The sequence below is a fragment of the Mauremys mutica genome, chromosome 15, assembly GCF_020497125.1.
Source record: "Mauremys mutica isolate MM-2020 ecotype Southern chromosome 15, ASM2049712v1, whole genome shotgun sequence".
NCBI lineage: Eukaryota > Metazoa > Chordata > Testudines > Geoemydidae > Mauremys > Mauremys mutica.
In genome coordinates this window covers 6,414,711-6,482,202 of record NC_059086.1, presented here as the reverse complement: position 1 = coordinate 6,482,202, position 67,492 = coordinate 6,414,711, and the positions used below count along the sequence as shown (strand labels likewise).

Below are 67,492 nucleotides of genomic sequence, written 5' to 3'. Positions count from 1 at the left end.
ATAACCTGTGGACTATTTCCAAAAGGACTTTTGGCAACTACGAGCTCATCTCTGCTGTGTACCTGAACCTCAAGAATTGAATTCAAGTCTGTCTGTCTATTGATCTTTTAACCAACTCTTTTCTTTTTTTAATAAAATGTAGTTTAGTTAATAAGAATTGACTATAAGCCTGTATTGTGGGTAAGATCTAAGTTATCCTTGGACCTGGGTCTGGGGCTTGGTCCTTTGGGATCAGGAGAACCGTTTCTTCTATATGATGAAATAAGATTTTCAGAATTTGTCATCGTACGTCTGACGCGTGTGTCTGGACGGAGGCCTGAGGCTGGGCACTTTGTCCGGGGGTCCCGGCTGCTAGGCGAGGTCACATCCTCCCCCACCGCCCCGTTACACACACAGCGCACGGGGAAACCGGCTTTGCCCACTAGAGGCCGCTGTGGCGCCATACGAAGGGCAGCTGGAGCCTCTTCACCTGGCCCCGAGGGGCTTAGCAAAAGTCACCCACCCTTGTTCCCACCCCCAGGCACTGGTGCAGCACACAGGGAAACTGAGGCACACGCAGTATTCATGCAAAACAGTAAGACTCACATAGGCTCCCGTACAACATAATAAGGAGGAAAAATCCAATTTGTCACAGGGGCCCTGGCAGAGCTGGGGGAGCCCAGGGCTGGGCTGGCAGGGGGCCGTGAATATGGAGCGAGGGGCCCTGGCAGAGCTGGGGGGAGCCCAGGGCTGGGCTGGCAGGGGGCTGCGGGTTGGGAGCGAGGGGCACTGGCAGAGCTGGGGGGAGCTCAGGGCTGGGCTAGCAGGGGGTTGGGAGCAAGGGGCACTGGCAGAGCTGGGGGGAGTGAAGGCTGAGCTAGCAGGGGCTGTGGGTCGGGAGTGAGGGACATTGGCAGAGCTGTGGGGAGCTCAGGGCTGGGCTGGCAGGGGGCTGCGGGTTGGGAGTGAGGGGCACTGGCAGAGCTGTGGGGAGCCCAGGGCTGGGCTGGCAGGGGGCTGCGGGTTGGGAGTGAGGGGCACTGGCAGAGCTGGGGGGAGCCCAGGGCTAGGCTGGCAGGGGGCTGGGAGTGAGGGGCATTGGCAGAGCTGTGTCTGGGGAGGGGCACTCTGCTGGCCCCGTTCCAGTGCCGAGCCCTGTGCCAGGGGCCATGGGGTGCAGGATTCAGTCTCTTCTCTTTGCCCCTTAGCCCTGCAGTGGCTGTGCCCCCTCTGAGCCAGGCTGGAGTGTGGCTGCCCTCCCAGTGGGTGGCTGGAGCAGCTGCCGAAGGGCCCGGTGCCACGGAGTCCCACCAGCTGAGCAGTGATGAGGGGGAGGGTCAGGCTGGCATTCGCATGACCGAGCTCTGTCTCGAGTATGGGTTGGGGAGAGATAGGGGCCTTCACCCACCTCCTGCTGGGCACCATCCTCTTCACCCATCTGCCCTGCCCCCCCGCCCCCGCCACGCCCTGCTGGCAGGAATCCGCCTTCCACACCCCTGTCTCCCCTGACTTGGGTGGCCAGGGTTGCGGGGAGCTGGGGGGTGAGTGTGGGGCCTGAGGGGGGCAGCCAGGGACCCACATAGCCCCAGAGCAGGGGGCGGGTGGTCAGGGTGACCAATGTCCCAGCACTGACCCCACTAAGGAACTGGGAAGCAGCGAGGGTGCAGACATCCCCCCTCCTGCCCCAGCCCACGGTGGCAGGAGCCTGTTGGATTCGGGGGGGGACTAGGTGGGGTGGGGCCTGGGGGTCCCCTAGAAGCTGCCTTCTAGGAGGGGTGAGAATCAGGGTGGGGCCCCCGATGGGTAGACAAAGGGCGGAGGCTGTTCCTCGTGCCCCAGAGAGGCTGGGCGAGTTGGGGAGTCGGGCGCAGCTGGTGGGGAGCGGGGCCTGGGGCAATAGGCAGGGGTCAGCCCATGGCTGCTCTCTACTGCCCCCTGTGTTTGAAATCTGCAGGAGGGACAGGCCAGGTTGGGGGGCTGAGGGAGGCCAGACCCAGAGCCAGTAGAGCCTGGGGGGTGGGGGGGAAGGAGATCATCACAGGAGGGGCTCGGGTGCCCAAATCAACATCCACATGAACCCTGGCCACCATCAACCCCCTGCCCCCCAATCAACATCCCTCTGAACCCAGCCCCCCATTAACCCCCGGCCCCCCAATCAATATCCCCCTGAACCCAGCCTCCCATTAACCCCCGGCCCCCAATCAACATCCCCCTGAACCCAGCCCCCCATTAACCCCCGGCCCCCCAATCAACATCCCCCTGAACCCAGCCTCCCATTAACCCCCTGCCCCCCAATCAACATCCCCTGAAACATGGCCCCCCATCAACCCCCTGCCCCCAATGAACATCCCCCTGAACCCCAGCCCCCCATCAACCCCCTGCCCCCATCAACATCCCCCTGAAACATGGCCCCCCATCAACCCCCTGCCCCCCAATCAACGTCCCCCTGAACCCCGGCCACCATCAACCCCCTGCCCCCCAATCAACATCCCCCTGAAACATGGCCCCTCCATCAACCCTCAACCCCAATCAACATCCTCCCCCTGTCCCGCCTCTGAGGCCATCTCTGCTGCACTAGGTGGCTGGGGGGGGGGGTGCCCTCGCTCACCGCCCTGCGGGGGGGGGCATGCTCAGAATGGTGCTGCTCACCCTGCTGGGGGTGCCCGTGCTCAGGGGGCGGGGGCGTAAGCCTGCTGGCCATCTGCCAGGTGAGCTAATCCCCCGCCCCTTCCTCGCTACCCCCCCTGCCCCTTTGCTCAGAGCTGGGGCTGGGGCTGGTCCAGAGAGCGCCCCCTGCTGCTGGGGCTGGAAGAGGCAAAGGACAGAGCTACCCCAGGGAGGAGGGCTTGGCACTCCCAGCGGGTGGGGCGGGCGGAAGAGATCCAGAGCGCGCAGGGGGCCAGGCTGGCTGCGGTGCCACAGGCTGGCCAGGCTCCGCCTCCCTCACTGTGGCCCCTCCCACAGGCTGGCCAGGCTCCACCTCCCTCACTGTGGCCCCTCCCACAGGCTGGCCAGGCTCCACCTCCCTCACTGTGGCCCCTTCCACAGGCTGGCTGAGCTCCACCCCCCTCACCACAGCACCCCCTGGATTTCCTGTGCTGAGGGGCCTCTGCTTCTGCAGCCTCCTGGCCCTGAGCCTGCACCCCCGGCCCTGCCTGCAGGCCTGCCCCAGCCAGGCCCCCGCCCCCACCCCCTGACACAGTCAGCGCTGGGGGGGAGCACAGGCCAGGTACAGTCAGAGCTGGGGGGGGCACAAGTCTGGGATTGTGGGGTGGAGGGAAGAGGGTGCTGGGGGTGCAGGACAGGGTGCTCTGTGGGGCGTAGGATAGGGAGCGCAGTGGGGCACGGGGAAGAGGGTGCTCTGGGGTGCAGGGCGGAGCAGAAGCCCTGGCACTGTAGAAGATGTGAGAGGGGGCACTGTGTGGTGTGGGGCAGGGACTGCTTTAGGGGATAGGGCAGGGAGGCTTTGGGGGGCAGAGCAGGAGCCCTGGCATTATGGGGTGCAGGGCAGTGTGTGTGTGTGTGTGTATGTGCACAACCCCCTGCTCTGTGTGTGCACATCCCCGTGTGTGTGTGTGCACAACCCCTGCTCTGTGTCTGTGTGCACATCCCCCTTTGTGCACGTGTGTGTGCACATCCCTCTGTGTGTGTGCACAACCCACTGCTCTGTGTGTGTCTGTGTGTGCATATCCCCCTCTGTGTGCGTGTGTGTGTGTGCATCCCTTGCTCTGTGTGTGTGTGTGTGCACAACCCCCTGCTCTGTGTGTGCACATCCCCGTGTGTGTGTGCGTGTGAACAACCCCTGCTCTGTGTGTGTCTGTGTATGCACATCCCCCTCTGTGTGCATGTGTGTGTGCACCCCCTGCTGTGTGTGTGTGCCCATCCTTGTGTGTGTGTGTACGTGTGCACAACCCCTGCTCTGTGTGTGTCTGTGTGTGCACATCCCTCTGTGTGTGTGTGCACAACCCCCTGCTCTGTGTGTGCACATCCCCCTCTGTGTGCATGTGTGCGTGTGTATCCCTTGCTCTGTGTGTGTGTGTGTGCGCACATCCTCCTCTCTGTCTGTGTGCATCCCCCCGCTCCATGTGTAATAAAAAAAAAGGTAATAATTGGAGATATACCAATCTCCTAGAACTGGAAGGGATCTCAAAAGGTCATCAAGTCCAGCCCTCTGCCTTCACTAGTAGGACCAATTTTTGCCCCAGATCCCTAAGTGGCCTCCTTAAGGATTGAACTCACAACCCTGGATTTAGCAAGGCCAGTGCTCAAACCACTGAGCTATCCCTATATGTGTGTAAACATATAGACTAGAATCATAGGATTGGAAGGGACCTGGAGAGGTCTCTAGTCCAGTCCCCTGCACTCATGGTAGGACTAAGTATTATCTAGACCAGGGGTCCCCAACCCCCGGTCCGCGGCCCAGTACCGGTCCACGGCCTCTTACAAACCGGGCCGCGAACCGACCCAGTGGACGCCTGCGGGAGGTCTACCCGAGCCGCGGGACGAGCGCTCCCTCCGCAGTCATGCCTGTGGAAGGTCCGCTGCTCCCGGGGCTCCGGTGGACCTCCCGCAGGCATGACTGCGGACGGTTCGCTGGTCGCGCGGCTCAGCTGGACCGCCCGCAGGCACGCCTGCGGGAGGTCCACCGGCTCCGGTTGAGCTGCCGCAGGCATGCCTGCGGGCGGTCCAGCTGAGCCGCGGGATGAGCGCTCCCTCCGCAGGCATGACCGGTCCCTGGTCCTGAAAAGGTTGGGGACCCCTGATCTAGACCATCCCTGACAGGTGTTTGTCCAACCAGCTCTTAAAAATCCCCAATGACGGAGGAGATTCCACAACCTCCCTGGCCAATTTATTCCAGTGCTTAACCACCCCGACAGTTAGGAAGTTTTTCCTAATGTCCGACCTAAACTGCCCTGGCTGCAATTTAAGCCCGTTGCTTCTTGTTCTGTCCTCAGAGGTTAAGAAGAACAATTTTTCTCCCTCCTCCTTGTAACACCCTTTGATGTACTTGAAAACCATTATCATGTCCCTGTGTGACGAACTGGGACTGTTCTTACTGTGGTCTGTGGGTGCTGAGTGGGGAGGGTTGGCCTGGGAGGACGATCTGCATTGGGGGATGGGAGACTGGCCTTGAGGGAGGAGACCTGACCTGAGCAGGTGAGAACCCAGGAAGGGGTTGGAGGCCAGGTGACACCTCTGCCCGGGGAAGCTGAACAAAGGCTGGGTGGGGAGGAGATTCTGGGGAGTGAGAGAGCTTCAGGAGCTGGCTGGGGAATGGAGGGAAGCCCAGACAGGGCTCTGACCCCCCCAATGGGGCTGTGGTGCTCCTGGGACCCCAAGATGGACCTAATTGGGGAGGATCCTGTTGTCTGTGCCTGCAAGGCCTGTCTTGGACTGTGTTCCTGTCGTCTAAATAAACCTGCTTTACTGGCTGGCTGAGAGTCACGGTGAATGGCAGGAAGCTGGGGATGCAGGGCCTTGTGTCCCCCCACACTCCGTGACAACTGGTGGCAGTGGTGGGATGTACTGCACCCCGGGGACGGCGCTTCCTGCAGTAAGTGACTGGGGAGCAGTAAAACGAAGGGGGATTGATAGGGACCAGGCGTGCTGAAGAGTCAGAGAGAGACGGTTTCAGGGGGTGATTAACCCCTGGGAGTGTGTGACCAGAGAGAAGGACTTTGCAGTAACAGGACCCTCTGGGGGATCGCAGCAAGCGGTCCCAGGGCGGAGGAGTCTGCAGCTCGACCCTGGCAGAGAGGGGGTGACCTGAAGAAGGGCTGGTGCACGAGGGGTCTCCCTGTAACGATGGAAAGCTGAGAGCACAGGCTGGCGAGTGGCCAGCAGGGAGATGTTTGCTAAACGCCTTAAGAGCGACCTGGTGGAGCTGTGCAGGCAGAGGGGGCTGCGCATTGGGAGGTCCACCAAGGAACAGCTAATTGCCCAGCTGGAGGAGAAGGATCGCTTGGATGAACCGAGCTCTGTCCCTGAGGGAAGCCGCCCGGCAGATGCAGCGTGGGCCCCGGGGCCTGACCTGGCTGGGAGGGGTCAGACTGCTGCCGAGGACATCCCGAGACCCTGCCTACCTATACCTAGGGGAGGGGTTGGGGGAAGCCCAGCGAATACCGAGGGCACCCTGACCCCGGCGGCCAGCAGGGGATCGGCCCAGCAGAGCTCCCCGTCCCTGGAACAGATGCGGCTGGAATATGAATGGGAGATGAGACAGGAAGAGCGCGAGTTAAGGAGGCAAGAACTGAAGCAGGAGCGGGAGGAACGGGAGAAACAGCGTCAGCATGAGGAGAAACAGCGTCAGCATGAGTTGGGGCTGGCCAGGCTGAGGGGCAGCAGGGCCCCGGCTGTGGTGACTGAGGGGGGACCCAAGACTACAAGAGTTTTGATAAGTGCTTCCTGGCCCAGCGTAAGGAGGGGGAGGACATAGACACCTCCCTGATGGCCTTTGAGAAGGCCTGCGAGCTGCACCGGGTTGACCCTGCAGACAGGCTCCAGTTTCTCACCCCCTTACTGGACTCCACCGCCGTGGAGATGTACAGCCGAATGAGAGGGGCGGAGACAGGGGACTACGAACTGTTCAAGCAGGCCCTGCTCCGCGAGTTTGGGCTGACCCCGGAGATGTACCGGAAAAGGTTCCGGAGTCAGCGTAAAACCCGGGAGGTCACATACCTACAACTGGTCAACCGGACGCAGGGTTGTGCCCGCAAGTGGACAGCCGGGGCCCAAACTAAAGAGGACCTGCTTGACCTATTCGTACTGGAGCACCTGTATGAGCAGTGCCCATCCGACCTGAGGCGATGGTTGATGGATCAGAAGCCAGAGAACCCGCAGCACGCAGGCCGGCTGGCCGACGAGTTTGTGGACAGTCGGGCAGGGGATGACAGGGAGGAGGTCCCAAAGCAACAGGCCCACCGTGATGCGGAAAGAGAGTGACCCTGGGACCTCCCAAAGGGGAAGCATGGAGGACCCCCTCCCAAGGGGAACATCCAGTGTCAGGTCCATCCGACCCGCTCGAGGGGACCCACGGGACATGGCCTGCTCTCACTGTGGCCAGAGAGGCCACATAAGGGCCCAGTGCCTCAAGCTCAGGGACAGACTGAGCAGACCCAACCCAAAGAGGGTTGACTGGGTCAAGACCCAGCTGGATGAGGGGCAGCATTCCCAGGCAAGGGGGGCTGGCAGCGTACCACCTGCTAAGGAGGGAGGAGAGCCCCAGGCCAGCTCCTCTGGGGGGCTGGATGCTCCAGACTCAGGGTTTTTGGTTTACAGGGTAGGTGCAGGGCTGTCCCTCCGGAGCGAGTGCCTTGTTCCCCTGGAGGTGGATGGGAGGAAGGTCAATGGATACTGGGATATGGGTGCAGAGGTGACGCTGGCCCGGCCCAAGGTGGTGGCCTCCAATCAGGCGGTGCCTGACACCTACCTGACCCTGATGGGGGTGGGCGGGACCCCATTCAAGGTGCCCGTGGCGAGGGTACACCTGAAATGGGGGGCCAAGGAGGGCCCCAAGGACGTGGGGGTACGTCCGCATTTGCCCACTGAGGTGTTGATGTGTGTGTGTGGGGGGGACCTGGAGGACTGGCCAAGCAACTCCTAGGATGCCCTGGTCGTGACCCGTAGCCAGAGCCGGCGATAGACACTGCGCCCTGACCTCAGGAAGGGTATCTTGCCCAAGGCGCAGGACCCTAATCTGGTGGGGAGGGAACACCCAGGGACACAGCTCAAGGAGGCTGCGGCTTCAGACCCAGCCGGTGAGAGAGAGCAGGTCTCCATCCCTGTCCCAGCTGCTGAATTCCAGGCTGAGTTGCAGAAAAATCCCTCCTTGTGGAAGATAAGGGACCTGGCCAACCTCGGTGTGATACAGACCATGGGGGGAGGTTGCCGGAAAAGGTTCCTGTGGGAGAAGGGGTTCCTGTATCGAGAATGGGCTTCCCCTAGTGAAATGGAGTCAGGGGGAATCAGGAGACAGCTGGTGGTACCCCGGAAGTATCGCCGCCAGCTGCTGTACCAGGCTCATGACATCCCCTCTCAGGGCACCAGGGAACCTGGCGTACCCAGCAGAGGCTGCTACAGAACTTTTACTGGCCTGGGGTCTTTACTAATGGCCGGCAGTACTGCCGATCCTGCCAGAGGGTGAGGAAGGCCCGGGACAAGGGGAAAATGGCTGTAGGACCCTTGCCCATCATAGAGGAGCATTTCCAGAGGGTGGCCAAGGTTAAAAGGGGGACTCTGAACCAAGAGAGCCCGAATCACAGCCCTCCAGACTGGAACGCTGGGAGAAGACCCTAGCCCAGCTCGAACCCCAGGGGCATTAGGGTGGGCAAAGGGCACGGGCCGCATAAACCTTCCCACATGCGAACTACGAGTGCCTATGAGCACCCCCGACCTAAAGGGGGGCGTGAGGGGCCTGGTGTCATTCTCCCCAAGGAATGTGAGGGATGCTGGGGCGTACATGGGAATGTTCAAACTTCCCCAGGTCACTGGCTGAAGTGACCCCGCTCAGTTCGGTCTCAAAGGGGGGAGGGATGTGAGGAACTGGGACTGTTCTTAATGTGGGCTGTGAATGCTGAGTGGGGAGGGTTGGCCTGGGAGGACGGTCTGCACTGGGGGATGGGAGACTGGCCTTGAGGGAGGAGACCTGAGCATGTAACGTGAGAACCAGGAAGGGGTTAGAAGCCAGGTCACACCTCTGCCTGGGAAGCTGAACAAAGGCTGGAGGGGAGGAGATGCTGGGGAGTGAGGGAGTTTTCAGGAGGTGGCTGGGGAATGGAGGGAAGCCCAGACAGGACTCTGACTCCCCAATGGGGCTGTGGTGCTCCTGGGATGCCAAGATGGACCTAATTGGGGAGGATCCTGTTGTCTGTGCCTGCAAGACCTGTCTTGGACTGTGTTCCTGTCGTCTAATAAACCTTCTGCTTTACCGGCTGGCTGAGAGTCCTGGTGAATGGCAGGAAGCCGGGGGTGCAGGGCCTTGTGTCCCCCCACACTCCGTGACAGTCCCCTCTCCATTTTCTCTTCTCCAGACTAAACAATTTTTTCAATCTTCCTTCACAGCTCATGTTTTCTAGACCTTTCATCATTTTTGTTGCTCTTCTCTGGACTTTCTCCAATTTGTCCACATCCTTCCTGAAATGTGGTGCCCAGAACTGGACACAATCCTCCAGCTGAGGCCTAATCAGTGCGGAGTAGAGCAGAAGAATTAATTCTTGTTTCTTGCTTACAACACTCCTGCTAATACACCCTAGAATGATGTTTGCTTTTTTTGCAACAGTGTTACACTGTTGACTCATATTTAGCTTGTGATCCACTGAGTCCCCAGATCCCTTTCCACTGTGCTTCTTCCTAGGCAGCCATTCCCCATTTTGTACATGTGCAACTGACTGTTCCTTCCCAAGTGGAGCACTTTGCATTTGTCCTTATTGAATTTCATCCTATTTACATCAGACCATTTCCCTAGTTTGTCCAGATCATTTTGAATTTTAATCCTCTCCTCCAAAGCCCTTGCAACCCCTCCCAGCTTGGTATCGTCTGCAAACTTTAGAAGTGGACTCTCTATGCTATGATCTAAATTGTCGATGAAGATATTGAACAGAACCAGACCCAGAACCGATCCCTGCGAGACCCCACTCGTTATGTCCTTCCAGCATAACTGTGAATCACTGATAACTACTCTCTGGGAATGGTTTTCCAACCAGTTATGCACCCACCTTATAGTAGCTCCATCTAGGTTGTATTTCCCTAGTTTGTTTATGAGAAGTTCATGTGAGACAGTATCAAAAGCCTCACTAAAGTCAAGATACACCACATCTACCACTTCCTATTAACAAGACTTGTTACCTTGTCAAAGAAAGCTGTCAGGTTGGTTTGACACAATTTGTTTTTGACAAATCGATGCTGACTGTTACTTTATTGTCTTCTAGGTATTTGCAAATTGATTGCTTAATTATTTGCTCCATTATCTTTCCGGGTACAGAAGTTAAGCTGACTGGTCAGTAATTCCCCTTTTTATAGATGGGCACTAGATTTGCCCTTTTCCAGTCGTCTGGAATCTCTCCCGTCTTCCATGACTTTTCAAAGATAATCGCTAATGGCTCAGATATCTCCTCAGTCAGCTCCTTGAGTATTCTGGGATGCATTTCATCAGGCCCTGGTGATTTGAAGACATCTAACTTGTCTAAGTAATTTTTGACTTGTTCTTTCCCTGTTTTAGACTCTGATCCTACCTCATTTTCATTGGCATTCACTATGTTAGACGTCCAATTGCCACCAACCTTCTTGGTGAAAACTGAAACAAAGACGTCATTAAGCACCTCTGCTATTTCCACATTGTCTGCTATCGTCTTCCCCCCTCATTGAGTAACGGGCCTACCCTGTCCTTGGTCTTCCTCTTGCTTCTAATGCATTTGTAGAGTGTTTTCTTGTTTCCTTTTATGTCCCTAGCTAGTTTGATCTCGTTTTGTGCCTTGGCTTTTCTAATTTTGTCCCTACACACTTGTGTTATTTGTTTAAATCAGAGGTGGGCAAACTACGGCCCGCGGGACCCTCCTGCCCAGGCCCTGAGCTCCTGGCCCTGGAGGCTAGCCCCAGGCCCCTCCCCCGCTGTTCCCCCTCCCCTGCAGCCTCAGATCACTGGGCGGTGGGGCAGCAAGCTCTTACCGAGCAGCGGCTGCAGAGCCGCGGCCTGACCCAGTGCTCTGTGCTGCGCGGTAGCCTGGCTCTGTCTGTCCTGGTGCTCTGGGTGGTGCAACTGTAGCCCCACCAGCCACTGGTGCTCCAGGCAGCACGGTAAGGGGGCAGGGAGCAGTGGGGTTGGATAGAGGGCAGGGGAGTTCGGGGTGGTGGTCAGGGGATGGGGGTGTGGATAGGGGGCAGGGCAGTCAGAGGGCAGGGGACAGTGTGGTTGAATTGGGGGGAGGGGTCCCGGGGGGTTGGATGGGGTGGCGGGGGACAGTCAGGAGCAGGGGTTCCAGGGGGCGGTCAGGGAGAAGGGGTGGTTGGATGGGGCAGGGGTCCCGGGGGGAGGCAGTCAGGAATGAGATGAGGGGTTGGATGGGGTGCCGGGGAGCAATCAGGGGCGGAGGGTCCAGGGGCGGTCAGGGGACAGGGAACGGGAGGGTTGGATGGGGCAGGAGTCCTGTGGACACTAGATTTGCCTGTGGGCACGAAGTGTGGGGGGTCAGATAGGAGGCGGGGGCTGGGCCATGCCTAGCTGTTTAGGGAGGCACAGCCTCCCCTAACCAGCCCTCCATGTAATTTCAGAAACCTGATGTGGCCCTCAGGCCAAAAAGTTTGCCCGCCCCTGGTTTATATCCATCCTTTGTAATTTGTCCGAGTTTCCACTTTTCGTAGGACTCTGTTTTGAGTTTTAGGTCATTGAAGATCTCCTGGTTAAGCCAGGGGGGTCTCTTGCCAGACTTCCCGTCTTTTCTACGCAGTGGGGTGGTTTGCTCTTGTGCCCTTAATAATGTCTCTGAAAAACTGCCAACTGTCTTCAGTTGTTTTTCCCCTTAGACTTGCGTCCCATGGAATCTTACCTATAGACTCTCTGAGTTTGCTGAAGTCGGCCTTCTGGAAATACAGTGTCTTTATTGTGCTGTTCTCCCTCCTACCATGCCTTAGAATCATGAACGCTACCATTTCATGATCACTTTCACCCAAGTTGCCTTCCACTTTCAAATTCTCAACCAGTTCCCCGCTATTTGTCAAAATCAAATCTAGAACCGCCTCTAGAACCTTTAGAATCAAATCTAGAACCACCTCTAGAACCTATAAAATCAAATTTATAGCTGCCTCTAGAATCAAATCTAGAACTGCCCCCCGCTCTGTGTATGTGTGCGCACATCCCCCCACTCCTTGTGTGTGCACATCCCTCCTTGCACTCTGTGTGTGTGTGTGTGTGTGTGTGTGTACACACAGCTCCCCCGTGAGAAGCTGGTGCACAGAGGGTAGCAACCTAGTGCTGCTGCCCGCTCACAGGGTCGCCCCCTTAGCTCCGCTGGGCAAGGGCAGGATTCAAATCCCAGGGACACGCTGTGGGGTCCTGACAGCTGCTCCCCAGGGACAAACCCAGCATGGGCCTCTGATTTCACAGTGTGATGCTGTGGAAGGAAACGATGTCATCTGGTCAGGGCTGTGATGTAACAAGTCCAAAACGGCGTGTGAAGGGATCTCACTAAGCTCGGGACCCCCTTTATCCTTAACAGGCGGTTACAATAGGGAAGAGACTGAGAACAAGGAGCAATGGTCTCAGCTTGCATTGGGGGAGGTCTAGGTTGGACACTAGGAAACACTATTTCACTAGGAGGGTGGTGAAGCACTGGAATGGGTTCCCTAGTGGAATCTCCTTCCTTAGAGGTCTTTAAGGTCCGGCTTGACAAAGCCCTGGCTGGGATGATTTAGTTGGGGTTGGTCCTGCTTTGAGCAGGGGGTTGGACTAGATACCTCCTGAGGTCCCTTCCAACCCTGAGATTCTATAATCCCATCTGTGCCTACAAGAGGATGGGGTCGAAATGAGAGATCTTGGCGTCATTGTGGATCATTCTCCGAAACCACCTGCTCAACGTGCAGCGGCTGGCAATAAAGCGAACAGGGTTGGGAACGGTTCGGGAAAGGGACAGATAAGACAGTAAATCTCATATTGCCTCTGTATAAATCCACGCGCACTCACACCTGTAACGCCGCGGGCCGTTCTGGTCACTCCATCTCCAGAAAGGTGTATTGGAATTGGAAACGGTACAGAGAAGGGGGTGTTTAGAAAGACGGGGACTGTTCAGCTGGGAAAAGAGATGACTAAGGGGGGATATGACGGAGGTCTGTAAAATCATGAGTGGTGTGAAGAAAGTAAACAAGGAAGTGTTATTTACCACTTCTCATAACACACGAACGAGGGGGCACCCGATGAAATGAACAGGCCGCGGGTTTAAAACAGATACAGGAACGTACTTGTCCACCCAACGCACAGTCACCCTGCGGAACTTGCTGCCAGGGGATGTTGCGAAAGCCAAAACTATAACTGGGTTCAAACAAGAACTAGAGAAGTTCATGGAGGGCAAGTTTATCAATGGCTATTAGCCAAGACGGACACGGGCGCAACCCCATGTTCTGGGCATCCCTAAACCTTTGACTGCCAGAAGCTGGGACAGGGGATTGATGATCATGGATCACTCGATAATTGCCCTGTTCTAGTAATTCCCTGTAAAGAATCCGGCACTGGCCACTCTCAGAGACAGGACATTGGGCTAGTGGGGCCATTGGTCTGACCCAGTGTGGCCAGTCTTATGTGGAGTTAAAAAATAGGCATAGCTGGGAATACAGCCCAGGAGTCCAGGCTCCCAGCCCCCTGCTCTAAGCCACCAAACATCACTCCCCTCCCAGAGTTAGGCAGAGAACCCAAGAGTCCTGGCTCCCAGCCCTCTGCTCCCAGTGCTAAGGTGGGCAGAGAACCCAGGAGTCCTGGCTCCCAGCCCGCCCGCTCCCAGTGCTAAGCTGGGCAGAGAACCCAGGAGTCCTGAGGACTCCTAGAGCTAAGGTGAGCAGAGAACCCAGGAGTTCTTGCTCCCAGCCCCCTCTCAGTGCTAAGGTGGTCAGAGAACCCAGGAGTCCTGGCTCCCAGTCCCCACTCTCAGCTGGGCAGAGAACCCAGGAGTCCTGGCTCCCAGCCCCCCGCTCTCAGTGCTAAGGTGGTCAGAGAACCCAGGAGTCCTGACTCCCAGTGCTAAGGTGGTCAGAGAACCCAGGAGTCCTGGCTCCCAGTCCCCACTCTCAGCTGGGCAGAGAACCCAGGAGTCCTGGCTCCCAGCCCCCCGCTCTCAGTGCTAAGGTGGGCAGAGAACCCAGGAGTCCTGTCTCCCAGCCCCCCGCTCTCAGCACTAAGCTGGGCCGAGAACCCAGGTGTCCTGTCTCCCAGTCCCCCGCTCCCAGTGCTAAGGTGGGCAGAGAACCTAGGAGTCCTGGCTCCCAGTCCCCGGTCTTAGGGCTAAGGTGGGCAGAGAACCCAGGAGTCCTGGCTCCCAGCACTAAGCTGGGCAGAGAACCCAGGAGTCCTGGCTCCCAGCCCCCCCCCTCCCTCTCAGTGCTAAGGTGGGCAGAGAACCCAGGAGTCCTGGCTTCCAGCCCCCACCACTCTCAGTGCTAAGGTGGGCAGAGAACCCAGGAGTCCTGGCTCCTAGTTCCCGGTCTTAGTGCTAAGCTGGGCAGAGAACCCAGGAGTCCTGGCTCCCAGCGCTAAGCTGGGCAGAGAACCCAGGAGTCCTGGCTCCCAGACCCCACCCCCCTCTCAGTGCTAAGGTGGGCAGAGAACCCAGGAGTCCTGGCTTCCAGCCCCCACCACTCTCAGTGCTAAGGTGGGCAGAGAACCCAGGAGTCCTGGCTCCTAGTCCCCGGTCTTAGTGCTAAGCTGGGCAGAGAACCCAGGAGTCCTGGCTCCCAGCGCTAAGCTGGGCAGAGAACCCAGGAGTCCTGGCTCCCAGCCCCCGCTCTCAGCTGGGCAGAGAACCCAGGAGTCCTGGCTCCCGCCCCCCCCCCACTCTTCCCCTTTGCAGAGGGCGGTGGCTGGGGGCGGGCCGAGCCGAGCCGAGCGGTGCATTGTGGAGCCGCCGGAGCGCAGCAGGGGGTTGGAGCCCGCAGCAGCCGGGAGCGGGACCATGCGCCCCCAGAGCCGGGGCAGCCAGGGGCCCAGGTAGGCGGGAGCCGCAGGCAGCCCATGGGCCCCCGCCTCCGCTGCGGCCGGTTGTGAGCGCCCCGGCCCGGTTCCGAGCGGCACCATGAGGTGAGAGCCCGGTCGTGCGCTCGGGGCGCTTTGTCCGCGGCCTGGGGGTCCCGGCGGGGCGGGGGGGAGGACGCGCCCCTGGCCGGGAGCGGAGCCCCCAGATCGGGGAGGGGTCCCCTGGGAATCACTCCGGTGCCTCCCCCCGCACCCATCGTTAGGGGGGGGACGCCTCCCGTGGGGCCTCGAGCCCCCACCGGTCCTGGCAGGGACTTGGCCCCCCTGCGCCCATCCCCGTGGCCCCCTGCCCAATAGCTGGGAGCCCTGAGGTTGGCCCAAGGGCAACACAGAACCCAGGCGTCCGGGGCGGGCGGGCGGGTGTTGTGCAGCTAGCGTGTCTCGGGGGCAGCTGCGGGGGCCCCCCAGGATCGCTCCTGGCCGGGGCAGCGTCTGCCTGGTTCTCCGTCGCCCCCCCCCCCCCCCAGCGGCGGGGCGAGGAAACATAGAGGGGCCCCTGCTGCTGGGGGTCTGAGCTAGATCCTGTGGGGCAGGGGCTGGCTTGTCTCTGATGTCACAGGCCGCTGTAGTGGGAGTGGGTGACATCGCCTGCTCAGGGATGTGATGTCATGGTCAACCACTGGGGGATAGAACCCAGGAGTCCTGGCTCTCAGACACCCCTCCTCCCTCCTGTTCCAACCACTAGACCCCACTCCCCTCCCAGAACCAGGGACAGAACCCAGGAGTCCTGGCTCCCATCATCCCTGCCCCCCACTCCCAGAACCCAGGAGTCCCGGCTCCCAGCACATCCCCACTAGACCCCACTCCCCTGTCCGCACTTGGAGTGTAGCCCTGTGCTTATGTGTGTGTGTGGGGGGGGGGGCCGTCCCAGGAAAGCCCCCCCCCATTCCCGTGCTCCTCAGCTGAGGGTGCCCCAGCTGTCTGTGCCAAGGGGGGGGGCTGCCCGAGCCGTGACCCTCACTCCTGCGCCTGGGCTGGGCTCAGCTGTTGGTGCTAAACATTCCAAAGCCGCTGGGGGGGGGGGGGGGAGAAATGCTCCTGGTGCTTGAAATTCCTGCTCTGTTGGGTGGGAGGGGGTGGACCCGTTCCTGAGCTGCCCTTTGACCCCCAGACCTGGGCTACAGCAGCTGATGAGATTGGCAGGTCCTGATGCCCCTGAGAGCAAAGGCCAGAGCCCCCAACTCAGCGATTTGGAACTGCTGGACAAATGAGGGGGGAGGGTTGCGGGTCAGGGCATTGGCAGAGCTTGGGGGGGGGGGGGGAGCTGGAAGTCTCGGGAGTGAGGGGCACTGGCAGAGCATGGGGGGAGCCCAGGGCTGGGCTTGCAGGGGGCTGCGGGTTGGGAGTGAGGGGCAGTGGGTGGAGGGCAGACTGGTATCTTCCCAGGTCTGGTGCTTCAGCTCTGTGGCTTTGCCCTGGGGGGGGGGGCAGTGCGGGGGCTGTGGGGCAGACCGTGGGGTGTCTGGCTTGGAGGGTGCCGGAGCCACAACGTCTGCATATTGCTAAAGAGCAGCAGGAAGCGGCCACAGGCACATCCTGGCTTTCTCTTCCCTGTGTGTGTGTGTGGGGGGGGCTCCACGGCCCCTGGCCTGGGGCTGGCCTATGGTCACAGGCCTGGAGGCAGCCTGGGCTGCTGGCTCCTGAGCTGGAGCAAAGGGGGGGAGAGGGGGATTGATCTCGGGGGGTGGGGGCTGTATCCCCCAGATGGGCCGAGCTCCGCCCCTCCCCCCTGCACTGGGGCCCTGCTTATGAACGCCAGGGCCTGACCCCCACCCTGGTGCATTCTGGGCCCCCTGTCTCAGCTTGCTGAGAGCAGAGGCTGCTGGGGGCGGGGGGGCTCCGATTGGCTCTGGAAGCAGCTGCAGTGGCCAGTGCTGGCCCGGAGGGAGGGGGCCTGGCCGGGCTGTCTGCTCCCGCCTGGGCTTTGCTTGGGACACGGGGGTATCTGGCTGCTCAGCTCTCAGGAGCGGCTGCTGCTTGGACCAGGTGCTGGGGTCCCTTCCCCGCGGAGTGTGGGGGGGACCCCTCGGCTGCTGTCTGGCCTGGGCTGGGAGGTGCTGCCAGGAGGGTCTTGTGGGGTATTCAGAGGGTGAATGGAGGTGGGGGGGGGCTCAACCTCCCCTCCCTACCCCACACCCAGATGGGGGTTCTCCCCACAGTGCCCTCAGCGCAGGCACTGGGGGTGGGGCTGGGAGGGTGGGTCCCCTCTGTCCCCTGACCCCCATGGCCAGGCTGTGGAGAACCCCCACTTCCCCCCCCCCCATATGCACCATAACATAGCAAGCAGGAAGTGACTCAGAGTCTCACCCAGGAAGTAGGTAGGGGCTGGGGAACAGGGACAGTCCCATGGGGGTGGGGGGCGGCTCCTGAACTCAGGCCCCAGTTTGGCCAAAGCCCCTGGACTCTGGGAACGGTCGGAGCCAGAAGACCCAGGCCTGGCTTCACCCCAAATCCACCCAGCCGCAGAGATGGGGGCCCCCGGCCGCCCCCATCCCACAAGGCTGGGCTAGCAGGGGCTGCAGGGTGGGAGCCCAGGCAGGGAAGGTTGCCCTGGGCCTGACTCCTGCACGCTGGCATGCTCCTCCCCAGAGGCAGCTGCCTCTCCCTCCAGCTTTGGTGCCTCCCTGAGGGTCAGGCCAGGCCTGATCCCAGCCCCCCTCCCTCACCCCACCAGTGACGGTTGCCTGCCGGGGAGGGGCGTGTTATGGAGGTGGGTGAGCCGGGGGATGAGTTGGGGGCTGCGGGGTCTTAGCCCTTCCTCTGGTTTGTTTTAGCGGTGGGTGGGTTCCTGACCACCCCAAACAGGGTGATGGGGGCCGGGGGGGGGGTCTGTGCCTGTTTCCCATTCCCCCCCCATCTCCTCCCCCCCCCATCTGAGACAAACAGGCTCTGTCCTTCAAACCTGCCCTTATATGGTCACAGATAGCCGCTCCCCCCCACTTCCTGCTCCAGAGTCCGGCCCCCCAGGTGCTGCCTCCCAGGCTGGTGCCCCACCCCCTCTGGCTGGGGAGCTGTCCTGGGGGGGAGGGGCTGGCCCTTCCCATGGTGCTGGGGGAGATGCTGGGAGGACCCTGGGGGAGGTCAGGCAGGGAACCCTAGGCTGGACCTGGGGGGGTGTCAGGCAGGGAAGCCTGTGGGGGGAGGTGTCAGGCAGGGAAGCCTGTGGGGGGAGGTGTCAGGTGGGAGGGGGTGTCAGGCAGGGAAGCCTGGGGGGTGTCAGGCAGGGAAGCCTGGGGGGGGGAGGTGTCAGGTGGGAGGGGGTGTCAGGCAGGGAAGCCTGGGGGGTGTCAGGCAGGGGGGGTGTCAGGCAGGGAAGCCTGTGGGGGGAGGTGTCAGGCGGGAGGGGGTGTCAGGCAGGGAAGCCTGAGGGGGGTGTCAGGCAGGGAAGCCTGGGGGGGGGGGGTGTCAGGCAGGGGGGGTGTCAGGCAGGGAAGCCTGTGGGGGGAGGTGTCAGGCGGGAGGGGGTGTCAGGCGGGGGGGGGGGCGGGGTGACTGGCAGGCAGGGAAGCCTGGGAGGAGCTCGTGCGGCGGGGGCGGGGGGGGTGGGGGGTGGATTGGCTGAGCCGGGTCCCTGGCCCACAGCCAGGGCTCCCTCAGTCTCTGGGCCAGCTGGCTGGGACCTGCTGCCTGCCAGCCTGGCAGCCGCTGCCACCACTCCCAGGGCAGCTGGGTGCCCCACAGGATCCTGCTACAGATGGGCCTTGTGCCCCCGCAACAGCGGCTAGGGTGGGGGGGTCTCCTCTTGGCATAGGGGAAACTGAGGCACGGAGGGGCAAGGGCTAGCCAAGCTCATGCAGCCAGTGGGGGATAGAACCCGGGAGGCTCGGCTGCCAGCCCCTCCCCCTCCCCCGCCCGCAAGCCGTTGGGAAAGCCGGGACTGGCGGAAGTGGCTCGTGGTCAGGGCCGGTTGGTCAATTGCCACCGGGGCAGGCAGCCTGCGAGGCGCTCGAGGCTGGGCAGTGCGGGGGAGGGGGGGTCTCAGGGAGCCCCAGGGGGGGGTCCCAGCGGCTCTCGGGGTGTCAATGGGGCAGGAGGCAGCAGCCTGGGCACGGCCTCCCCTCCCCCGCAGCAGCTGGGCCAGGCCGGGGGCAGCCGCACCCTGTTTGGATTGTGGGAGCGGCAGCTGCTTCCGCTTGGCCCGCGGGTGCCGGGGAGGGGCTGGGAGCTGGCGACATGTGTCTGGGCGCCCCACCCCCGCCAGTCTGTCGGGCACCCTGGGGCTTGTTGGGGGAGGGGCAGGGGCAGATCTGGGCCCCCAGGCCGGCGGCGCCTCCCCTTGGCCTTCCTGTGGGAGATGTGCCAGGTGCCCCTGACAGGCTCAGGGAACACGGGGGGTGGGAGGGGGGAGGTTCCCCAGGTCCTGGGGGGGAGCGGGAGTGTTCAGGGGTCACCAGGAGCAGCAACTCAGGGTGTGAATTGGTGTCACCTCCCCACTCTGCCAGTGCCCCTCACTCCTGACCCACAGCCCCCTGCAATCCTCGCCCTGCCCCCCAACTCTGCCGGTGCCCCTCAATCCCTACCCACAGCCCCCTGCAATCCTCGCCCTGCCCCCCAACTCTGCCGGTGCCCCTCACTCCCGACCCGCAGCCCCCTGCAATCCTCGCCCTGTCCCCCAACTCTGCCGGTGCCCCTCAATCCTGACCCACAGCCCCCTGCAATCCTCGCCCTGCCACCCATCTCTGTTGGTGCCCCTCACTCCCGACCCACAGCCCCCTGCAATCCTCTCCCTGCCCCCCAACTCTGCCGGTGCCCCTCAGTCCCTACCCACAGCCCCCTGCAATCCTCGCCCTGCCCCCCATCTCTGTTGGTGCCCCTCACTCCCGACCCACAGCCCCCTGCAATCCTCACCCTGCCCCCCAACTCTGCCGGTGCCCCTCAATCCCTACCCACAGCCCCCTGCCAGCCCAGCCCTGCCCCCCACTCTGCCAGCACCCCTCATCCCTGAGCCGCAGCCCCCTGGAATCCCTGCCCTACCCCCCACTCTGCTGGTGCCCCTCATCCCTGAGCCGCAGCCCCCTGCTAGCCCATCTAGCCCAGCCCTGGGCTCCTGTCCATTCTGCCAGTGCCCCTCACTCCTGCCCTGCCCCCCAACTCTGCCAGCACCCCTCACTCCCAACCCGCAGCCCCCTGCAATCCCCGCCCTGCCCCTGCACTCTGCTGGTGCCCCTCATTCCCAACCCGCAGCCCCTTGCAATCCCCCCCCCCCCCACTCTGCTGGTGCCCCTCATTCCCGACCCGCAGCCCCCTGCCCTGGCAGAGACGGGGTCATGGATGAGCCCGGGGAGGTGGGGCAGGCTGGAGCTGGCTGGGCAGACCCCAGGCAGGATGCTGGGTGCTCCCCCCCACCCGCTGCTCCCTGCAGCCCCTTCCCTGGCTGTTGGTTCCCCCCACCCCCCGCCAGCAGGGCCCATGTGCAGGGCGGCCAGACTTGCGTGACTCGGTTCCTGTGCGGTGGCCTGTGCCCGGCGTAATCTTCCTGCGGAGGAAACCCCCAGCCCCCGCCCTAGCGGCTGGTGCCTCCAGCCAGCGGCCCCAGTATGGGAGGCTCTCGCCCCCTGCTGGCTGCTGGAGTGATACCAGCGATGGCGGGGGGGTGGGCGGGGGGCTCTGCGTGGACACCCGTGTATGGCGGGGGGCGGGGGGGAGCTGCCCAGCAGCGGGTGAGGCCCAGCACCCTGCGATGCACGTCCTGGCTGGAGACCCTCGCCCTGTGCTCGGTGCCCGGTGGGGCTGGGCGTGTGGGGCTGGGAGCCCTGGCAGAGCAGACAGCTCGAGGTGGAGGTGCCACTGTTCCCCTGGGCACCGTTGTGGGGTGGGGGCGGGGCAGCACTCTGGGGGGGCTCCTGGACCCCCCCAGCTGGACCCGGGGCTGGGATGTTCCCTCCTCATCGGGCAGCCTGGCTCGGGGCCAGGAGCTCCGAGGTTGCGGCCCCAGGGATGGTCTCTCTGCCCCCTGCTCTCAGTCAGGAGGGACCTGGGCCTGCTTCCCTCTGCCCCCCAGGCAGTGTGTGGGGGGGGGAGGGGGTGTCACCTGGGGGGGCGCTTCTCCCCCTTGGGATCCCACCACTGGCACTTGAGCTCTGTGCTGCCGTCCCCAGGACCCAGCCGGCAAAGGGACACGTTGGCTTAGGGTCAGCCCCCAAACCAAACATCCCCTGGGGGCCCAGCCTCAGCAGGACCCTGGATGGGGAGTGGGACCTGCAGCCCCAGCGGTGGGGTGGGGGGCTATTTCCCAGCACCCCAGGGAGGGGCCCCCCAACCCCCCAGCTGGCTCCCCCCACCCACACTTTAGGGTTTGGGGCTGTGAAGGTTCCTGGGATTTTGTGGCTGGTCCCACCAACTCTGAGCTGTGGGGCTGGGATTCGGGGGGGGGGGGGGTCTAGAGGTTAGGTTAAGGGGGGGGCTGAGAGTCAGGACTCCTGGGTTCTGTGCCTGACTCTGCCATTCCAGTCCCCTCCCCGTGCCTCAGTTTCCCCTGTACAATGGGCTGATTCCTGTCCCCTGGGCCTGGAGTGAACTGAGGGTTCCCCTGGTGCTGAAGGGTGAGCTGCTGGGAGGGGGGGACGGGGGGAGAGCTCAGCTGGTTCACTTTGGCGTGGGGAGGGGCCTGCAGGAGCTCCTCCTCCTCCCCCCATGCTCACCCCCTTCTCCCTCTGCAGCGAGACGGTCGTCTGCGCCACCCGCGCCACGGTGATGCTGTACGACGATGCCAACAAGAAGTGGGTGACGGCGGGGAGCGGCCCCCAGGCTGTCAGCTGGGTGCAGATCTACCACAGCCCGGGGAGCAACACCTTCCGCGTGGTGGGCCGCAAGATGCAGGCGGACCAGCAGGTGCGGGGGGTGGGCTGGGCTGGGAGGGGGGCCCTGGGACCTGCCAGGAAATGGGCTTAGGCTGCGCCCCAGGGGAGGGGCTGTTGGAAAGCGTGGCCCCATGGCCCTGCGCCCCCTGTGATCTGCCCTGGCGGGGGGGCTGGATCCCCTAGGGTGAGGCAGAGCTGTGCATGGGGGGGCTGGCCAGTGTTCCAGGCCCCCCACCCAAGTGCCCCCTCTCCAGAGATTGCAGCCCATCCTGCCCCCCAGGCTTCCTCCCCCCCCCAGGAAATGTGGCCTGGGCCCTGACCTGTGGGTTTGGGGCTCAGGCTGGGAGCCCCCCTCAGGGCTGAGGACTGGGTGGCCCAGGAGCTGGTGGGGGGGCACCTGCTGCCCCCTGCTATGGGAATTGTGGGCTTCACTCTGGTGCCAGAGGGCACTGCCAGCCCCCCGCGCTGTGCTCGGCAGAGCCGGTGCCAGGGCTGGTGGTCCGGGCAGGGCTGAGCCCCCCCCGCAGCCCCTCCTGGCTCCCACGCCAAGGGGGGTCCTCAGCCCTGCCCCATCATCCTACCCTTGATACTCTCCCCTGAGCTCGGGTGAGAAGCCAGGTGTCCTGCCCCCCCATGGCACCTGCCTGGTCCTGGCCCCAGCCCCTCCTGCCCCCTGAACAGAGACATCCCCATGCCCAGGCCGGTCCCTGGGGTGCCAGCGGCTCTTGGTTGTGTCTCACACCCCCCCCCCCAATTCCCATGGCCTTGGTATGGTCGGGGGGGGGGCGCTGGAATCCCTTGGGCCCCCTGCTGACCCAGCTCTCTCCCCTCCCCCCCCCCAGGTGGTCATTAACTGTGCGATCGTGAAGGGGATGAAGTACAACCAGGCCACGCCCAACTTCCACCAGTGGCGCGACGCCCGCCAGGTCTGGGGGCTCAACTTCGGCAGCAAGGAGGACGCCAGCCAGTTCGCCAGCGGGATGCTGCTCGCCCTGGACCGGCTGGAGGCGGGTGAGTGAGCGGCGCCCGGCCCTGCCCCCGTCGCCCCGGGGGCTGGGCACGGCTTGGGGGGGGGCTCAGGCTGGAGACGCGGGACGTTGGCCCCGCTGCAGTGCCCGGGTTGGGGGCGCTGGAGGGCGGGTCGCCCTGTGGGAGCTGTGGCGGGGGGGGGGGGGCGGCGCTCTGATCTCTGCGGGGGCAGGTTGGGGGGGGGGGGACCTGTTGTTGAACCACACCCCCATTGTGTCCCCCGGTGCAGGATTGGCTCCATCTGGGCCTCCCCAGAACGGCCCCTCCCCAGATGAGATGGAGCAGCAGAAAAGGTATGGTGCCCCCCCCCACACACCTGCGCCCTCCCACCAGGTTCCCCCACCCCCTTCCCAGACCCCCGGTGGGCTTGGTGGGGTGGGGGTCTCAGGGGCCGTTACCAGGGAGGGTCTCTGAAGCTTGGGGGGCGCAGGGGAGTCAGAGTGGCCCTGGGGTGGGGGTGGGGGGGGGTACATGGCTCCTGCCCCGTCCCATCCTGGGCCCCTTGGTGAGGGCTGCCCCGTTGCTGACGCCCGTGCCCCAGGGGATTACTGAAGTGACCCCACCCCCGGCTAAGCCCCTGAGCGGCTGGGGCGGGTGCTGCCGGCTCAGCCCCTAATCGGCTTGCGGCTGGCGGGGCGAGCGGCTGCCCAGCATGTGTGGGTTCGTGGTGTCGGGGATCCTGGACCCGGGGTCCCCCCAGGCCTCGCCGCGCACGTGAGTGATGGGGAGGGGAGACACCCTGGGGAGGGGTCCCTGGGTATTTGTTCTCTCCCCCCCCCCCATTTCCAGTTCTCACCCCTCTTTGTCTCCCAGGCAGCAGCTGGAGCAGGAACAGGAGCGCCGGGTGGTCAGTGCAGGTGGGTAATGCGGTGGGGAAGGTCTGGGGCAGGCAGGGGGGAGTTAGGGGGCAGGCGGGGGGGACGGTGGGGGCAGGCGGCTCGTCTCTGGCACTGGGAGTTGGGGTTGGTCTTTCGCACACGATCACCCCCCTTCCCCCTCAGCCGTGTCTCTAGCCCCACAGGACTGTGCCCCTGTGTGTGTCGGGGGAGGGTCTCTCCCCACCGGCGCCTCAACCCAGCAGGGCTGCCCCAGGCGCGGGGGCGGCTGCTGCGGGGGAGGGGGTCAGGGATTTAAATAACTGATGTGGTGGGGATTAGTTCTGTCCACTGGCCTGGGGGGGGGGTGCTGTGCGGGGCCCCCAGTCCCCAGGGTGGTCTGGCTAAGAGGGTCCCAGTGGCATCTGCTCAGACCTCTTCCCCCCCCCCCCGATCCTCCTCTAACCCCCCTTGGTCTTGTGTGGCAGGAGCTCCAGCGACCCCTTCGGGGGGAGGCCCCCCACCGCCCCCGGGGCCTCCGCCCCCTCCAGGGCCACCTCCGCCGCCTGGTCTGCCCGCCGCTGCTGGGGGGCCGCCCCCTGCGACTGGGGGACCACCTCCCGCCCCTCCTCTGCCTGCCGCGCAGGGCCCTGGGGCGGGAGGCGGGGGGGCCACCGGCCTGGCAGCTGCCATCGCAAGCGCAAAACTCCGGAAAATTGCCAAGGTGGGTGGGGGGGCCGGGAGTGGGGTGGGGGCGGGGGGAGTGGGAAGAAGGTGGGGGTCAGGCGGCCCCAGCCCAGGCTGGGTCTGGCACTGGGTGTGGGGTTGGCCTGTTGCCCGCCCAGAGGGTGCTGTGCTCCTGCCCTGGGGCTGGGGGGGGCCCCCTGCAGGAGTGGGGGCAAGGCACTGAGCTGGGCTAGAACCGGGGTGGTGGGGGAGGGGGGGATTGCAGTGCTGGGCCTGGTAATGACTCTGCTTCCTGCCCCCCCCCCCGCAGCAGGAGGATGGGGCCGGGCCGGCGGGGGGCAGCTCCAGCCCCGGGACAGCCCCAAAGACCGAGGCCAGCCGTGGTGGGGGGGGCGGGGGCCTGATGGAGGAGATGAGCGCCATGCTGGCCAGACGGTGAGTGGGGGGGCGTGCTGGGTCTCCATGTCGGGGGGGGGGGCGCAGGGGGCTCTGTGTTGGGGGGCTGGGTGGTGGTGGGGGACAGGGGGCTCTGCTCTGGGGGGCTGGGGGCTCTGTGCCGGGGGGGGGGAGAGGAGGGCTGCCCTGTGGTTGTGGGGCTGGGGCATTGGGAAGCGTGGGGGGAACTGGGGGGAGATCCCAGACGTGTCCCCAGTGCTGACTCTGCCCTGCCAGGGGGTCGGGGCGTCGCCCCGCTTGGCCGAGTGGGATCTGTGCCTCGTGGCAGGGCTGGGGGGGGGTGACTCTTGGGGCGGGGCAGGCCTGGGGGTGCGCTAACCCCACTCTCCCCATCGCCCCCTGCAGGCGGAAAGCCACGCTGCCGGGTGAGAAGCCTGGGCCAAAGAAAGACGACGACGTTTCCAGCGTGAGTGTCCTGCCCCCCCCCGTCCCGCAGCCGCGCCAGGGCGGGGATCTCCTGTTCCTGGGGAGGGGGCGGATGGGCTGAGCCCTGGGGCCTGGCGGGGTCTGTGCCGAGTCCCGGATCTGCCCAGCAGTTCAGGAGGGAGCTGGCCCCACTTCTTGGGGGGAGGGAGATCCCCTGGGGCACCTGGGGGAGAGGGGGAAGGGGGGCTCACCCATGGCCGCAAGACCCACTGACCCCCCCCCCCCACACCTTGTTCTGTCCCCAGCAGCAAGACGCCGCCGAACCCTCAGGTACTAGGACCCCGAGCCTGCCGAGCGGTGAGTTGGGGGGGCCGGACGGCCCCAGAGACCCCTGGCTCCCAGCGTGCCCAGGGGGAGGACAGGTGGAGCGGGGCACGCTGGGAGCTGAACGAAGGGGGAGTGGGGGCGGGCAGCCCCTCGCCTGGGCATCGTGCTGCCTGGCACTGGCCAGGGGCGGGGGGGCCCTGCGTGTGGGGGGCCCACGCATGGGGGGGTCACGCCTAGGACTCTCTGCTGGGGTGGGGGGCTGGGTGTCTGAGACCCCCCCTCCCCCAAATTCCTCTCCCCATGGACCCGCTCGGTTAAAGCGCCAGGCGCCCATTTCTCCCCTCTCTTGGCAGACTCGGTGCGGAGGCCCTGGGAGAAGAACAGCTCCACCCTGCCCAGGTGGGTGCTGCCGGGCCGGACCATGGGGAGGGTGGGGGGTCAGCGCGGCTGGAGCCAGGAGGGGCCGGGCCGGACCATGGGGAGGCTGGGGGGTCAGCGCGGCTGGAGCCAGGAGGGGCCGGGCCGGACCATGGGGAGGGTGGGGGGTCAGCGCGGCTGGAGCCAGGAGGGGCCGGGCCGGACCATGGGGAGGGTGGGGGGTCAGCACGGCTGGAGCCAGGAGGGGCCGGGCCGGACCATGGGGAGGGTGGGGGGGTCAGCGCGGCTGGAGCCAGGAGGGGAGGGGCCGGGCCGGACCATGGGGAGAGTGGGGGTCAGCACGGCTGGAGCCAGGAGGGGCCAGACCATGGGGAGAGTGGGGGTCAGCGCGGCTGGAGCCAGGAGGGGCCAGACCATGGGGAGGGTGGGGGGTCAGCATGGCTGGAGCCAGGAGGGGCTGGGCCAGGGGTCTGTCTACTTCTCTCCCTCCCCCGACCCCCCAGGCATAGTGAGACCCAGGAGATCAGCGACTCCGCCCGCACCCCCCCCCCCCCGCCCGGAGTAGCACCAGCCTCTCAGGGTAGTGCCCGGGCGTGGGTCGGGGCACTGAGGCCATGGGGCAGATACTGGGCAGACCGAGGGGTAGGGGGGGGGCACTAGGCCTGGCTCCAAGGGAGGAGGAGAGGGGTACCCTGGACACGGGCTGGCAGAGCAGAGAGAGCCCTGGAGCTGGGTGCAGAGGGGCCCCTGGAGGGAAGTGTGGGGGGGGGGGGGACATGGGGATCCCGTGGCCAGGGGGTTTCCTGCTGGGCAGTGGTGCCAGGGCCCAGAGCTGCCCCTGAGGCTCCAGCCTGTGGAGCTGGGCACTGGGCCGGCTGGTGTGTGGAGCATGCGTGGCTGGGGGCAGGGTCGATGCAGAGCCTAAGGGCGCAGAGCTGGGTAGGGCTGCGGCTCCCTGGCACTGTACCTGCTGGGCAGCAACCAGAGCCACGTGCCCTCCCCTGATCCTTCTGAATATCTCCTCGCCCTGCTGCGCCCTTAGCCACGACGTGGTACCTCAGTCCTACCGTGAATACCCCCCCCCCATTGCCCGTGGGGAAACTGAGGCACCAGGCTTGGAAGGGGCTTGCCAAAGTAGCACAGGCGGGGAAAGAACCCAGGAATCCTGAAGCCCCTCCCATAAGTGGGCAGCCTGTTAACTCTGAAACCTAATGCTGGCTGTGTCTCACCCCAAGCTGTGGAGCCCGCTCAGTGGCAAGGTTCTCGGACGGGGGTGGGATCCCTGCCAAAGAGGGACATAGAGCTTCCTGGAGCTTCTCACCCCTAACTCCTGCCCCTGCCCCCTAGGATGAAATCAGCTGCCCCCAGCAGCACGGAGCCCCCGGCCAGCACAGAGGAGTCTGACCTGGAGCGGATCAAACAGGTACCAGGGTGGGGGAGGAGCCAGGGAGCCCAGCCCTGGGGTGACCCAGGGTTTGTTCCTAAACCTGGGACTCTCTGCTCGGTGATGGAGCAGGACCCCATGACCCTGAGCGTGGCGGCGGGGGTCTGGGCGGGGGGTGGTGGTGCTGGAGGTGGGGTTTGCATGGGGTGGGAGTGGGGGAGGGGCTGTGCAGGTGCCCAGTGATGGGGGGAGGGATGCAGGGGGCTGTTGCAGGGTTTTGTATGGGGTGATGCCGGGGGGGGAAGGGAGGGGTGCCGGGAGTGCGGGAGTGGCCCCGCATAGGGAATGATGTGGGGGGGAAGTGTCCAGGGGAGTGGGGGTGGAGTGCTGGGGAGATGGGGCTACACATGGGAGGACGGGGGGGGGGGAGGGGGCAGGGCTGTGCATGGGGGTGTGCCGGGGGAGAGGGGCAGGGCTGCAGTCGGGGTGGTGGTGGGGGAAGGGCTGTACACAAGGGGGTGCAGGGTGGGCCGCGCCCCCTAACGCTGCGTCCTCGCCCAGGAGCTGCTGGAGGAGGTGCGCCGGGAGCTGCAGAAACTGAAGGAGGAGATCATCGAGGGTGAGCGACCTGTGGGGGTCACGGAGCTTGGTTCCTGCCCGCTCTGGGGGGGGCGGGGGGGAACGTGGCATGAGGGGTCTGGGGGGGGCATTCTCTGTGCGGGCCCCCAGCCCCCCATTGATGCCCCAGCCCCTGAGCGAGAGCCACTTCCACCCACGGGCTGGTTCAGCTCGGAGACCCCTGGCAGCTTCCAGGTGGCCGTGGGGCGGCCTGTCTCCCCCTCTGCCCCCCCCATCTGGCTCCCAGCCTGGCCACTCACCCCCCCCCCCTTTCTCTCTCTGCAGCGTTCGTGCTGGAACTGCGGAAGCGGGGCTCGCCCTAGCCCCCCCCCTCCATCCCGCCCGGCCGGGGGTCCCAGGGCCGCCGACGCTCCTGCGCCGCCCGCGGGTTTATCGTCTTTGACACGCACCCCTCCCCCTCACACTTGAAGCCCCTCCCCCATGAACCCCCTCCTCCGGCCGGTGGTTACCGGGGCGCCAGCCCCACTGTGCAATTCCAGGGGGTGGCCCAAATTCCTGGAGACCCCCCCACCCTCCAATCCCCCTGGGGCTGCCCCAGGAGCTCCCAGGCTGTGCCTTACCCCTAGGGTGGGAGCAGAGCAATAGCGCCCCCTGCAGGCTGCTGCCTACCAAAGGGCCCCTCCCCCCGGAGAGCAGGACTGGGGGGTCTCCGGGCGGAGACGGTGTCATTCCTGCTCCCCAGGAGCAGCCGCAGAGCTGCCTCCCCCTGGGGGCCCGGCATGACGGAGAGATTCCCTGCAACACCCCTGCCCTGCCCTGAATTGGAGGGCCAGGGCCCCCCAGGGATCCCCCCAGCTGTAACTCCCCCCCCCGGGGATCCCCCCCAGTCCCGCCCTGTGTCCACTCACTGCTTCCTGGACCCCGGCTCTGCTGGGTTCAGCTTGTTTTATAGTTTTTTACACCGGGGGGAGGGGGAGTTTTTTTATCTTGTACCTGGGGGGTGGGGGCCCCCAGCTGGGCAGTGACCACTGTCCTGAGGGGGGGGGTGGATCCTTTACCCCCCCGGCGGGGGAGGGGCAGGCTCTCAGCTCTTTTCTATGCGGCTGTTAATGTTCACTTTATTTTTTTGGGTTGTTGGTTTTTTACTGATTTCTGGGGCATTTGTGCCCGGTACCAGGGTGAGACTCTCTTCCCCGCCCCTCCCCGTGCTGCCTGGCACCAGGCCCCCGCCTGGCACTGGGCACGGACCCTTGGTACCCAGTTCTGGAATAAACCTTTTCTTTTTGTAAGTTACCCTCCTCCCTCTGTCTCTTTGTGGGGCAGGACGCCTGGGTTCTATCCCTGGCCTGCGGAGGGGGGAGGGGGGTTCAGGGGTCACAGCAGGGCCACTAGGGTCTACTCAGTTTGTGCCTTGGGGTGGGGGGGCTGCATCAACCCCTCCCTGCCAGTCTGTACCCGGTGCCCTGGGGGGCAGAGAGGCTGCTGGAGCCCAGCATCACTGCCTGAGCCACACCCCAATTATCCCCCACCGAGTGCCGCCCCAGCCCTGTCAGCCAGTGCCAGGCCTGGGCCCCCCATATACCCCTCCGTGTCCTCTGCCCGCTGTACCCATCCCCCCGGACTGGCAGCAGGGCCAGGCTGGGCTCCTGTGGCCGCCCAGAGCCCTCCTGTGCCAGGTGCCTGCCCCAGAGCGGAGAGAGGAGGGGGACAGTGGGGGGGGGTGATGCCTCCAGCCAGGCTGGGGTGTGTGTGGGGGGGGTGGGCCACAAAGGCCGGGACTATAATAAATTCCAGGTGCTCTGGGGAAATAGATCTGGGCAAACCTCCCGTCTTCAGGGGGGTGGGGGGCGGAGAGGAAGCCGTGGGGAGGGGGGCAGCCCCAGGGGGATCCCCGCTCTGCCCGGAACCACCCCCAGCACCAACTGGGGCAGGTGGCGTTGCGGGGGGGGGCGCACAACAGCCCAGTTGTGGCCTGGGCAAAGCCCTGGGGAAGGGTCCTGCCCCCCCCAGCACCTCCCCCCCCCCCCCCAGACAGGGGAAGCCAGGTGCCTTGTCACCACGTGGCCGCCTCATTAAACACTAGGAAGGGCTGAACTGGGGCCGGGGGAGGGGGGGAGTGGGCTGGCCTGGCTCCAGGTGGGGGGGTTGGGATGTAGAGCCCCCCCCCCCCCCCCTTCCTGGGGCTTTGCCAGGGACACAACTCCCTTGTGGGAGTTCCCCCTGAGCCAGAGGCCTGGCCCAACGTGGGGGGGTGGGGTGGGGGAATCCATCTCCCGCTGGGGAGGGGGCGCAGGGCCCTTACTGGGGTCCATTGCTGGGCAAATTGCAGCTGTGATGCCATTTTCATAGCTGCCCTCACCAGGTGCCAGCCAGCAGAGACCAGCAGCCCAGCCCAGCCCCCTGCCAACCGCGCCCTGCTCAGGCCTGTCCGCCCCACTGCTAACCTGCCCCGGGCCAGGCCTGCCCCAGCGCACCCCTGCCAACCTGCCCTGCTTGGCCCCAGCGCACCCCTGCCCTCTGCCAACCTGGCCCTGCTTGGCCCCGGCCAGGCCTGCCCCAGCCTACCCGTCCCATCTTGGCCAGGCCTGCCCTACCTCTGCCAACCTGTCCCTGCTTAACCCTGGCCTGGCCCACACCCAGCCACCTGAACTCTGCCCCCTGGCCAGGCCTGCCCCAGCCAGCACCCCCTCCCCACACACACTTGTGGGGCAGGGCAGCCCAGGGGCAGTAGTTGCACATTGGCACCTCGTGTGCATGGATTTCCCAGGTTGGGGGAGTGTGTGGGGCGGGCAAGCAGGGCGGGGGGAGCAGGCGGCTGGTCCCTAGGGCTTTTCTCCAGCAGGGCAGCTGCCGACAGGCCTGTTTCTCCAGGCCCAGCCATGCCGGGGCTGCGGCGTCTGGCAAAAAGTTACCCTAAATCTGCCTGCCCCAGCCCTGCTCCCTGTGGCTGAGGGCCAGCAGGGCGGATGTGTGGGGTGGGTGCCTGGGCAGGGCGCACCCATGGCCTGAACCCCCACCCCCAACTAACTGCTCAGAAACCAGCCCCAGGCCCCTGAATCAACTGGAACCAGGACCAGCACCACCCCTGCCTCCAATGCTCCACCCCACACGGCCCATCAGGCAGGACCCTTCTTGCTCAACACCCTGTGAGCATGTGCCCCCCCCCCGCCGCCCCCAATGGGGCTGCATGGCCAGCAACTGCCTCCCGGACGGGATCAGCCCCAGGGCACTGCACACCAGCAGCACCCGGGGGCTCTTGCTAAGGTCCAGAGGGGTGGAGCTGACAGGACACCTGGGTTCTGGTCCCAGGGCTAGGGCCCCGCACTGCCCAAGCCCATGGCACCATCCAGGGCCAGCGTGGGACTTCCCAGCATCCCACCCCCTTTGCCCCAGAACCAGGCCACCCCCTGTCCCCCCAGAGCCAGGCCTCCCCAGCATCCCTACCCCCCACCCTCCCAGAACCAGGCCTCCCCAGTGCCCCACTCCCACAGCGCCCCTCCCCCATCCTCCCCCAGAACCAGGCCTCCCCTGCACCCCACTCCCACAGTGCCCCTCCTCATCCTCACCCCCCCACCCAACCAGGCCTCCCAGCACCCCTCTCCCTGGCTCCTCCCCCTCAGGGCAGAGCCAAGCTACCAGGCTGGGTCAGTCCCTGGACTCCGTGCAGGGGGCTGAACTGCTGAGCCAGGGGGAAGGATGCATTAACCCAGCCCCCGCTGCCTCCAGCCTGCCTGGTCGTCCCCCGCACCTCCCCTGGGGTAAATCCAGCCGGGTTGGTGGCTGGCCCTACAGCCTATTCCCCAGGGCTCACCCCTCTCCAGGCAGAAAGGTGACAGTTGTCCAGGACGGCCCCTGCCCCTGCTAGACCCAGCCGCAGGGCCCGGCCATGTGGGTCCTGTTGGGTTGGAGGAGCTGGGGACCCCTGGGCCTGTATGGAAGTGAGGGGGACACAGAGACCTCCAACCCCCTGCCCTGCTGCATTAATCCGCTTTGCCCCTGCAGCCTGGCCCAGTGGCTCCCGCTAGGGATCACTCTGGCCATGCTGCCCCACGGACCCTGCCCCATGGAGTGCCCCCTCGGCTGGGCGCCAGCCACTGCCAGGACACTTGGCCCCTGCAGGAAGAGTGAGACGGAGGCAGCACCACCACAGGCCAGTGCAGGAAGGGGAAGCAGCAGCACAGCCAGCCCAGACCCTGGCCCAAAGGCTGGGATCCCTGAGGGGGGCAGGGCCCGGGGTCAGTGGGGCAAGCCCCAAGGAGCACTTGGGAAGAGCCGGGGAAGTGACACTGAAGATCAGTAACGCCCTGGAAGGGAGGTGGATCTGGCTGGGCCCCCCACTGCCTGATACCAGGACAGGTGCTAGGGAAGGGGCCGATCCCAGACTCTGGGGAAGGAATTGCTGGGACCAGCTCCACTTTCTAGGGGAGCCCGGGGTGCAAACGAGTGACCTGTGGCTCCGCCCCTTTCCCCAAGCCCCGCCCCAATCATGGCTCCACCTCCTCAGCAGCAGGTGGGTTTTAATGGATGAATATTTACACTGTAGAAAACTCAGACTCCGCGGGAGCCGAGGGGGGTCGTGAGCCTGGACCCCCGAGCCCACACGGGGGCGCGTCTCAGTCGCTTGGCCCAGCGCAGGCTCCTCCTGGCCCCAGCCAGCTCCGCACCCCAGCACCGGGGGGCAGGGCCCAGGCGCGCCAGGCTCCTCCTTGGCAACCCGCCCAGGGGGCCCCTATTTCTTGGCACTGGTGGAGATGTCCAGCAGCAGGCGGTTCACCTCGCGCAGCTGCGCGTCCAGGGTCTCCACGGCCAGGCCCAGCTCGGCCACCTGCTCCTGCAGGCCCAGCAGGGTGCTGCTCTGCTCCTCCTCCTTCCGCCTGGTGTTGGAGGCCTGGCGCGCGTACTCCAGGAAGATGCACAGGCCGCCCACGCCGAAGACGATGGCTTCGCCCAGCAGCTCCGCGCCCAGCTCCGCCGCCGCCTCCTCGTTCAGGGGCTTGATGGTGGCACCGGGGAAGCCCATGATCCGCATCTTGGTTCGCATCTCCACCCAGTGGTACACTGCAGGGGGGAGGGGCATGATGGGGCACTGCCAGCCCAGCCCTGAGCTCCCCCCCAGCTCTGCCAGTGCCCCTCACTCCCGACCCGCAGCCCCCTGCTAGCCCAGGCCTGCCGTCCCCCCCAGCTCTGCCGGTGCCCCTCACTCCCAACCCGCAGCCCCCTGCTAGCCCAGCCCTGCCATCCACCCCAGCTCTGCCAGTGCCCCTCACTCCCGACCCGCAGCCCCCTGCTAGCCCAGCCCTGAGCTCCCCGCAGCTCTGCCAGTGCCCCTCACTCCCAACCCGCAGCCCCCTGCCAGCCCAGGCCTGCCGTCCCCCCCAGCTCTGCCAGTGCCCCTCACTCCCGACCCGCAGCCCCTGCTAGCCCACCCTGGGCTCCCCCCAGCTCTGCCAGTGCCCCTCACTCCCGACCCGCAGCCCCTGCCAGCCCAGCCCTGGGCTCCCCCCCAGCTCTGCCAGTGCCCCTCACTCCCGACCCGCAGCCCCCTGCCAGCCCAGCCCTGGGCTCCCCCACAGCTCTGCCGGTGCCCCTCACTCCCGACCCGCAGCCCCCTGCTAGCCCAGCCCTGGGCTCCCGCCCCACGGCCCAGCCCAATCTGGGAGCCGGGGGGGGGGGGGGACGTCTGGGGTCACTTCGTGGCTTTGGCTTATAGGAGTCTGTTCAATGTCAGCCGTGGGTCCGCCCATGGGCTCCGCCTATTGGCCCTCTGGCCCCACGCCCCGCCCCCGCCCTCCAACCATTGGTTCAAGTGACCCCAGTTCCGCTCCGCGCTCCCATTGCCCTGCTAGGCTCTTTGCCCCGCCTCCGCAGTTGTCCCATTGGCCTGCTCGGACCCAGCCCCGCCCCCATACCACCTCCATTGGCCCGCCAATCGCTCTGTCCCGCCCCCGCATGCGTCCCATTGGCTCGCAGTGCCCGCAGCCCCGCCCCGCATGAGCCCCATTAGCCCGCAACCCCGCCCCATTGGCTCAGCGCCCCGCGCGCGGCCCATCACTCACGCTGCGCCGGCGGCCCGCAGACGTAGGCCCGGAAAAAGGGGCTGGCGCGAGCCCCCGCCTTGATGCGCGCGGCCAGGGGCCGACTCAGCTGCCGTACGCCCAGGTACAGGAGCTTCGCGATGGGGAACGCGCCGGCCACCATCCTCCCTCCCGGCGGCCCCGCGCCGCGCCGCCGTGACGTTAGCACGCAAACCCCGCCCCGTCGCGTCCTGCGCGGCTGAAGGGGCGGGGCGCATAATATGCAAACGATGCTCATGAATATGCGAGTTGTGCGTCATGCGTCCGCCGCGGACGTGGAATCAATATGCAAATTACAAGGCGGGTATGCAAATGATTCATGCATATGCAATAGCTGAGTATGCGTTCCAGACGTGCAGCGCCCGAGCGTAGGCAAATCCCTGACCGAGTATGTAAACTAGCTCATGGATATGCAAATTGCAGCGCGGGCCGCCTCCCCACGTGTCTCCTGCCCCACTTCTCGCCCCCCGACGAGCGGAGCTGGGTTCCGCCCATAGCGCGGGGCGGGGCGGCTTGTCAGAGCCTGGGGGCGGGGGCACGGGGGGGGGCGCTGCGGGGGGCTCGGCAGGGGGCTGGGGGGCGCTGTGGAGCGGGGCAGGAGCACGGGGGGGGGGCGCTGCGGGGGGCTCGGCAGGGGGCGCCCCCCCGGCAGTCAGGGCCGGGCGCTGTGGAGCGGGGCGGGGGGCTCGGCAGGGGGCGTGGAGCGCTGTGGAGCGGGGCGGGGGGCTCGGCAGGGGGCGTGGAGCGGGGCGGGGGACTCGGCAGGGGGGGCTCGGCAGGGGGCGTGGAGCGGGGCGGGGGGCGCTGCGGAGCGGGGCGGGGGGCTCGGCAGGGGGCACCCCCCCCCCGGCAGTCAGGGCCGGGCGCTTTGGGATTCTCGCTTATTTTCTGCCCTAACTCGGCGTCTGGCCGGGCTGTGGAGCCGCTGCCGGGCTCTCCCCAGAGGTGGCTGCATGTGGGTGCTGGGTGAGGCCCCGGGGTCGTGTGGGAGGCGTCCTGGGGCCCTTCCCTGGTGTGCAGGGATGGGAGGGACCCGGGACCCACAGTGTCTCCCCGCAGGCGCAGTGGGGTCTGTGTCTCCTGGTGGGTGGGGAGGATTTGGGGGGCACTGCGGGGGGTTTCCCTATGGCTGGCGAAGGAGGATGGGGGGAGACCCATGGGCCATGGCTGGGGTCTCTTCCCCCGGTGAGCTGCAACGAACCCCCCGGTGCTTCCCTGACCTGGGGCCCCAGGGCGACACAAGGAAAAGGAGGGGCCCTGGTGGGATCTTCCTCTTAAGCCCCTGCCCAAAACTGACCACTCTCCCCCCCCCCCCGCCAAGTCCTGACTCCCCCCCACACCCCCACTTGTGGGCCCCCTCCTGGCCCAAGTCACGCCCCAGCCTCCCTGGGGCGTGCTGCTCCCATGCCCCGGCCTGCTGGGGCTGACCAGAACTGAGCCGGACCCTCCCCCACACTGAGCCCCCAGCACAGGACGGGGGGGCTTGGCTAGCCATGGGGCTGAGCCGTGTGCGGCTCCGCACAGTCTCACCCCAGGATCCCCGCCAGAGGGGGCTGGCGAGCCCCGCAGCTGCTCACCCCCTGCCCGGGGACACGAGTTCGTGTGAGGACAAGGGCCCAGCGAGACCAGGTGGCTCCTAGCCGGGGGCTGCTCAGAGCCCCATGCAGGCGACTCTCTGCCGGCCCCATGTCACCAGGGCCGTGTGAACAGCGGAGGGGCTGCCAGCTGGGGAGAGCTGCAGGGCTGGGCGGAAGCGGGGTTGGAGTGAAGGCCAACAGGGCTCCCCGCCCCCAGCCATCGGCCCAGCTCCAGGCTTCCCCTCCCCGGGGATCTCCAAGCACTGAACGAACTCCCCAGCCCCAGTGCGTGAAGGGAAACAGGCAGGGTAAGTGGGAATAGAACCCAGGTGTCCTGGCTCCCAGCCCCCCCTCCCCACCCAGGGCCAGGGATAGAACCCAGGTGTCCTAGCTCCCAGCCCCATCTCCCCCCTTCCTCTAACTACTAGACCCCCCATCCCCTCGCCTCGCCGGGGTAGAACCCAGCTGTCCTGGCTCCCAGCCCTGTTTCCCCTCCTTGTTCTAACCACTAGACCTCCCCTCTGTGAGCCAGGTGTAGAACCCAGGAATCCTGGCTCCCAGCCCCTGCTGTGACCACTAGACCCTACTCCTCTCCTAGAGCCAGGGATAGAACCCAGGTGTCCTAGCTCCCAGCCCCATCCCCCACCCTCCTGCTCTAACCACTAGACCCCCCCCCCATCCCAGAGCTGGGAATAGAACCCTTGGAGCGGTTGGGGAGCTCAGGCTCCATGGCCCGTTGGCTGCTTGGGCTCTTTGCTGTGGCTGCAGGAAGTGGTCAGGGCCTGTGTGGGGTCCCCTGCCCTCCTGCGTGGGGCGCAGAGCTCTGAGGGGAGCAGCCGGGGGAGGGGGATGATGGGGTCAGCACCAACAGAAGCGAGAGAGCCGGCAGTGTGTCTGCCATACAAGGCAGTCCGACTGGGGGGGGCTGGGAGCCAGGACTCCTGGGTTCTCTGAGATCGGGGGAGGCTTGGGGAAGCTGGGTGGGTGGTGGGATCAAGTGGAATTAGGCAAGAGAGAAAACTAAACAAACAGGCGACGGGAAAATCTCCCCCTTTGGCTCGGCAGCCCAGAGCCCTGGGCCATGCTAAGACGCTGGGCTGAAGCGGCGCCGAGATCACCGGCGTCCCAGCCATGCTCCCCCCAACCCAGGATCATACAGGGAGAAACCTCTGCTGCAAAAGGGTCATGGGGGGCAGGCAGGGGGGTGGGGGAGCTCCCCTCACCAGGCAGCAGGGGGCGCCTCACTCGGCCCGGGGAGCGTGGGAGATTCCTGGGCCTGAGCGCTTCCTGTTTATTCCCGGGAATGTTCCCATTGCGGCGCCCCCTGCCTGGTGACGTGGGGAGCAGCGCCGGGGTCAGGCAGCCGCTGCTTGTGCAGTCAGTGACCAGCACCCTCTCACCCTCCCGCCCCGGCGAGTCAGCAGGGGGGCATGGGGGGCACGTTAAACAGTCAGCTTAACGACAAGGAGGATTTATTAAGATTAGACAAAATAATGGCTTGTTACGCAGTGCTGAGATGCAGCCACCTCTGGGGTGGGGCGTGGGGGCTGTTTATACAGGGGCTCCGTGCCTGGTGCTGAGATGCAGCTGCCAGCTAGTGCTGGCACCAAGGTGGCACCTTTGTGGGCAGCGTAGGGTTCCCAGCACAGGGCAAGGAAACATTTGGGACACACTTGGGACCAAAGCCCTGGCCCAACCCAGCCATTGCCCCCCACTTGTGTGCAGGACCCTGATTCTTCTGCCCCCCCCCCCCGCCCTGGCCTGGCCCCTGTGCAAAGCTGGGGCTGGGTGGCTCATGTGGGGTGAACAGCCCATGACAACGGCTGGGTCGCTCTCGATGGCTGAGCCTCCATCCACTGGCGGGGTAGGGAGCAGCCTCATGTGGGGCCCGTCACTGCGCCTCCTGCACCAGCCGGCTCTGCTGGCACCTGGAGCCAGGCACTGGAGCTGGGTGTGGGCAGGGATGACCCTGCCCTGCCCTGCTGGGACTCCAGGGTCCCTCTGCCCCCACCAGGGCAGCCCTGTGCTCCTGAGAGACCCTACAATAACAAAACCAGTCGCCAGGCCAATGCTCCTGAAAGACCCTACAATAACAGACCAGTGTCCAGCCTAGCGCTCCTGAAAGACCCTACAATAACAACCCAGCAGAGGGCTCTCTCAGGGGAGGGCTGAGCAGGTGTGCTGAGGGAGTGGCCAACACGGGGGCCTGTGGCACACCCCACTCCGGGGGACATGCGTGGGCACAGCTGCCTCCCCCCCGCCTAGCCCCTCCCACTCCCAAACCCCCTTCCCACCCCAACGCCAGGGATGCTGCCAATTGTGGTGCATTCTGGGAGCTCAGGCCCAGCTCCGCCAAGCTCTTTAGGCTCCCAATTCCCACTGGGCCTTGCCGAGCGGACGCCCCCGGCTGGCGCCCAGAGAGCAGAGTGTGGGACCCACACAACCAGCCCCTCCCCCCCCCATTCACCAGACTGCCTCTGAAATCAGGAGAGTCACAAACGGTTCTGTGGGGGGAAGGGGGTTCTTTATTCTCCCTGCGGGGCCTGGGCCCCCCAACCTTTCCCAGCTTTTCTCCCCAGCCGGGAGAGCCGGAAACAGCTTGGTGCCTCGCTGGGCCTTGACGAAAGCGCCCGCCCGGTGCCAGCGCGAGGTTCCCACGTCTGGTGCCAACGCAGGCTTGGCGCTGGCTGGGGCCATGGGGAGACGCCAGCATCAGGCGCCGAGAGACTCCTGTGGCAGACCATGGGCTGCATTCTCTCATGTGGGTAGAGAACGGGGGGTGCAGGGAACTAGAGACCCCTCCTCAGCTTTGTCTCAGATTGCCCTCAGGCCATGGGGACTGCAGTAGCACCAACCCCAAATGGGGCCCCATGGGCCGGGCGCTGCCCAGACACAGGGGGAGACGGCCTGGCTCAGGAGAGCTCCCAGGCTGGATGGACACGGGGCAGACTCACAAAAGGGAAGGGACTTGCCGAAGGTCACCCAGCACATTGGGCAGAGCCAGGCATGGAACCCAGGTGTCCTGGATCCCCGGTGCAGCTAGGAGCCCGGTTCAGGTAGGTTGGAGAAGTGCCTGGGTCTGGCCTGGCTCTGCCCAGGGAGATTCTGTGCCCAGTGAATGCCAAGGGATGTAGGGCAGCTGTTCCTGGCCACATGCTGACCACTAGCTGTGGGGTTTTGGTGGCAGTAGTGGGATCCCTGGGGGACCTTAATGACCCACCTTCGCTCTCAGCTCGCCAAACCTGCAGGGGATTCTGGGAGGTTTGGGGCTTGTGCCCTTTGCTTTGGTTTCTTTATGTGGGAGGAAGAGTCTGAAAGAGTTCCATTAAAACACTGCTTTGTTCATTCCGCCCCCCACCGGCCAGCACTGCCTGCCCCTGGCACGGCCAGATCTAGCAGCACAATTGCTCCCTTTGGGGCAGGGACTATTCGCTCCACAAACGTACAGCGCCTGGCACGTCTGGGCCCTGATCCCCCCACGGAGGCCCCCTATTCTTCAGTGGTGCCCCTCCAGCCTCCTCCCAGGAACTAAATAACCCTCATTAACCATCAGGTCGGCAGGATTGCCTGGCACAGGACAGCCCCATCGGCACGGACGGGCAACCTCTGCTACCCATGCTGCAGCCTGCGGCCTTGTCCTGCCATCAGTGACACCTGGTCTGCACGCCCGCTCGGGATGGGGCTCCCCGCTAACCCACGGCCTGCCACCTAGGCGCACCTTCAGCCGGCTGCAGCAGTAGGCTCTTTTCTTCTGTGGACCAACCACAGCAGGGGGGCTCATACCCTGCCCCTCACTGAAGAGCCCCCTTGGCAGCAGGGAAGCAGGACCCAGTTCCTGTAACTGAGGCCAACGTCCAGCCACGCCAGGGTAGTCTCTAGGCTCGTCAGCAGCCCTGCCCTACGGCCTGGCCCCGGTGGGGAGTCCGTGCGTCGCTGGGCTCTGCGCCGTTCCCTTGTTTGGGAGCTCGTCCTGCCGCGCGGCAGCGCCCTCGGCTGGCTGTGGCAAAGCTGCGCCGTGGGGATTTGCAGCAGTGTGGGTGTCTGGCCACAGGGGGCGCTGCCTGTACCAGCCGGGCAGGCAGCCCCAGCGCCCACCTCCAGAGCAGGGGTAGGAGAAATCGGCTCAGGGTGGGGCGCAGCCGGGCAGGGCCACTAGGAAAAGCCACAGCAGAGCCAGGCACTGCCCAGATGCTCCTGCTCTGCACTGCCCCATCCCATACCAGCCTGGGCAGGGGGGCAGGGGAGGGGCTGAACATGGGGTTATTAATGGGCAGGGGCCAGGAGCTTTGCCCTGATATATGGAGGGATGGTGCCTCTCTATCCCTCCCCATCCCCAGTCACCCCATCCATCCATCCATCCATCCATCCCGTCACAACCTGCATCCCCAGTCACACCCTCCATCCATCCATCCATCCCGTCACAACCTCCATCCATCCATCCCCAGTCACACTCTCCGTCCATCCATCCCCATCCCCAGTCACCCCCTCCATCCATCCATCCTGTCACAACCTCCGTCCATCCATCCCCAGTTACACCCTCCATCCATCCCCATCCCCAGTCACCCCCTCCATCCATCCATCCATCCCCAGTCACACTCTCCGTCCATCCATCCCCATCCCCAGTCACCCCCTCCATCCATCCATCCATCCCGTCACAACCTGCATCCCCAGTCACACCCTCCATCCATCCATCCCGTCACAACCTCCGTCCATCCATCCCCAGTCACACCCTCCATCCATCCATCCCGTCACAACCTCCGTCCATCCATCCCCAGTTACACCCTCCATCCCTCCCCATCCCCAGTCACCCCCTCCATCCATCCATCCATCCATCTCGTCACAACCTGCATCCCCAGTCACCCCCTCCATCCATCCATCCATCCATCCCGTCACAACCTGCATCCCCAGTCACACCCTCCATCCATCCATCCATCCCGTCACAACCTGCATCCCCAGTCACACCCTCCATCCATCCATCCCGTCACAACCTCCGTCCATCCATCCCCAGTTACACCCTCCATCCCTCCCCATCCCCAGTCACCCCCTCCATCCATCCATCCATCCCGTCACAACCTGCATCCCCAGTCACACCCTCCATCCATCCATCCATCCCGTCACAACCTCCATCCATCCATCCCCAGTCACACTCTCCGTCCATCCATCCCCATCCCCAGTCACCCCCTCCATCCATCCATCCCGTCACAACCTCCGTCCATCCATCCCCAGTTACACCCTCCATCCATCCCCATCCCCAGTCACCCCCTCCATCCATCCATCGATCCCGTTACACCCTCCGTCCATCCATCCCCAGTTACACCCTCCATCCATCCCCGTCCCCAGTCACCCCCTCCATCCATCCATCCATCCCGTTACACCCTCCGTCCATCCATCCCCAGTTACACCCTCCATCCATCCCCATCCCCAGTCACACCCTCCATCCATCCATCCCCAGTCACACTCTCCGTCCATCCATCCCCATCCCCAGTCACACACTCCACCCATCCATCCCCAGTCGCACCCTCCATCCATCCATCCCCAGTTACACCCTGCATCCATCCATCCCCAGTCACAACCTCCATCCCCTGTCACTCCATCCATCCATCCTGTCACAACCTCCATCCTGTCACCCCCTCCATCCATCCATCCCATCACAACCTCCATTCATCCATCTATTCCCAGTCACACCCTCCATCCATTCATCGACACCCTCCATTCATCCATCCATCCATCCCCAGTCACACCCTCCATTCATCCAGCCCCAGTCACACCCTCCATCCATTCAGCGGCTCTGTCCACCCATCCTTCTTCACAGCCTCTGGGTCAATCCAGCCCTATACATACCCCTCCATCCATTGCTCCAGCCCCATCCATATCCCTCCAGCCCCCCCCACCACCCCTCCATCCATTGCCATATACACCCATCATCATCCATCCCTATATACACCCCTCTATCAATCTATCAATCCCCATAGTCATCCATCTCCAAACATCTGTATCATCCCTCCACCCCCCACACCTCTCTGTCTGTCTGTCTGTCTACCCTGACACTCCGCTAGCCAGCCCTGCCCAGGACCTAGCTGTATTTCAGCCATTTCCCCTTTCTTACATGGCTGCAGAACCCAGGTGTCCGGCAGTCCTGGCACAGCCCCCGTCAGGCCAGGCAGCCCCCTCCCACGCCGCCCCCCCGGGGCCTCACTGGGCATGGCCGTACCACGCTGGGCCCCTGTGTTATCATCATTAAGAACAATACTGTATTTACATCTCGTTTGCATCCGGAGCCGTGGTGCTGACAGGGAGAGCTCATGGGTTGAAAGTCAAGATCTTCATCTGCAGCTCCTCATCGGGTGGGCCCGGGGGGGGCGGGGGCGGGGGCTGGGGGGGCGCGGGGAGCCGGCAGAAGCTGCTCTTCTTGGAGGAGAGCGGGGTGTCCAGGGTGAGCGAGGCGGTGGCCATCTCCTGGGGCTTGGAGCTGGTGAGGAAACGCAGCAGGGTGGACAGGGCCTTGGCCACGTCGCCGCGGGCCCCCTCATTGACGAAGCAGTACAGGATGGGGTCGGCCACGCAGTTGAGGCTGGTGAAAGCCAGCGAGCTGTGGTAGGCCACGAAGACCTTCTCCTCGAAGCTGCAGTCGCAAGGCTTGCTGAGGTAGACGGCGCTGCGGGACAGCAGGATGACGTGGTAGGGGGCGAAGCAGAAAAGGAGGATGACGATGAGGCTGAGGGCCAGCCGCTTGATCTTGGCTTTCTCCTGCTGCTCGGTGGAGACGTTGCCACGCACGGCCCGCAGGATGCCCTGGTAGGAGAAGAGCATGAGCACCCAGGGGAAGAGGAAGCCGATGAAGACCCGGTAGAGGTTCATCCAGGCCACCCACTCCTCCATGGGGTACTTCTCGAAGCAGAAGGTGTGGTTGTAGCGGTCGTGGAAGAGCTCGTTGTGGAAGAGCGGGGCCGAGTTGGCCCCGATCTCGATGGCCCAGACCACGACGCTCACGGCCACGGCCGTCTTGATCCGGCGCACCTTGGCGAAGCGCAGCGGGTGGGCCACGGCCAGGTAGCGGTCCACGGAGATGCAGCACAGGAAGGCGATGCTGATGTAGATGTTGGTGTAGAAGACGAAGCCGAAGAGCTTGCAGGACTCCTGCCCGTGGATCCAGTTGTCGTAGTGCAGGAAGTAGTCGATCCACAGGGGCAGGGTGGCGATGTAGAGCAGGTCGGCCACGGACAGGTTGAGCAGGTAGACGCCCAGCTCGTTGTGCTGCCGGACCTGCAGGTAGGCGGCCCACAGGGCCATGCAGTTGGTGGGCAGCCCCATGGTGATGACCATGATGTACAGCGTGGGGGGGAAGAGGTGGTCGATCTTGGACTCCACGTTGCAGCTGACCAGGGTGGTGTTGCACATTCTCAGCGCCAGCGGGTCCCCGGCGTGGAGGGTCCGCTCAGAGCAGGGGCTGCAATTCCCACAGGACCAAGCGGATCGTCCTGCAGGGGCGGCCCCGGGGCAGGGGCTCCATAGCCCCAGGCTGGGCCCTGCCGTGGGGCCCCCTCACCCCAGCCCCATCCGCCCTCCCCAGAGAAGCAGCCCTGGGTGCTCACAGGAGGTCTGGCCAGCAGGGATGAGCCAGGGGGTCAGAGGAGCCTCCTGCCACACGGGGGGGAGTCTGGGACACGGCTCCTGGGAAAGGAGAAGAGAGAGTTAGGGGGGTGCCCCAGCCCCCCTGTACAGCCTCCTGAGCCAGCTCCCCATGGCCCCTCACCCAGCACCCCCTGCCAAGTCCCCCAGGGGATCTGTCTGCAGCCCCCCACATCTTCCCCTTGCAGCCCCCTACATGGCCCCCCAGTCAGCTTCCCAGCCCCTCCCGATCTCCTGCCCCCAGCCAGCCCCCCCAGGACCCCCTGCCCATCACCAGCTGCCCACATCCTCCCCCCACCCCCTGCCAGTGACCCCCGATAGCCCCCTGACCAGCTGTCCCCAGCAGGATCCAGACCCTGACCAGCCACAGGAGGGAGTGAGGGGCAGGCTGCACCGTGCCCCATGCCTGAGGGTCCCCACCCCTACCAGCCCCCCGTGCATGGGAGAGCTCACCCTGCCGCTGCTCTGGGAAATGCCTCACCCACCCTGGCAGCCCTGAGCCCCCTATGTGACTCTGCCTGGTAATGGGCATGTGCCCTGCACCCGTCACTGCCCACCCACACACGCCATCCACCTCCCAATCTCCCTGGGAGCCTCCCCTACCCCCTTTCCCACAGGCAGCCCCCAGGGTTGCCCCCTGTACTGCACCAGCACAGCCACACACGGAACTGGGAGCTCAGCCTCTCCTGGCAAGAAAGGGTCAGGGCCTCTTTAAGACCCTACAATAACAAACCAGCACTCCTGAGAGACCCTATAATAATAGATCTGTGCAGAGCCCAACAGTCCCAAGAGACCCTACAATAACAGACCAGCGGGGAGCCCAACAGTCCTGAAAGACCCTACAACAACAGACCAGCGCAGAGCCCAGTGCTCCCGAGAGACCCTAAAATAACAGACCAGCACAGAGCCCAGCACTCATAGGAGACCCTACAATAACAGACCAGCGCAGAGCCCAGCACTCATAGGAGACCCTACAATAACAGACCAGCGCAGAGCCCAGTGCTCCCGAGAGACTCTACAATACCAGACCAGCGCAGAGCCCAGCGCTCCTGAGAGACCCTACAATAACAGACCATCACAGAGCCCAGCACTCATGGGAGACCCTACAATAACAGACTGGAGCAGAGCCCAGTGCTCCCGAGAGACCCTACAATAACAGACAAGCACAGAGCCCAGCTCTCCATGGGAGACCCCACAGTTATAGACCAGTGCGCCCGAGAGACCAGTGCAGAGCCTAGCACTCCTGAGAGACCCTACAATAACAAAGCCAAGCCCTGCCTAGCGCTGCGGTGCCCCAGCCTCGGAGCTGCTCTCCATTCGGAAGCAGATCCGTGGCGCGAGGCCTCCCGGGTTTATTTACACAAACAGGCCGGGGCAGGAATGCAGCGATGTCCCGGGCTCAGGCTGCAACCAGCCCCCTTGGCCCATGGCCCAGTCACACACAGCCCCTCCCCTCCCCCGCCCAGTCCCATGGGTCAGCGTGACCTGGCTCCCAGGGCAGGAGGCCGTCCTGCCGCCAGCCCCATGGCTGCGCCAGGAGCACCCACCCGCAGGCCGAGCACGGCACCAGCTCGCCAGGCCCACAGGACGTGCTGCTGCCACATGGCACTAGTGTCCCAGCTGTGGTCGGGGCCAGGCCAGAGGCCAGTCACTGTCAGGGGGCTAGTGGAGTCCCGTGAGCCATGGAGGGGAAACTGAGGCACGGAAGGGGACGAGGGCACTGCGAAGTGGGGCAGAGCTGGGAGCATTGGGGCAGGGACGGAGGGGCAGGGCTGGGCACAACACAAACGTCTGCTCCCGCCGGCCGTGGCACCTTCCTGCTCCTCCTTTCTCCTCGGTGGCCTGGCGGCTAATGACCTGATCACTGCACTGGATCCCAGAGCATGGCTGGCACCGGGGATCCGAGCCAGACCCTCACCCACCAGCCAACCTCCCCTGCCCCCCAGCCAGCCCCCCTCTGCCCCGCCAGCCCCCCCCCAAACTCCTAGCCAGATCCCCTGCCCCCCCAGCCAGGCCCCCCTGCCAGCCCCCCTAACCCCCCAGCCAGATTGCCTGATCCCCCCAGCCAGTCCCCCTCTGCCCCGCGAGCCCCCCAAAGCTCCCAGCCAGATCCCCTGCCCCCCAGCCAGCCCCCTCTGCCCTACCAGACCCCCTAACCCCCCAGCCAGATCCCCTGACCTCCCCCAGCCAGGCCCCACAGCCAGCCTGCTCCGCCCTACCAGACCCCCTAAACCCCCAGCCATCCCCCCTCTGCCATGCCAGCCCCCCTAAACCCCCAACCAGATCCACTGACCCCCACAGCCAGCCCCCCTAAACTCCCAGCAAGCCCCCCTCTGCCCCACCTGCCACCTTACACCCTCAGCCAGGCCCCTCTGCCCCCCTAAACCTTGAGCCAGCTGCCCCTGCCCCCCACCAGACCCCCCTAAACCCCCAGCCAGATCCCCTGTACCCCCAGCCAGCCTCCCTGCTCTGCCAGCCCCCAGCCAGCCCCCTCCTAAATCCCCAGTCCGATCCCCTGCCTCCCCAGCCGGCCCCCTCTCTGGCCCTGCCATACCCCCTAAACCCCAGACCCCCTGACCCACACCAGACCCCTCTAAATCCTCAGCCAGATGCTCCTGCCCCCACCAGCCTGATCCCCCCCACCTCCATAGTTTGCCTCCAGCCAGCCCCCCTCTGCCCCACCAACGCCCCAGCCAGCCCCCTGCCACTCACCAGAACCCTCGCCCCTGCCAACCCCCCCGTCCCACCCCCCAAACCCTTAGCCAGCCTCCCACCCCCCAGCCTGCCTACAGCCAGAGCCCCCCAGCCACCTTCCAGACAGACCCCCAGGGTGACTCCCCCCCTGCCCCTGCCAGATCCCCCCACCCCCAAGCCAGCACCACCTCTCACCTGGCAACCCAGCTTCCCCCCCAGCTAGCCCTCCCCCTCTAGCAGCCAGCTTCTCCCGCCCCCCCAGCCTGGCTCTCCCTGCCCCCAGGGGGAAGTCACGGAGGCTGATCAGGTGCAGCTTGTGTGGCTGCTGGAGGAAAACAGGAACCACGGGCCATGGGCACGAGTGTCTTTAGCGCGGATTAGCTGGGAGCAGTGCAGGGCTGCCCTCTGCACGGCTTCCCGCCTCCCCGGGGCCCTGCCACCCCCCCACCCGTCCCTGCCTCAGCGCCCTCTCCGCTGGCACCTGACTGCGCCTTGGGTGGGGCACCCTGCAAGGCAGCAGTGCCAGGCAGAAACCAGGAGCCATGTCACTACGGGGCATCCGACTGACGGGCCAGTGCCGGGGCAGAGTCAAGGGTGTGTGTGTGTGAAGGGGCAGAGTCAAGGGGTGACAGGGAGGGGAGTGAAGGGGACAGCAATAAGGGTGGGATGGAGAGGGGAGAAGGGGCAGTTAAGGTCAGTTGGGGAAGGTGCCAGCTGCCAGGGGGCAGAGTTAAGGGTGGAGTGGGACGGGCAAAGTTAAGGTCAGCTGGGGATGGTGCCCGGGACAGAGTTAAGGCTGCAAGAGCTCTGCTGGGAGGCTCCGGCTGGCACCTCCCTGCCCCTGATCTGTTCAGAATCAAGGCAGGAGAAGTTAATGGAGGGGAAGTGACTCTCACCCAGGGGTGGGGCCAGGGGCAATGGCTGGGAGCTGAGCTGGGCGATGTATGGAAGCCAGCGGGGGAGGAGGGGTGGCTGGCGGCCAGGCATCAGGAGGGGCAAGAGATGGGAACTGGCAGGGGGAGGGGCTTCAGGCTGGGGACTGGGCCAGGGAGGTGGGGGGTGATGGCTGGAGGCAGGGGGTGTTGATGGGGACCAGGAGGCCAGGGCCAGAGCTGGCTGGAAGTGGGGGGTGGGGGCTGGGAGTGGTGGATGGAGGCTGGGAGCCAGGGGGCCAGGGTGGGGGGGCTGGCTGGAGGCTGGGGGTGGCTGGGGGCAGGGGCTGGGGGCCGGCTGGAGGCTGGAGGGAGGTGGCTGGAGGCCAAGAGTCTGGGGGCTGGGGGGGTGATGGCCAGGGGCCAGGAGGCCGGGGCTGGCTGGAGGCTGGGGGCAGGGGCCGGGGACTGGCTGGAGGCTGGGGGGTGATGGCTGGGGGCAGGGGCTGGGGGGTGATGGCCGGGGGCCAGGGGCCAGGGCTGGCTGGAGGCTGGGGGCAGGGGCTGGGGATTGGCTGGAGGCTGGGGGGTGATGGCTGGGGGCAGGGGCAGGGGCTGGGGGGGGTGATGGCCCGGGGCCAGGAGGCTGGGGCTGGCTGGAGGCTGGGGGCAGGGGCCGAGGACTGGCTGGAGGCTGGGGGGTGATGGTTGGGGGCAGGGGCAGGGACTGGGGGGTGATGGCCAGGGGCCAGGGGGCCAGGGCTGGCTGGGGGCAGGGGCCGGGGACTGGCTGGAGGCTGGGGGGTGATGGCTGGGGGCAGGGGCAGGGGCTGGGGGGTGATGGCCGGGGGCCAGGGGGCCAGGGCTGGCTGGAGGCTGGGGGCAGGGGCCGGGGACTGGTTGGAGGCTGGGGGGTGATGGCTGGGGGCAGGGGCAGGGGCTGGGGGGTGATGGCCAGGGGCCAGGGGGCCAGGGCTGGCTGGGGGCAGGGGCGGGGGACTGGCTGGAGGCTGGGGGGTGATGGCTGGGGGCAGGGGCAGGGGCTGGGGGGTGATGGCCAGGGGGCCAGGGCTGGCTGGGGGCAGGGGCCGGGGACTGGCTGGAGGCTGGGGGGTGATGACTGGGGGCAGGGGCAGGGGCTGGGGGGTGATGGCCGGGGGCCAGGAGGCCGGGGCTGGCTGGAGGCTGGGGGCAGGGGCCGGGGACTGGCTGGAGGCTGGGGGGTGATGGCTGGGGGCAGGGGCAGGGGCTGGGGGGTGATGGCCGGGGGCCAGGAGGCCGGGGCTGGCTGGAGGCTGGGGGCAGGGGGCAGGGGCCGGGGACTGGCTGGAGGCTGGGGGGTGATGGCTGGGGGCAGGGGCAGGGGCTGGGGGGTGATGGCCGGGGGCCAGGAGGCCGGGGCTGGCTGAGGCCAAGCACCAGGGGTCCAATGGCGCTGGCTGGACCGGCAGCCGCAGGCAGGTGAGCGCAGCCTTTCCAGGCCCCTAATCCCCTAATCCCCCCGGCCCGGCCCTGGAACTCCCCTGCCGGGCGCCAAAGGACAAAGGCAACGGAGCCAGCGGCTGAGAGACGAGATGCCACGGCCCAGTGCAGCCCCCCGGGCACAGAGCGCCAGTGCCGGGCCCGATCCTGCCAGAGCCCCGCACACACACACACCCCATCCCAACAACAGCCCTGACGGGTTCTGCCCTTGCTCCTCTCTGAGGGCCCGGCGGCCCTGGGACAGGCCCCACTGACTGAGGCCAGCTCCCTGGGATGGGTAACAGCCTACTACTGCTGCCAGCTGGCGGCTCCTCAGTGCCAGGTTGTAGCCCCACCCAGCGTTGGTAGAATAAAAATTAGTGGCATGACCTGGCTCCTCTGATTGGGGCTAAGGACAGAGAGCTCATGTCCTGGGGCATCTGTGCCGGACGGGGCACAAGCCAATGGAGCTGGCTTGGCTGGGAGTGGGAAATTCCCCTCCCCATAGCACGGAGTGACCGGGGGGCGAAGGCTGGGAAGGGGTCAGGGGTCAGCAGCACCAGGGTGAGGGCAGGGGGTGGCTCCTTCTGTCCCTGCCCCCCTCTCTGTGCCAACTGAGGCTGGGCACCGTTCCCTGGCAACGGGCAATTTATTTGCATCGCAATTCATGCCTGATTAGATAGTGCCATCCCCACACACCCTGTGCCTTTGATCCTGGCTAATGGCTGTGGGGCTGGGCTGTGGGGCCTTTGCTCCCATGGGTTGGGGCCCTGCGGGGATCTTAGAGCACCCGAATTCAGGCAGGGGGCAGCGTCCTTCTCCCCACATCACACACAGGGAAACTGAGGCACTGATTGGCAGGAAGGGATCCGCATAAAGTGAGTGAGTGACAGAGCTGGGCTAGAACCCAGGAGTCGTGGCTCCCAGTGCCAGGGACAGAACCCAGGAGTCCTGGCTCCCAAACTCCCGCAGCATAAAGCAAGCAAGGGGTTTAAAGTGAGTGGTTAGAGCAGGGGGGAGTCTGGGAGTCTGGACTTCTGGGGTCTATTCCCAGCTCTGGGAGGAGAGGAGGGCCCCACTGGGTTGGGGGATCTCTAAAAGGACCTGCCGATTGGGCCCCAGCAAAGCTGCTGGTTGGATCCCAATAAAAACACCGGATTTTTACCGAAACAAAGGAAAATGCTTCAACCTTCAACCACTGGCCGGAGTGGGGCCCCCACCCACGGTCCCTGTCCTCTGCCACGGCTGGGGCTGAAGACCCGCTCCCGCTCCCGGCTCGGGCTGGGGCCGAGGCGCGTATGGAAATCAGGTGCTTTGCATGGGACCAGGCCGCCATGGGCGGGAATAGCTAGAGCCCAGCGTGGATGTGGATACGTTTGTATCTGCATCCGATCCACAAACAGGGTCTGGGGATAGAAAGTGGATCTCCAGATCTGGAGGGCTCCAGGAATGGCCCCTTGGGAGGGCTGGGGGCAATGAAGGGGGGATCCCACAATGCACCTGGCCTGCCCCCACCTGAGGGAATATCCCACAATGCACCTGGCCTGCCCCCACACAAGGGGATGAAGGAATGGCCCACAATGCACCTGGCCTGCCCCCACACAAGGGGATGAGGGAATGGCCCACAATGCACCTGGCCTGCCCCAGGCAGACAGCTCCCGAGGGATGGATTGTCCATGGGGCCAGTGAGGCCCATGGCTTGGTTCTGGGTTGACTGGAGGAGATGGGGAGCCCTGACCCATTTCTGAGGGGCCCCATCTTGGGGCTAGGACGCCTGGGTCCTGATGCCCCCACCTAAGCATGGTGGCAGAGGAGGGATCACTCAGTGGTTTGAGCATTGGCCTGCTAAACCCAGGGTTGTGGGTTCAATCCTTGAGGGGGCCATTTGGGGATTTAGTGGGGGTTAGGGTTGGTCCTGCTTTGAGCAGGGGGTTGAACTAGCTGGTTTCTTGAGATCCCTGGCAACATTGCCTGGGGCAAGGGCAGGGGGTGCCCTTGGGTTGAGCTAGGGGCCAACATGTACCTTCTGCCCAGCAACCTGGCTTAGGCCTGGACAGTGGGGTGGGGTGGGCACAGGGCTGGGGGCTCTGGGCTGGCTGTGCCCTTATCCGGAGCTTTGGGGGAGGGAGTAATTTAGCTGCTACTGCCAGAATTCTGGTTCTCCCCCCACTGCCACGTTTCTTGGAGATTTTGAGACTTTCCAGCGTTGGGAGGAAACTGGCCACTTTTCTCCTTCCTCCCTAGCCAGACCCGTCCCTCCACCCCCGACACACCCCTGATGCTCCCCACCCCCAACATCCCCCCACTCCCCCGGCTGCCTGATCCCCGCCCCCCCCGCTCACCGCTGATGGTAGCAGGGGGGTGGCTGAGCCCTGGAGGGCACTGAGGGGAGCCCTGGCTGGCTCCGCCTACTCCCAGTTCACCCAGAGGAAGCCGGGAACTGGCAGCCCTGGGCTGGGCTAGCCAGGAAGCTGCCCGAGTGTGGACTCTGGGCTCCCAGGACGATCCAGCACCTGCCCCCCCAGGCCTGCTCTCCAGTTGGGGACCACCTGCCCCATTCCTCCCGCAAAAGCACTAGCCCAGGCCTGTCCCACGCAGAGATGCCTGGGAATTTGTCCCTCCAGTGGCTCGGCTGGATGGACTCTGCCCAGCCCAGCGGGGCTGGAGCACAGAGAGTGGAAGGGACGTAACCAAACTCGATGGGGAGTCGTTCGGAGCCACTGGAATGGAACCCAGGAGTCCTGGCTCCCAGCCCTGAGCAATACCCACTACACCCCACTCTCTTCTCAGAGCCGGGGGCAGCACTGAAAAGTCCTGGCTCCCAGGCCCCCCCTGCTCTGACCACTAGACCCCACTGCCCGCTCAGAGCTGGGGCTAGAACCCAGGAGTCCCGGCTCCCAGCCCTACCCAGTAAGCCCTGAGCCGCGCTGGGTGAGGCTGGAGCTGTGGTGTGTTAGGGATGCTGTGGCAGAGCCTGGTTACTGTGTAACCAGCTGGCGAGGGGCTGGGCAAGGGGGGCTGGGCCCATCCAACACCTGGAGCCATATGGTGGTGACCGCGGGCCCCTCCCCATCACACGGCATGTTGGGCCCCGTCACCCCACCCTTCCATGAGATCCAGCAGGCAGCGCGTTGGCATGGCGAGAGAGGGCCTGGTGCCAGGCCCTGGAGCCGGGCCCAGGGACCTGCCCCACAACTTCCGGGGGGGCCCTTTCCTTTGGATGAACCCAGCAGGGCACTGGGGCACAACGGCTCAGCCGGGAGCTGTGGCTAGGCCAGTGCGACTCTACGACGCCCCTCACTCCCGACCTGCAGCCCCCTGCGGGCCCAGCCCTGGGCTCCCCTCAACCCAGCCGGTGCCCCTCAGTCCCGAACTGCAGCCCCACCGGTATTTGTGCCAGAACCATTGAGCAGAGCGAATATTACCCTGCCCCGAGTGCAGCGTCCCAGAGCCCAAAGTGTGGGGGGGCAGAAGGGGGGGCTCACCCAGAGGGTCCTGCCGTCTGGCCTGTCAGTGGGGCCACAAGGTCCCGAGGGAGGGAGGGTGATGAGAGGACGGGGGACGCTGCTTGTCACACACACAGAGAGCCTGGGTGAGATCCTGGGGGGCATCACCAGGGTCGGGGGCTCCTGTCCCCACCCCCCACCCAGCCCCGCCCAGCGGGGCCCCAACGCCATCCCTGGTAGGTCTCAGCGCCCTGAGAGTGGGGGCCCAGAGGGAGGCAGCGTGTCCAGCCCCAGCCCCAGCCCCCCTTCCTCCCCCTGTCTGCCCATTACCAGCTGCAATGACATTAGCCCAGTCCAGGCTCGCTGCCCACCTGCTGCCCACGCAGATGGGCCCGAGGGAGAGACGCTCCCTGCCCGGGAAGCGCCCGCCCCCTCCCTCCCCAGCCCCCTCATCTCCCCCCAACAGCCTCCCTCCCCCATGCCAACCCACCTTCCCAGCCCCCTCCACAGCCCCTCATAACCACCCCCTCCCCAGCCCCCTCATCTCCCCCCAACAGCCCCCCCATGCCAACCCACCTTCCCAGCCCCCTCCCCAGCCCCTCATGCCCCCCACAGCCACCCCCTCCCCATGCCAACCCACCTTCCCAGCCTCCCGCCCAGCCCCTCATCATCCCCACAGCCCCTCATCCCCCCCAGCCATCTCCTCCCCATGCCAACCCACCTTCCCAGCCCCATATCTCCCCCCAGCCATCTCCTCCCCATGCCAACTCACCCTCCCAGCCCCATATCCCCCCCACGGCCATCCCCTCCCTAGCCCCCTCATCTCCACCACAGCCACCCCCAATCTTACCCCCCAGCCAACCAGACCCACCCTGTCACCCCGCCACAGGCCTGAACTAGGCCTCCCCTGGCATCCCCAGCACCTGAGCCCCCCTCCTGTCCTCTGGCGGTGAGGACTGGAGTCCTGCCCCCCTCTCCTCTCAGCATGCAAGCAGCCCCAGGCGTGAAAGGGTTAAAGTGTCCCCCCAGCCTGGCCCAGCCGGGACCAGCCCCCCAGCTGGTGCACTTGTGGCAGCCTGTGCTCGCAGCCCAATTCGATTACCCCGGTGCGGGGCTATTTATAACCTGCTCGCCCGTCTGTGCGGCCGGATGTGCCAGGGCCTTGCGCTGCAGCCCAGCTGGGCCCCGGCAGGCACGCACCAGGACAAAGCCGCACCAGCCTGTCCTTGGAGTCTGGGCAGGGGAGCTCACAGCTATGCCAGGCCTGGCCTCTCCCAGCAGGGGCTGCTGTGGGGAGTGGGGCAGGAGCTGGCTGCGGGGAAGCTCCTGGCTACTCCAATCCCAGCCTCTCCCAGCAGGGGGCGCTGTGGGGAGCAGGGCAGGAGCTGGCTGCGGGGAGCTACTGGCTACTCCAGCCCCGGCCTCTCCCAGCAGGGGGTGCTGTGCGGAGTGGGGCAGGAGCTGGCTGTGGGGGAGCTCCTGGCTATGCCAGCCCCGGCCTCTCCCAGCAGGAGGCGCTGTGGGGAGCGAGGCAGGACCTGGCTGTGGGGCAGCTCCTGGCTATGCCAGCCCCGGCCTCTCCCAGCAGGAGGCGCTGTGGGGAGCAGGGCAAGAGCTGGCTGTGGGGGAGCCCCTGGCTATGCCTGCCCCGGCCTCTTCCAGCAGGGGGTGCTGTGGGGAGTGGGGCAGGAGCTGGCTTGGGGGGAGCCCCCAGTACCCCAGTCCCTGCATGAGGCCATCGCAGGGGACACTCAGGAATCACTTTCCGGAAGCTGAGAGGCAAGAGACAGGGGTGGGCAGATCAGCCCCAACTGCGCCAAACTGCTGTGACTCCTCCCCCCATGGGTGCCCCTCAATCCCGACCCGCAGTCCCCTGCCATCCCAGCCTGACCCACCCAGCTCTGCTCCAGGCAGAGGCAGCAGGGCTGGGCGCTACCCGCACAATGGGCCTCATTGCCACAGGCCAACCGCTGCCCTGCTGTAACCATGCCAGGGTCTCGGTGCGCCAGTCCGAGCCCAATGGGCAGCCCACGGCTCTGGCCTCGGCTCTCAGCCCTGCCCCAGCTCTGCCAGGTGTGTGTGTGTGGGGGGGGGGGGAGCCAGGGAGACTGGCACTGGGGGTGCTTTAGGACTGACTCTAGTGGTCCTTCCACAGCTATCCCACAATGCCCTAAGGCCCGTGCCGCTCCCCACTGCTCTCCCACAGCGTCCTGGGGCCTGTGCCACACCCCACAATGCTCTGGGGCCCTTGCCACACCCTGCAGCTATCCCACAATGCCCTGGGGCCTGTGCCGCTCCCCACTAGTATCCCACAATGCCCTGGGGCCCGTGCCGCTCCCCACTAGTATCCCACAATGCCCTGGGGTCTGTGCCGCTCCCCATAGCTATTCCACAATGCCCTGGGGCCTATGCCGCTCCCCATAGCTATCCCACAATGCCCTGGGGCCTGTGCGAAATCACCTGCACCTCACTGCTGTTGAGAGCGAAGCTGGGAATTGTGGGCTAGCTTCCCAGAGTGCATTGCCGCCAACCTGGCCCTGTGCCCCAGGAGCGCCCTGGCCCCTCCCCTGCCCACCGGGAGGGGGAGCCGTGGGGCTGGCAGCAGGGCCCTGGCCAGGGACAGGACAGCCCCCTTGGGGGGATTCCAGTCCCCGCCCAGGGCGCTGCCAGTGCCCGGGCTCCGAGCCCTGGCCACTCAGCCGCGGCTGGCACGATAGGGGTTAATAGTCCCCAGGGGGCAGCTGGCTCAGGGCAGCGAGTTCAGAGCTATTGGGAACAAGCTGGCAAATGAGCGTGTCTCCGGCGACGTCACTCTGGGCAGTTGTGCCGTGGCGGGGAGGGGGAGACACGGCCCCCCATTGGTCAGCACTGACCATGCCCCGCAATGGGGATGAAGGGCCGAGACCAGCCAGGCTCCCGACAGACCCCAACGGCCCAGGCCCTGCGCCCAGCTGTCATCCCAGCCCCTTGGGTGACCAACCCCTGCTCTGACCAGCCCCTGGCATCGGGATTATGGGGCGAAGTGGTGGCTACGGGTGCTGCCTCTGAACAGCCACAGGGCAGGCAGCGCCCAGGGGCTGGGTCTTGAGGGAGCAGGCAGGGCTCCCTGTATGGAGGGGTTAGGGGTCAGAGCCCAGGGGCTGAGGCTGTGGGGAGGGGCTGGCAGAGATCCCTGCAGGGGCTGGGGGTCAGAGCCCAGAGGCTGGGTGGGAGGGGGGCTGCCAGAGCTCCTTGCAGGGGCTGGGGGTCAGAGCCCAGAGGCTGGGTGGGAGGGGGGCTGCCAGAGCTCCCTGCAGGAGCTGGGGGTCAGAGCCCAGAGGCTGAGGGGATGGGGGCTGCCAGAGCTGCCTGCAGGAGCTGGGGGTCAGAGCCCAGAGGCTGGGTGGAAAGTGGGGGGACTGACAGAGCTCCCTGAAGGGGCTGGGGGTCAGAGCCTGAGGTGGGGGTTGGGGGCAGCTACCTTCTCCCAATCCCCCCAGGTGCTGGGTCACTGTCCCCTGGCACCAGTGTCGGTGGAGACAAGCCTTGGGGTCTGCGCTGTGGGGGAGGGGAACCCTGGCAGTGGGGTCCCCTCCCAGCCAGAGTCCCTCCTGGGTCCTGTTCCCAGCCGTGTCCCTGGCTCTGTGTGCTGGGGCCAGCCCCTGCCCCATGGCTTGGTGCCTCAGTTTCCCCCAATGACCCTGATACTCCTCCCTGCTGGGAACATGCTGAAAGTGCGGCTGGATGGGTGGGATCTGGCGCCAGGATTCCTGCGGGCTGCAGAGCTGGCCTGGGGCCTGGGAAATAGGGCAGGGCCCCTCCCCAGGGGGCCAGGGGCCTAGAGCGAGGGGTCATGCCCTGCCAGCCCCCATGCCCTTCGCCCCTCCACAGGGCTGGATACATCCCTCACAGCTCGTCTTACCCTCCTGCCATCCTGAGGGCCGAGTTTGGGCTACTCCCATCCCCTGCCAGGCAGGGCCCATCCCGTCCCACCTGCAGCACTGGCCGACGCCCCCCGCCCCTCAGCGGGACCCCCCGCCCCAAACCTGGCCAGGGCCCCCGCACGCCAAACCCAGCAGCCCGGGAATGGCCACCTTTTCTCTCACTTTGCACCCATATTTGGGGGCAAATTTCTCCAGTGTCTGCCACACCCCCATGCCCCTCAAACCCCTTGGGAAAATTTGGCCCCAGGTGAAAGCAGCCTAGCTCTGATTTACCCCAGTCACCGGTCCGGCACCACCTGCGCCCAGCTCTGGGGTGGGCGCCCAAATTCACTGTTTATTTCTAGTGTCCAAGGCGACCCGGCTTTGGCCGCATGCTGGGAGCCCCAGCCCAGATCTCCGTGTGGGGGGCGCTGGGCTCCTGTGCTGCTTCGTGCTGTGACACCCTCCGCCAGCATCGCTGCCCACAGGCTACGCTGCCCTTGGGGCCTGGCACATGTACCAGGGGCTGTCGGTGCCTCCTTGGTTCCTGCCCCGTGCACCCCTCCGAGCCCCTTGTCTCCCCTGCAGAGCTGAGTCAAGTTACAACCCACGTCCCCCGGCTCCTGCCCTGTCCACACCCGACCCCCCTCGCTCCAGGCTAGTACCCGGCGGGGGCCAAGCCAGTGCCAGAGGGAGCCCAGCCACTGAGGCCTGCTCTGAGTGCCAGCGTTACAGTGTGGCACGGCCACCGGCATTGGGTGAGCTCCAGAGAACCCCACAGGGAGAACTCCGGGCCCCACACACCAGGGCTCCGGCGCCAGGACTCCGGTGCCAGGCCCTGGCAGAGCTGGTCATTTGTCATGGCATGCGGGCCAGGAACCAGCGTTGTTCCCTGTCTGGGTCTCAACACAAAACCCGGCCTCGTTTCCCTGCGGCCCCTCAGGCCAGCGCCCGCTGGCGAGGTCTGGGGTGTGGGATCCCGGGCGCCCAGCGCTGGGCGCTCCCTCTCACACGGTGCCATTGGTCCTCCCCACCCGGCCTTACACCCTGTGACCTCCCCCAGTGAGACCCCAATTCCACCTGCTGGCTGCACCCCAACCCCTCCCCTCCCGCTCTTCCGAACGGCTCCACCCAAACTCAGATCAGTTCCCACCGGGACAGTTCCCACCCCATCACTGCCGGTGCCCCTCACTCCCGACCCACAGCCCCTGCTCCCCCAGCCCTGGGCTCCCCCCCAGCCCTGCCAGTGCCCCTCACTGCCGACATGCAGCCCCCTGCCAGCCCAGCCCTGGGCTCCCCCACCCATCTCTGCCAGTGCCCCTCACTCCCAGGGAGAAGTGGCCCAGGCATCGGGGTCACCTGACCAGCAGGGGGTGATGCTGCCCCAAACCTGACTCCTAGACTTTAGCCCGACAGGTCCTAGAAGGGGTTAACCTGGCAGAGGACTGAGCCATGGGGCGACCCCCAGAGCCCAGGAGGGGACACCTGGACCAGCCCCACCCCCACCCTGTCCTGTTCTGGAGCCCAGGACACCGGCCCCAGGGGAGATGGACTGATGGGGGGGAGGCATGAGAAAGCAGATGAGAGCATGGGGGTATCGTGAGGGGCAGGGGGTACCTGGGGGGAGGGTCTCACACACCAGCACCCACCCTGTGCCCCACACCTGGGCAGCCCCAGCCCCACACACCAGCACCCCACCCTGTGCCCCACACCTGGGCACCCCCAGTCTCACATGCCAGCACCCCACCCTGTGTCCCACGCCTGGGCAGCCCCAGCCCCACACACCAACACCCCACCCTGTGCCCCACACCTGGGCACCCCCAGCCCCACACACCAACACCCCACCCTGTGCCCCACACCTGGGCACCCCCAGCCCCACATGTGAGCGCCCCCATCAGCCCCTGACGTGATCTCACCGTGCAGTGCTCCCGGGACAGGGGGTCACCGGGGGGCGGGGGGCAGCGTGCAGGGTCCGTAGCCCCCCGCTGGGCCGTCTCCGACGGGTGCCATGGGGCCCCGGGTGCCAGCCCAGACCCTCGCCCTCCGCGGGTCAATCCTGGGGCAGCAGCGGGTCCGGGCGGTGTCCAGAGGCGCCGGCTCCGCGCGACTGAAAGACCCAGGGAAGGAGCCGCAGCCACAGAGCGGCCCCGCCGGCGCGTTAACCCCTGCGCTGCCGGACCCCCTCCCCCGCCCCCCCCCCCCGAAACCGGCAGGTTAACCCCATAGCTATCGGATTCCCCCCCCGCCCCGCCGGCGGGTTAACCCCTGCGCTGCCGGACCCCCCCCCCCGCCGGCGAGTTAACCCCATAGCTATCGGATTCCCCCCCCCGCCCCGCCTGCGGGTTAACCCCTGCGCTGCCGGACCCCCCCCCGCCGGCGAGTTAACCCCATAGCTATCGGATTCCCCCCCGCCCCGCCGGCGAGTTAACCCCATAGCTATCGGATTCCCCCCCGCCCCGCCGGCGGGTTAACCCCTGCGCTGCCGGACCCCCTCCCCCCGCGCCGGCTGGTTAACCCTTGCGCTGCCGGACCCCCCTCCCCGCCGGCAGGTTAACCCCATAGCTATCGGATTCCCCGTGCCCCGCCTGCGGGTTAATCCCTGCGCTGCGGGACCCCCCCCCCCCCGCCGGCGGGTTAACCCCATAGCTACCGGACAGCCCCCCCCCCCCGCCGTCAGTTTAACAGCATAGCTACCGGACCCCCCCCAAAAAAACCTGGCGGGTTAACCCCTGCGCTGCCGGACCGCTCCCCCCCCCGCCCCCGCCCCCGCCCCCGCCCCCGCCGGCAGGTTAACCACATAGCTACCGGATTTCCCCATCCCGATCCGGCGGGTTAACCCCTGCGCCGCCAGGTCCCTTCTCGACGGCGGGTTAATCCCTGCGCTACTGGCCTGACAAGCAGGTTAACCCTCTGATTGCCGACCCCTCGCCAACAGGTTAACCCTTTAACTGCCAGGAAGCCTCCCTCGAGCGGGTTAGACCCTTCACTGCTGCCCTCAGCACGTGGGTTAACCCCTTCAGGGCCAGGTCCTGCCAGCGGGTTAATCCCTTCAGCGCCAAGCCCCCATGAGCAGGTTAACCCCTTCAGCACCAGGCCCCGCCGGCAGCGAGTTAACCTCTTCAGCGCTGGGCTCCCTGCTAGAAGGTTAACCCCTTCACTGCTGGACTCCCCGTGAGCGGGGTTAACCCCTGGGTTGCCGGGCTCCCCAACAAGTGGGTTAACTCCTCCAGCGTCAGCCCCCTGATGAGCAGTGTGAACCCCTGCGGCGCCGCCCTCCCGTTTGCGGGTTTAACCCCTTCAGCACAAGCATTGCTGGGAAACGTGGTTAACCCCTTCAGCACCAGACTCCCAACAAGCTGGGTTAACCATTTCACTGCCAGCCTCCCCGAATAAGCAAGTGGGTTTAACTCCTGGAGTGCCAGCCTGCCCGGCGAGCTAGGTTAACCACTTCCATGCTGCTTCCCTGCTCTGGATCAGGGTTACCCCTTTCTGTGCCAGCCTTCCCAATTTGAAGTGGCCTAACCCACGCGGTGCCAGCTTCCTGTGCCAATGCATAATTTAAATAGCAGTTACTACAGTTAGAAATTTTTACAGCAGCAGGTCTGGAAAACATCCAAGAGTTTTAGAAGAGCTGGCTGAGGAGCCCGCTGGACCCTTAATGTGGGTTTTCAATAAGTCTTGGTGCACTGGGGAAGTTTCAGGAGACTGGAAGACAATGAATCTTGTGCCAATATTTAAAAAGGGCAAATGGGATGACCTGGGTAATTATGGGCGTGTCAGCCTGACACTGATCCCAGGCGAGATAACGGAGCAGCTGATCCAGGACCCTGTTAAATAATAAAAGGAGGGAAGATACCAATCAACATGGAAAATGGATCCTGTCAAGCTAACTTGCTATCTTTTCTTAAAACAAGATCACAACTTTGACAGACAAAGGTAACCGTGTTGATGTCATATCCTTAGACGTCAGCAGGGCATTTGGCAGTTTGATTAAAAAAACTAGAACAATATAAAATGAACATGGGAACCTTAAACGGCTTAAACCCAGGCAAACCGACAGGTCTCAAAATGTAACTGTAAATGGGGCATTGTCACTTAGCAGGTGGGTATCTAGTGGGGTCCTGTGCTTGGCCCTACGCTATTTAGCACTTTTAGCAGAGCCCTTGAAAGAAAACATAAAGTCATCACTGATCACGTTGGCCGATGGCGCAAGGATCAGTCTGTCGGCCACTGATACAGAGCGGTCTGGATTGCTTGGTAATCGGGGCACAAGCAATGAATACGGCTAAATATAAATGGATACGCCCCGGGACAGCGGAGTTAGGCCACACCTATGTGCTGGGGGATTCCAGCCTGGGAAGCAGCGACTGACAAAGATTTGGGGATCGTGGTGGACCATCAGCTGAGCCAGGAGCTCCCAGTGTGGTGCTGGGGCCAAAAGCGTTAACAGGATCCTGGGATGCCATATGGCACAGAGAGGTGAATTTGGCGCTGCTGGGATCCTGTGCCCACAGTTCAAGAAGGACGTTGATAAAGAGAGAGAAGCGAAGTGCCCCGGGAATGATCAAAGGCTTAGAAAACCTGCCTTGCAGGGAGAGACACCAGGAGCTCCAGCTGTTCAGTCTAACAGAGGGAAGATGAAGGGACAACTTGTTCGCAGTGTCTAAGTACCCACAGGGAGGGACAAATATTTAGCCGTAGCCTCTTCAGTCTAACCACGCCAGGCGGAACACGAGCTGATGCCTGGAAGCTGAAGCTGGACCACATGCCAACTGGAAAGACGGGGTATGTCGGTCTCAAGGAGGGGAAGGGGAATTACCATGGGATGGGGGAGCTTGGCCCTGGTTCATACAGGGATGAACTCAGGGCCTCTGTCCTGCGGGAGCTCAGAGTAGCCCACCCTAGGCAGCAGTTCTGCAGAAAAGGACCCAGGGGTTACAGTGGATGAGCAGCTGGATACAAGTCAGCAGTGCGCCCTTGTTGCCAAGAAGGCTAAGGGCACTGGGGCTGTATAAGTAGGGGCATTGCCAGCAGATTGAGGGACGTGATCATTCCCCTCTATTCGGCACTGGTGAGGCCTCATCTGGAGAACTGTGTCCAGTTTCGGGCCCCACACTACAAGAAGGATGTGGAATAATTGGAAAGAGTCCAGCGGAGGGCAACAAAAATGATTAGGGGGCTGGAGCACATGACTTATGAGGAGAGGCTGAGGGAACTGGGATTGTTTAGTCTGCAGAAGAGAAGAATGAGGGGGGATTTGATAGCTGCTTTCAACTACCTGAAGGGGGTTCCAAAGAGGATGGAGCTCGGCTGTCTCAGTGGTGGCAGATGACAGAACAAGGAGCAATGGTCTCAAGTCGCAGTGGGGGAGGTCTAGGCTGGATATTAGGAAAAACTATTTCACTAGGAGGGTGGTGAAGCACTGGAATGGGTTCCCTAGGGAGGTGAGGAATCTCCTTCCTTAGAGATTTTTAAGGCCCAGCTTGACAAAGCCCTGGCTGGGATGATTTAGTTGGGGATTGGTCCTGCTTTGAATCATAAAATATCTGGGTTGGAAGGGACCTCAGGAGATCATCTAGTCCAGGGGGCCCCAGTGTGGTGCCCACAGGTGCCATGGCACCCATTGAGGCATCTGAGTGTGCCTGCGTACTGGCTGGCAGCCAAGCATCCACTGAAATGCTGCTGACAAGTTGCCTCATCGCTGAAATGCCATTGATCTTCAGCAGCGTTGCCTATTGAAATTGCTGCTTGTCAGCGGAATTTTTCAGCAGGTGCTTGTCCACCACCCACAGTCCTCCGTGGCACCAGATGAAAGCAGGACCAATCCCCAGACAGATTTCTGCCCCAGATCCCTAAGTGGCCCCCTCAATGATTGAACTCACAACCTGGGCTTTATTAGGGGAATGCTCAAAGCGCCGAGCTATCCCTCCCCCTCGCTGAGCAGTGGGTTGGACTAGATGACCTCATGAGATCCCCCCGAAACCCGAGCGTCTATGATCCTTGGGGAGTTAACCCTCCTGCACCAGGGCAGGGTTAACCCCTTCAGCACCAGGCGTGGGGTTTGAACTTTGAGGAGAAGGGATTAAGCTCCAATCTGCCAAACACCCTGTCCTGGGATGAACCCTCCCCCTGCAGGGCTCCAGGAATTAACCCTCTCCGTGCCAGGCTGTTCCTCCAAGCCCTGCACCAACCCATCGCAGCCTCTGGGGACAATCTTGGCCTCGTGCTGCCCAGGGAGGCTGAGTTAACCATGCTGCTGCCAGAGCCCTGTGGGGAGGGCACTGACTCGCTTGCCCCAGCCCTAGAGGAGGTGGGGCCTCGCCCCCGCGACTCAACTGATGGATTTACCTGCCCTGGCCCCGCCCACTGATTGAAGGGGCGGGGTCTATGTAATTTAGGGGACTGAGTCAGTCTGTGACAGGCAGACGCTCTGTCGCCTTAGTAACCCCGAGCCCACCCCCATGGGAGGTAGTGTCTCAGAAGAGCAGCTGCCACGGGGGGTGGGATGGGGGCTGTTCCCTCTCCTCAGCGAAGGAGCCCCAGAGCTGTGGGGACACGAAGGAAACCAGCTTCCCGCCCCCATGTGCTAGGATCAGCCCCTGCACAGGAAAGGGTCCCAAGGGAGTCAGTGACAGCCAGGGAGAGAACCCAGGAGTCCTGGCTCCCAGCCCCCCTCGTCCAACCACTACAGTACACTTCCGTCCGGAGTCAGGTATAGAACCCAGGCGTCCTGGCGCCCAGACCCCCCTTCTCTAGCCCCTAGACCCCATTCTTCTCTCAGAGCTGGAGATAGAACCCAAGCGTCCTGGCGCCCAGACCCCCTCCTCTTACCACTAGACCCCTACCCACTGCCAGGAGTCATGGTTAACCGCACATACATCATTTCCCAATGATCCGCAAGACAAAAATGTACCCGCCTGCAGCCGCCTTCCCTCTCCACCATCCCCCCCGTGCCATGGGCTGGGCAGTGCTCAGCAGCACAGCAGGAACCTTGATGGGGGGTGAGAAGGGGCTTGGGCCAGAGGCTGGGAATGAGCCTTCGGGTCACGGAGGATTCATTTCCTCCAGCTCATAAAGTATCTATAAACAAAGTTTCTGCAACAATGAGCAGCTTGTTCCGGGCCTGGAAGTGACAAGGGGGCAAAGGACTCGCCTTCCTGGAAACCACAGAGTGCTGCAGAGCCGGGCGAGTGACGTAGCCAGGGGTGCGCAGCCCACATAGTCACTGCTGACCCAGTGTGGTGCTGGGGCCTGTGCTGCAGGGAGCGGGATGGGGGCTCAGCAGGGGGCGCTGGGCTGCAGGGAGCGGGATGGGGGCTCAGCAGGGGGCACTGGGCTGCAGGGAGCGGGGTGGGGGCTCAGCAGGGTGCTGGGTTACAGGGAGCAGGGTGGGGGCTCAGCAGGGGGCACTGGGCTGCAGGGGGTGGGGTGGGGGCTCATGGGCTGCAGGGAGCCGGGTGGGGTCAGCAGGGGGCGCTGGGCTGCAGGGAGCCATCTGCGGTCAGCAGGGGGCGCTGGGCTGCAGGGAGCAGGGTGGGGGATCAGCAGGGGGTGCTGGGCTGCAGGGAGCTGGGTGGGGTCAGCAGGGGGCGCTGGGCTGCAGGGAGCCAGGTGGGCTCAGCAGGGGGCGCTGGGCTGCAGGGAGCTGGGCGGGGGTTCAGCAGGGGGTGCTGTGCTGCAGGGAGCCGGGTGGGGGCTCAGCAGGGGGTGCAGAGCTGCAGGGAGCCGGGTGGGGTCAGCAGGGGGCGCTGGGCTGCAGGGAGCCGGGTGGGGTCAGGAGGGGGCGCTGGGCTGCAGGGAGCTGGGCGGGGGCTCAGCAGGGGGTGCAGTGCTGCAGGGAGCCGGGTGGGGTCAGCAGGGGGCGCAGTGCTGCAGGGAGCCGGCTGGGGTCAGTAGGGGGCGCTGGGCTGCAGGGAGCCGGGTGGGGTCAGCAGGGGGCGCAGTGCTGCAGGGAGCCGGCTGGGGTCAGTAGGGGGCGCTGGGCTGCAGGGAGCCGGCTGGGGTCAGTAGGGGGCGCTGGGCTGCAGGGAGCCGGCTGGGGTCAGTAGGGGGCGCTGGGCTGCAGGGAGCCGGTGGGGACAGCAGGGGGCGCAGTGCTGCAGGGAGCTGGGCGGGGGCTCAGCAGGGGGCGCTGGGCTGCAGGGAGCCGGGTGGGCTCAGCAGGGGGCGCTGGGCTGCAGGGAGCCGGGTGGGGTCAGTAGGGGGCGCTGGGCTGCAGGGAGCCGGCTGGGGTCAGTAGGGGGCGCTGGGCTGCAGGGAGCTGGGTGGGGTTCAGCAGGGGGCGCTGTGCTGCAGGGAGCCGGTGGGGACAGCAGGGGGCGCTGGGCTGCAGGGAGCCGGGTGGGGTCAGCAGGGGGTGCTGGGCTGCAGGGAGCTGGGAGGGGGCTCAGCAGGGGGTGCTGTGCTGCAGGGAGCTGGACGGGGGCTCAGTAGGGGGCGCTGTGCTGCAGGGAGCCGGCTGGGGTCAGTAGGGGGCGCTGGGCTGCAGGGAGCCGGGTGGGGTCAGCAGGGGGCACTGGGCTGCAGGGAGCTGGGCGGGGCCCTTCCCTGTTCCCAGGGGCTGTGCTAAGCCGGTCTCTGCTCCATGTGTGGGCTGCAGGCTACGCGGTAGCTGGAGCGAGGCGGGCCCAGTATGGACACACTGCGGCTCGGCCCTGCTCGCTGTGTGCACCGGTGCAGGGCGTTGGCACTGGGCCGGCTCCAGCAGCATGGCTGGAGCCTGTGCAGACCAGGCCGGGGGGACTGACCCATCCTCCCCTTACGCTGCGGGTGGGACTGTGCCCAGCTGGGGGAAGCACCTGCTCCAGGCCTGCTCCATTCCTCAGCCGCTCCAGGGGCTGGAATCCCAGCCCCTGCCTGTCCAGCCCGTCCAGAGAGAGGGGTTCCCCGGGGCTGGGTCAGGGGAACCCCTCTCCCCTCCCCACCGCTCTCATTCACATGCCCAGCCAGTGACCACAGCATGTGTTTCCTGCCCATTGACAAAGCTGTAAAATTCCCCTTGCAGACTTCCTTCTAGCCAGACAATATCCCTCCGGGGTGGGGGTGTGAATGTGTTATCCTGCCAGAGTGTGTGTGTGGATAGGTGTGTGTGCGTTATTCTGCCAGGGGATAGGTGTGTGGGCGTTATTCTGCCAGGGTGTGTGTGTGTGGATAGGTGTGTGTGTGTTATCCTGCCAGCGTGTGTGTGTGGATAGGTGTGTGTGCGTTATTCTGCCAGGGTGTGTGTGTGTGTGGATAGGTGTGTGTGCGTTATTCTGCCAGGGTGGGTGTGTGTGTGTGTGTATAGGTGTGTGTGTGTTATCCTGCCAGGGTGTGTGTGTGGATAGGTGTGTGTGTGTTATTCTGCCAGGGTGTGTGTGTGTGTGTGTGTGTGTATAGGTGTGTGTGTGTTATCCTGCCAGGGTGTGTGTGTGTGGATAGGTGTGTGTGTGTGCTATTCTGCCAGGGTGTGTGTGTGTGTGAGTGGATAGGTGTGAGTGTGTTATCTTGCCAGTGTGTGGGGGGGGTGGATAGGTGTGAGTGTGTTATCCTGCCAAGGTTTGTGTGTGTGTGCAGGGGGGGTGGATAGGTGTGAGTGTATTATCCTGCCAGGGTGTGTGTGTGGATAGATGTGTGTGTGTTATCTTGCCAGTGTGTGTGTGGATAGGTATGTGTGGGGTGTGAGTGTGTTATCCCACCAGGTGTGTGGGTGTGTATGTCTGTGTTTGTGTAGGTGTATTAGCCCACCAGGATGTGTATGTGTGTGGGGTGGATAGGGGGGTGTGTGTGTTATCCTGCCAGGTGTGTGGGGGGGAGTGTGGAGGGCTGTGTGTGGGTGTTGTCCCGCCAGGGTGTGTGCGCATGTGGAGGGTGTAGAGGAGTATGTGTGTCAGTGTGTGTGTGTGTGTGTGTGTGTGTGTGTGTGTGTGAGTGTCAGGGTGTGTGTGTGGTACGGTTACCACCTGGCTGATATTTGACCAACCTGGCTGTTTTTTTTATGGATTTGCCAGTTGCCAGAAAAATAATTGAATCTGCCGGGTTTTTTACATGGGTCTAAGATTTGCATCATTCTCCCCAGACCCGGGGCCAGCTCACATTAAACGTGTCTGTGTCCAGCTACAGGTGCCGCCATTTCCGCAGGCTACGCGCTCACAGAGCAAACCTGCTGAACACACAGCAGCTCCCAGTGCCCCCAGTGCCACACGTGGGTGCGAGAGGGTGTGAGCCACGCGCGCGAGCGAGGAGATGTGCACTTTATCACGCTTATCTCTACGTGTGCTCTCTGGATATGATAAGTGGCTGTTGGGGGGGGGGGGTGCGGATTGGCTCCTTCACCTGCCTGCCAGCCTCAGCCATGCAGCAGCCAGAGATCGCAGCCCAATCGGAGCAGAACCCGGGACTCCTGGGCTGCCCCCCCACCTCTCAGGCACACAACGAGCCGGGGGAACTGGCTGGTCCAGGGAGTGCGGAGTGGGGCACGGGGTCTTTCCCCTCTAGGGGGCGCCTGCTCCGATCTAGCCCCATGGCAGGGGGCTGGCTGGCTCCTCTGGGTTGCAGAGTCCACCTGGTGGAAAGTGGGGGAACTGCACCCTGGGACCCTGGCAAAGCGTGATCTTGGGGTGCACCAAGGATTGGCCCCTCCAAGCTCCATGGAGTGGGTGGCAGGGGGCAGTTCAGAGTAACCTGCCCCCCCCCACACACACACTGGGGCAGGTGCCTAGCTTCCATGTGCTGCAAACAGCAGGGATGGAGGTAGGAGGGGGCTGGATCAGGGCCCTTTGCCTCCCAACACACAGGCCTTAGGCATGCGAGCTCCGGACATTGGCCAGAGTGGGGTGGGGGGGGCAGCAGGATCCTTATTGGCTCTGCAGTCCCAGCCACTAGGGGGTGACATCGCACATGGCCACGTGTCGAACTCAGCCCCAGTCCCCTGAGCCATGCATCCCCCAGCCCCAGCCTGGGAGGGCTCCTCTAACCCCTCCCGCAGGAGCCTGGGGATTTTCTGCTGAGCACCAGAAAAATGCCCAGTGGGTGTATGTGTGAAGGGGGCAGAAAGTGGGGAAAGGGTTTGCCAAAGACTCCACTGCACAGAGGGGAAACTGAGGCACGGCCTGGGGAAAGGACTCACCCAAGGTCGCCCATGCTCGGGGAACAGGACCCAGGAGTCCTGACTCCTTGCTCAGAGCCCCATCCCCCGGCCAGGCTGCGGCTCATTGCCAGTCACTATCATTATTATCGTGCAGATCCTGGCTGGCAGCGCCTGGGGGCCCCGGGTGAGATCGGGCCCCCAAGCTGGGTGTGGCGCAGACAAAGCAGGTGGCCCAGGGCTCTTCCACCCCGCAGGTTCCAGCCCCAGGCCCCCTTCCATGCCCCACCCCTCTGTCCACCCCAGCCACGTTCAAGCCCCCTCCCCCGCATTTCCCACAGTCAGCACCATATCTCAGTCTCAACCCCCATGCCCAACCCCCCACTCTCATGCCCCATCTGTGTTACCTGCCCCAGCCCCTCAAGTGGCTCCGAGGCTCGGCTGAGGCTCATGGGACTGGGGGATGCAGGGCGATGGCAGCTTGTGGTGCTGACCCCAGGGGCTGGGGGGAGCAATGGGAATGCAGAGCCGGGGGGCTCAGCGTGAGGGCGGCGGTGTCAGGGGCCTAGTGGGGAGCCCCCTCCTGACCCCCCTCCCCACGTCTGGGAGGGTAAAGGCCGAGCTGCCCCCTCCCCTCCCATGGAACCGTGCCAGGGCCCTGCCACCCAGCCAGCACCCACAGGCCTGGCAGTGGAGGCTGGAGCCAGGCCGCGGGTGTGGGGCAGGGTCTGCACTGTGGAGCCTGGGCTCGGGTGCCAGCCACGTCCAACCCGGCGCTCCCTCTGGCTGGGGCTAGCCCAGGCTCCACTGGGGGGTCAGCATCCAGGGCTGTGCCTGCCCCCGGGGGCCTGGCAAGGGACGAGCTGGGGCAGCGAGCCCTGGAGGGGCCATGGCCAGGAATCGCCCCCAGAGGAAGGGCCGGGGGCCCCGTTGCTCCCTGCAGCCGGGCTGGCACTAGCTTGTCAGGCTCCCGCCCCTGGCCCCGGAGCTGCCTTGCCAGAGAGACGCCCCTGGAGGTTCCCATGAGACCCCTCAATGCTCTGCCTGGGTGCCCTACAATACGGCCTGTGTCACATGGCGCCACCTAGTGGCTGCGCAGCACAATACAGTTTAACATCCTATACCGGGGTCTACTAAATCGTGGCGGAATCACGCTCGTTTTGCAGGTTGGTCATGGCATAAATAGCAAATTTCACGGACGTGTGACCAACCCGTGAAAAAGGTGTGATGTCGCTGCAGCGATT

At 64.7% G+C, this 67,492-nt stretch overlaps 3 protein-coding genes across 5 annotated transcripts; 1 reads left to right on the top strand and 2 right to left on the bottom strand.

The window, feature by feature from the left end:
* Window positions 1–14,555: 14,555 nt before the first annotated feature.
* Window positions 14,556–28,821, top strand: LOC123350643 (vasodilator stimulated phosphoprotein). Of its 3 annotated transcripts, none has more exons than XM_044989299.1 (13): window positions 14,556–14,752; window positions 21,367–21,538; window positions 22,350–22,518; window positions 22,766–22,829; window positions 23,350–23,393; window positions 23,840–24,074; window positions 24,345–24,473; window positions 24,840–24,900; window positions 25,169–25,217; window positions 25,541–25,586; window positions 26,913–26,988; window positions 27,511–27,568; window positions 27,853–28,821. In XM_044989299.1, exons 1-13 carry the CDS (start codon window positions 14,748–14,750, stop codon window positions 27,888–27,890), a joined length of 1,146 nt encoding a protein of 381 aa, XP_044845234.1. In that variant the 5' UTR covers window positions 14,556–14,747; the 3' UTR covers window positions 27,891–28,821. The 3 variants fall into 3 exon arrangements, with proteins under 3 accessions (XP_044845234.1, XP_044845233.1, XP_044845232.1); XM_044989298.1 differs by having other exon boundaries at window positions 14,557–14,752; window positions 23,840–24,075; window positions 24,349–24,473; window positions 25,166–25,217; XM_044989297.1 differs by having other exon boundaries at window positions 14,557–14,752; window positions 23,840–24,075; window positions 24,346–24,473; window positions 25,166–25,217.
* A 3,207-nt stretch (window positions 28,822–32,028) lies between these two features.
* Window positions 32,029–33,780, bottom strand: OPA3 (outer mitochondrial membrane lipid metabolism regulator OPA3). The gene is made up of 2 exons (XM_044988862.1): window positions 33,585–33,780; window positions 32,029–32,586 (listed from the first exon to the last, which is right to left on the bottom strand). Exons 1-2 carry the CDS (start codon window positions 33,724–33,726, stop codon window positions 32,258–32,260), a joined length of 471 nt encoding a protein of 156 aa, XP_044844797.1. The 5' UTR covers window positions 33,727–33,780; the 3' UTR covers window positions 32,029–32,257.
* A 7,322-nt stretch (window positions 33,781–41,102) lies between these two features.
* GPR4 (G protein-coupled receptor 4) lies at window positions 41,103–42,758 on the bottom strand. Its single transcript, XM_044988882.1, has one exon. It carries the CDS (start codon window positions 42,575–42,577, stop codon window positions 41,480–41,482), a length of 1,098 nt encoding a protein of 365 aa, XP_044844817.1. The 5' UTR covers window positions 42,578–42,758; the 3' UTR covers window positions 41,103–41,479.
* Window positions 42,759–67,492: the final 24,734 nt, after the last annotated feature.

Coding starts and splice junctions, on each gene's coding strand:
- LOC123350643 (XM_044989297.1), top strand. Junction 23,394..23,839: donor GCGCCGGGTGGTCAGTGCAG/GTGGGTAATGCG, acceptor CTTGTGTGGCAG/GAGCTCCAGCGACCCCTTCG. Junction 24,901..25,165: donor AAGACGACGACGTTTCCAGC/GTGAGTGTCCTG, acceptor TTCTGTCCCCAG/CAGCAAGACGCCGCCGAACC.
- OPA3 (XM_044988862.1), bottom strand. CDS start 33,726: ATGGTGGCCGGCGCGTTCCCCATCGCGAAGCTCCTGTACCTGGGCGTA. Junction 32,587..33,584: donor CTGCGGGCCGCCGGCGCAGC/GTGAGTGATGGG, acceptor TCCCCCCTGCAG/TGTACCACTGGGTGGAGATG.
- GPR4 (XM_044988882.1), bottom strand. CDS start 42,577: ATGTGCAACACCACCCTGGTCAGCTGCAACGTGGAGTCCAAGATCGAC.